Source organism: Apodemus sylvaticus, chromosome 17 (assembly GCF_947179515.1).
Source record: "Apodemus sylvaticus chromosome 17, mApoSyl1.1, whole genome shotgun sequence".
In the NCBI taxonomy this organism is placed as follows: domain Eukaryota; kingdom Metazoa; phylum Chordata; class Mammalia; order Rodentia; family Muridae; genus Apodemus; species Apodemus sylvaticus.
The window spans coordinates 67,770,077-67,831,024 of NC_067488.1; the positions used below are offsets into that span (position 1 = coordinate 67,770,077).

General features: G+C 48.3%; 5 protein-coding genes across 8 annotated transcripts in view; 2 read left to right on the forward strand and 3 right to left on the reverse strand.

Moving 5' to 3' along the window:
* The window catches only part of Sp7 (Sp7 transcription factor), a 7,903-nt gene extending 4,621 nt beyond the window's left edge, over nt 1-3,282 (forward strand). The window contains exon 2 of the mRNA XM_052161511.1: nt 1,994-3,282. Within this exon, the coding sequence (XP_052017471.1) occupies nt 1,994-3,262 (1,269 nt within the window). The 3' untranslated portion in view covers nt 3,263-3,282. The remainder of the gene's footprint in view (nt 1-1,993) is intronic.
* A 7,419-nt stretch (nt 3,283-10,701) lies between these two features.
* On the forward strand, nt 10,702-21,215 carry Aaas (aladin WD repeat nucleoporin). 2 transcript variants are annotated; one of them, XM_052160577.1, is made up of 16 exons: nt 10,702-10,967; nt 11,384-11,511; nt 14,014-14,093; nt 14,342-14,433; nt 14,564-14,610; nt 15,314-15,412; nt 16,816-16,959; nt 18,765-18,885; nt 19,161-19,285; nt 19,431-19,491; nt 19,637-19,727; nt 19,855-19,948; nt 20,023-20,090; nt 20,593-20,674; nt 20,772-20,856; nt 20,966-21,215. In XM_052160577.1, the coding sequence occupies exons 1-16, from the start codon at nt 10,845-10,847 to the stop codon at nt 21,188-21,190; spliced, it is 1,665 nt and encodes a 554-aa protein (XP_052016537.1). In that variant the 5' UTR covers nt 10,702-10,844; the 3' UTR covers nt 21,191-21,215. The 2 variants fall into 2 exon arrangements, with proteins under 2 accessions (XP_052016537.1, XP_052016538.1); XM_052160578.1 differs by having other exon boundaries at nt 10,703-10,967; nt 14,014-14,069.
* Nucleotides 21,216-21,694: 479 nt separating this feature from the next.
* Myg1 (MYG1 exonuclease) lies at nt 21,695-27,614 on the reverse strand. The gene is made up of 7 exons (XM_052160583.1): nt 27,300-27,614; nt 27,047-27,159; nt 24,806-24,965; nt 22,532-22,684; nt 22,327-22,449; nt 22,040-22,221; nt 21,695-21,914 (listed from the first exon to the last, which is right to left on the reverse strand). The coding sequence occupies exons 1-7, from the start codon at nt 27,513-27,515 to the stop codon at nt 21,716-21,718; spliced, it is 1,146 nt and encodes a 381-aa protein (XP_052016543.1). The 5' UTR covers nt 27,516-27,614; the 3' UTR covers nt 21,695-21,715.
* Nucleotides 27,615-27,791: 177 nt separating this feature from the next.
* On the reverse strand, nt 27,792-32,098 carry Pfdn5 (prefoldin subunit 5). Its single transcript, XM_052160585.1, has 6 exons — nt 31,982-32,098; nt 31,703-31,805; nt 31,416-31,447; nt 29,801-29,875; nt 29,584-29,689; nt 27,792-28,006 (listed from the first exon to the last, which is right to left on the reverse strand). Exons 1-6 carry the CDS (start codon nt 32,051-32,053, stop codon nt 27,930-27,932), a joined length of 465 nt encoding a protein of 154 aa, XP_052016545.1. The 5' UTR covers nt 32,054-32,098; the 3' UTR covers nt 27,792-27,929.
* A 2,062-nt stretch (nt 32,099-34,160) lies between these two features.
* Nucleotides 34,161-60,536, reverse strand: Espl1 (extra spindle pole bodies like 1, separase). 3 transcript variants are annotated; one of them, XM_052160573.1, is made up of 31 exons: nt 60,426-60,536; nt 59,935-60,024; nt 57,478-58,533; nt 57,192-57,296; nt 56,778-56,889; nt 54,430-54,566; nt 53,126-53,319; nt 52,109-52,348; nt 51,410-51,554; nt 51,179-51,317; nt 50,833-50,972; nt 48,180-48,314; nt 46,587-46,706; nt 45,383-45,554; nt 44,882-45,010; nt 44,608-44,764; nt 43,851-43,960; nt 41,814-42,799; nt 41,133-41,514; nt 40,815-40,976; nt 38,760-38,973; nt 38,493-38,683; nt 37,844-37,971; nt 37,614-37,736; nt 36,115-36,270; nt 35,853-36,023; nt 35,627-35,731; nt 35,324-35,439; nt 35,059-35,142; nt 34,769-34,933; nt 34,161-34,514 (listed from the first exon to the last, which is right to left on the reverse strand). In XM_052160573.1, the coding sequence occupies exons 2-31, from the start codon at nt 60,013-60,015 to the stop codon at nt 34,307-34,309; spliced, it is 6,363 nt and encodes a 2,120-aa protein (XP_052016533.1). In that variant the 5' UTR covers nt 60,016-60,024; nt 60,426-60,536; the 3' UTR covers nt 34,161-34,306. The 3 variants fall into 3 exon arrangements, with proteins under 3 accessions (XP_052016533.1, XP_052016534.1, XP_052016535.1); XM_052160574.1 differs by having other exon boundaries at nt 59,935-60,056; nt 60,426-60,531; XM_052160575.1 differs by having other exon boundaries at nt 60,385-60,524.
* Between the last annotated feature and the right edge of the window lie 412 nt (nt 60,537-60,948).

Genomic DNA, 60,948 nt, shown 5'->3' on the forward strand with positions numbered 1-60,948 from the left:
AAACCAAGTGCTCTTAACTGTGGAGTCATTGCTCAAGCCAATGGCTAGCTAGCTTTTAAAAAAAATGTTTGGTAAACACACACACACACACACACACACACACACACACACACACACACATGAGGGCAGGGCGGGGATGGTGGTGATAGAAGTGTGCAGGGTAGGGTACATTTATGTGACCACCATGCCACTGGAGCATCTGAAGAAGTCTGAGGACAGCTTTGTGGGAGTTCTCTCCTTCTAGTGCAGGGGTTGTGGGGCTGGCTTCAGGTCACCAGGCTTAGTAGCAAATGCCTTTACCCATCAGGCCTTCTCTCTGGTCCCACATAGTCAAGCTTTTGAAGGATGTCTTTTATTTTTTTCTCTTTTTTATAAGTTGATTTGGTTGAACCCAATCGACATATTTTGGACATACTGGCCCAGGATGCTAGAGTGCATTTCTTCACAAGAGGTTCTGATTCTAAGCTAAATAGGGCACCAGGAGGTCTGAGGGATGGTTGTCATGAGGTGGTCAGATAGATTGTAGCAGTTTGGTCCGCACTAAGGAGCTCTTTCTTTCTTATTAGTTTTTATTTTTTGAGACAGGGTTTCTTTTTTTCTTTTTGTTTTGTTTTGTTTTGTTTTTTTCCGAGACAGGGTTTCTCTGTTTCACTTTGTAGACCAGGCTGGCCTCGAACTCAGAAATCCGCCTGCTCTGCCTCCCAAGTGCTAGGGTTAAAGGTGTGTGCCACCCCTGCCTAACTACGTCTGTTTCTAACCCACATACCCCCAGCCCACTCTCATGTTTCCTTCATTCACGGTACTTGGATGGTAAGGTGCAGACCGACCCCATGTACTATGTCTTGGAAACACTGAAGCTGTGTCCAGGGTCTTAACCAGCTCTCCACCTCAGAGAGTCCTGAGGACTTTGTATTCTCTCACTGCTCAAAGGGATGCTAGCTGTTGGTGCCCGGTGCCTGCTTAAAAGACATTCTTGCCTCACCACAACCCAAGCTTGGCTGAGGCCATGTTTCCTCTCAATGTCCCAGTGTCTCTGCTGTCCCTTCCTTGAGCTTCCTGGGTCCAGAGTGCATGCCGAGAGAGAGATTCATTAGGGACATGTAGACTCTGAGACTTTATCTCAGGGAGAGGAGGAGACAGTGACTCCTTAGTCAGGAGCTGAAACAGAGATAGGAAACAGAACTGAGGTGAAGACAGGAAAATCTGGAGTGAGGCCGGACGTTGTTCCCGGCACTGTTGCCTCTCTTTGTGCCCCCATGCCACTTTCTGTGGAGAAGGTATGGAAGATGGTGTCTTTGCTGTGTTGGCCAAGCTGATCTCAAGGACTCCTGGGCTCAGCCTGCCAAGGAGGAGCTAGGCTTGTTTGTTTGTTTTTGTTTTCTTTTTGAGTCAGGGTCTCTCTACATAGCCCTGGCTCCTCTGGAGCTTACCATGCAGGCCAGGCTGGCCTTGAACGCCTGCCATCACACTAAACCTGCTTGCTTTTGAGACAGGGTCTGTGTAGCCTGGCATTTGCAATGTAGCTGAGGATGACCCGAGGCTCTCATCTTCTTTACCCCACCCCCACCCCCCAACCCTCAGCCCCTGTCTCCCCCAAGTGCTAGGGTTATAGGTGTATGCCACCATATCCAGGCCATACTCCTCTTGGAGTCCCTGGCTGTAGCTGGGCTTCTGTCTGCTTCAGATCCACTTTCCTAGGTCAGGACCCTAAATCTCACCTCAACCAGCTGGCTGCTGCTTTTATTTCGGCTCTTCCTCAGAGACACTTGTACAGCCCTGTTGACTCCACAGGTGGCTCTTCTTTCTGTCTGCTGGACTTGCCAGGCCTCACTGGCACACCAGCCTTACCTCTATTCCCTTTCCTCTCTACCTCTCCCTAACCTCTGTGCTGTTCTCCATGTCTGTAGGTCTGAGACCTATAGCTATGCCCTTCACGCTGTCCTCTCCCCCTCCCTCCTAAGCAGTGCCTCTCTCTCTCTCTCTCTCTCTACAGGAAGAAGGTCACTATGGCTCCAGTCCCCTGGCCATGCTGACAGCAGCCTGCAGCAAGTTTGGCGGCTCCAGCCCTCTGCGGGACTCAGCAACCCTGGGGAAAGGGGGAGCAAAGAAACCATACACTGACCTTTCGACCCCCAAAACCATGGGGGACGCCTACCCCGCGCCCTTCTCAAGCAGCAACGGACTCCTCTCACCGGCAGGCAGTCCTCCAGCCCCAGCCTCTGGCTATGCAAATGACTATCCACCCTTTCCCCACTCATTTCCTGGGCCAACTGGTGCCCAAGACCCTGGGCTCCTAGTGCCCAAGGGGCACAGCTCTTCTGACTGCCTGCCTAGTGTCTACACTTCCCTGGATATGGCTCACCCCTATGGCTCCTGGTACAAGGCAGGCATCCATGCAGGCATCTCACCAGGTCCAGGAAACACACCTACTCCTTGGTGGGACATGCACCCTGGGGGCAACTGGCTAGGTGGTGGGCAGGGGGGCCAGGGTGATGGGCTGCAAGGGACACTGTCCACAGGCCCTGCACAGCCTCCACTGAACCCCCAGCTGCCTGCTTACCCATCTGACTTTGCCCCCCTTAACCCAGCTCCCTACCCAGCGCCCCACCTCTTGCAACCAGGGCCCCAGCATGTCCTACCCCAAGATGTCTATAAGCCCAAGGCAGTTGGCAATAGCGGGCAACTGGAGGGGAGTGGTGCAGGCAAACCCCCGCGGGGTGCAGGCACAGGGGGCAGTGGTGGATATGCGGGCAGTGGGACAGGGCGGTCTACCTGCGACTGCCCCAACTGTCAAGAGCTAGAGCGGCTGGGGGCGGCAGCGGCTGGGCTGAGGAAGAAGCCCATTCACAGCTGCCACATCCCTGGCTGCGGCAAGGTGTACGGCAAGGCTTCGCATCTGAAAGCCCACTTGCGCTGGCACACCGGCGAGAGGCCTTTCGTCTGCAACTGGCTTTTCTGTGGCAAGAGGTTCACTCGCTCCGACGAGCTGGAGCGCCACGTGCGCACTCACACCCGGGAGAAGAAGTTCACCTGCCTGCTCTGCTCCAAGCGCTTTACCAGAAGCGACCACTTAAGCAAACACCAGCGCACCCACGGGGAGCCAGGCCCGGGGCCACCCCCAAGCGGCCCTAAGGAGCTGGGGGAGGGTCGCAGCGTCGGGGAAGAAGAAGCCAATCAGCCGTCCCGATCTTCCACCTCGCCTGCACCCCCAGAAAAGGCCCCTGGGGGAAGCCCAGAGCAGAGCAACCTGCTAGAGATCTGAAGCGGGCAGAGGAAGGTCTCCAGCCCCAGGGTCCGCTTGCCAGGCTCTCTCGGTGCCACCGGTGGACCACCGCTTGCCCCTCGCTCTTTCCTATGCATGCTGTACTCTGGGGGCTCTCTCTGTTCCCCTATCTCCTTGCATGTCTCCTCAGCTCTTCTCTCTTTGAGTCTTAGCCAAACTCCTCTCAGGCCTTTGCCCGTGCCTAGTTCCTATGCTCCGACCTCCTGAATTTTTTTTCTTCTCTGCCTCTGTTCTTCACAGCTTCCATCTGGCCTCACATCATTTTCTCATTAACTCTTTGCCATCTAATCTTTCTGCTTCCTAATCCTGTTTGCCACTTTCCCAAAGCTTCCAGGCTGTTGCCTCGATTCCTCTCTGCTTTTCATTCCCTTGAGCTTTTTTTTTTTTTAAACAAACACGATGATGATGATGATGATGATGATAATTTATTGCCCCCCTGGTGGTTCTTCATTAGGAACCAGAGTTAAGGAGATTGGTGTTCGTAACCTGGCTGGGAGCAGAGGGGGAAGCCCAGTGGGGATCTGATCCCAATGATGGGGTGACCCCAGAGTCAGGGAGGCTGCCCCCCAGACCTGAGTACTTAACCCCTATGCGCCAGGAGTAAAGAATAGTAATAATAATAATTCTATTTATCTAAGTTATGACAGGTCAGGTACAGTGAGCTGGAGAGGGAAAGGGATTCATTTTTTTTTTTTTTTTGCTAAGTTAATTCTAGTCAAATGCATCTCTGTATATACAATGATAATGGAGACCTTGTTCATAGATTTCTATCATTGAGGTCTCTGTGAGTTTCTTCTTCAGTGGAGTTTTGGGTTGTTAGGCCTCTTTTAGAGTTTATGTGGGTGTCTCTCCATCCCAGCCCCAGCCAGAAGCTGTGAAACTTCAAGTCCTGTGGCGGGGAGGACTGGAATGAACCCCAGCTCTCTTGACCACAGATGGGGTTCTTCCATTGACCCTCTTCTCATACCGTGACCTCACCAGGTTCTTCCCTTGTTGCCATGGTTATGGAGAGCTTGCAGCCGCCATCTTAAACACGTTCTTTGGCGGGGGAGAGCCCACCCAACAGGAGGATTTTGGTTTGGAGGTGCCCCTCCTAAAAAAGTAGGTGGGCAAAGGCTTTCTTTGGGATCAAATTCAAATAAATCAAGCGTTTATTGAATGCTTACTACATGCAAAGGCCTGGTGCCTAGAAGTCATGAGAAAGAATTTATAACAGGACAGAGGTCCCTAAACTAAACATCCACAGGCCCCCAATCCAGGAGGTTTCACTTCATTCCAGTGACTTTTAAAGCCGCTTTGTGCCTTTGAAATGCCTTTCCTGAGATTTTTGGATCTTCCTGTTCTGTCCCCTGCTCCTTCGAGACCCCAAGATAAAGGGAAAAGCCAGTGGAGTCTGGGAAGAACGTAACATCGTCAAAGGGATCATCCCTTTGTGGAATCTTTCTTTTTTTTAATTTAATAAATAAAAGTTCGATTTGAAATTGTGTCTGGTGAGAAATGGGGGAGAGGAGGGAGGTGGATGAGCTACTGGACATTTCCTTAGCAAAGCGGGGACTTCCTGTGGTAGATATTCAATCCAGCAAGGCTGTGCTTCACGCCGAAAGTTTTTAAAAAAAAAAAGTGGGTAACACTTGGTCTGCCTGGCTCTCTAATGGAGTTGAGTTTTTAGTTGCTTAGGGCTATCTGCAGAGTCAGAAAGACCGAGTGATTTCTTCCCGGGCTCTTTCTCAGTCCACCAACCTTGGTCTGGGCAGTGATCCGGCCGGAGTATCAGAACTGCGGTCATAGTATGGATTAGCGCGCATCGCAGTCCCAGCGCGGCTGTGGTAAGACTCCCGGCTGGCTGACCTGCCTGGCACCTAACCCGCCCCCTGCCCGGGGCCTGCAATCAGTCGTGCCTGCCTCGGAGTTAGTGGAGGAACAAAAGCCACTCTGTGGCCTCCGTCCCCAAGCCACAATAGGGCTTTGTGCGGCCCCCCACCCCAGGGCTCCCCCGCTGGGCTGAGCGGGTGCGTGGAGCGCTTTCCCAGGCAGCGGCGGCACCGGGACCGCGGTCTACCCGACTGCCACAGTAGAGGCCCGGGACCCGAAGGCGACCCCACCCTGCGCCACCCGTGCCCTTGCCCAGGTGCAAGATTTCAGCCCTCTGGCCCGGCGCGCGGCTTCAAAGGCGCTTTGAAGAAATCAGAGTTCCGAAGAAGTGTCGAAGGAGACCGGGGGAGTGGGCAGGACGTGGGGGAGGGTGCCGAGGCGTGCACCTAGAGGGCAGAGGGAGAGAGCGGACCCCAGATCCCGTGGCTCACAAGACCCCCCCAGGGGCTGGCCCTGTTGCCTCATGGGCTCCGCCTGTCCGGTGCCAGCTCCCGCCCGCTGCAGCCTCGCGGTCCTCCCCTCCCAGGCCCCTCGGCCCCTTTCATCTTGCTAGACTCGGCTTGGGGTTTTGCTGGTTTCTGGGAGATAAAAACCGCCTCAAATAGCGGCGGCGCAATGCCAGGACAAACAGGGCCGGGCGGGCCATGTGCGCCTGGTTACCGGCCCGGGGCGCCCTGCTCGGGAGGGCGAGTTCAGGCTCCCGCGATGCCTCCCAGACTATGTCTGTTGAGCGGGGGAAGGGAAGGGGTCCTTAGAAGTCTCTGGCCGCGACTGGAGCGCTGCATGGGTTTGCCCGCTCAGGACTCAGGAGGAGCCCTGGTAACCTATTGCAAAATGCTCGGAGCCCGGGGGGTGGGTGCCATTGGGCCTTAGTCGCTGCATCGCCCGGCCCATCGCGCTCTCTAGTGCAATTAGTGGGGGGCTGTGCTAAGCCTGGACGTTGACCTCCCTAGAACCCGCAAAAGCCATTTTAAAAAATGTTAAGTTAGCAGTGCAGAAGAGGAGGACCGTGCTTGAAAGAGGCCAAGCCGGGACAGAATGGCACTGTAGCTTACCCCAGGGCATATTAAAGGTTGAATCAGACACCTAGCAGACACATACCGGAGGATGACCAGGGGTGGGGAGGTTCATCCAAAAGTGCTGGAAGTTGCTGGCAGGAATGATGTCTTGGAGTTAGGGATGGATGGTGATCGAGGTTCAAATAAAAACAGTAAAACCGGCCTGCTGTTAGCTTCAACACTTCCCGGTCATCTGGCTGGCTATACCTCTTCTTCAAGCCTGCCCGATCTCCTTTCTCTCAGAGAGCTTTCCCAGTCAGGTGCCAGTTAAATGACTTCCCAGATGACAGAGAATTAATTTATCAAGTCAGCCTGGCTAATAGGAAAAGTTTAGAGGTCGGTTAAATTTAAAACAAGATGCATGTGTGTAATCCTGCCACTTCGGAGTTTAAGATCGGCCTGGGCTATTAAAATTTTTTTTCAAAGACTGAGTAAAGATATTATATCTGATGATTCTCTGGAACTATAATTTTGAGAGCCTAGAATCGCTTATTTTTTTTTAATTCAAGCGATGGAGAGATAGTATGGTGGTTATTTTAAGATTTTTATTTATTTATTATATGTAAGTACACTGTAGCTGTCTTCAGACACTCCAGAAGAGGAGGTCAGATCTTGTTACAGATGGTTGTGAGCCACCATGTGGTTGCTGGGATTTGAACTCAGGACCTTCGGAAGAGTAGTCGGTGCTCTTAACCTCTGAGCCATGCCTCCAGCCCTGGTTAAGAGTTCTTACAACTTGTGCAGAGGACTCAGTTTCAATTCCTGGAACCCATAAGAAGGCTAACCATAACTCTAGTTTCAGGGGATCCTAAACCTTCTTCTGCATACAAGCAAAACATTCATACACATAAAAAAAGTTAATAAGGGGCTGGAGAGACAGCTCAGTGGTTAAGAGCAGTAACTGCTCTTCCCAAGGTCTTGAGTTCAATTCCCAGCAACCACATGGTGGCTCACAACCATCTGTAATAGGATCTGATGCCCTCTTCTGGTGTGTCTGAAGACAGCGACAGTGTACTTATATACATAAAATAAACAAATCTTTAAAAATAAAATAAAATAAATGCCTTTTTTAGAGACATGATTTGGTTTTTTTGAGACAGGGTTTCTCTGGCTGTCCTGGAACTCACTCGGTAGACCAGGCTGGCCTCGAACTCAGAAATCTGCCTGCGTCTGCCTCCCAGAGTGCTGGGATTACAGGCGTGCGCCACCACAGCCTGGCTCTCACAACCATTCTTAATGAGATCTGATGCCCTCTTTTGGTGTGTCTGAAAACAGCTACAGTGTACTTACAAATAATAAATAAGTACATCTTTTTTTTTTAAAAAAAAAGATTCATTTCCTTATATTTTATGTTTTGAATCCTCTGAAAGTTGCCTGATGCAAATCCTGGGAGCAGAACTAGGGTCCCTGGAAGAGCATCAATTACTCTGAACTGCTGAGCCATCTCTTCAGCTCCACCAGCAAATTTATAGCACTTGGGAGGCAGAGGCAGGTGAGTTTCTGAGTTCGGGGACAGCCTAGGCTACAGAGTGAGTTCCAGGACAGCCAGGGCTACACAGAGAACACTGTCTCGAAAAACCAAAAAAAAAAAAAAAAAAAAAAAAAAAAAAACCAAAAAAAAAAAAATCTGATAATCAAGGTTAACTATTTACCATTGTCGGATTCTCAGTGCTCAGGAGGCCGATGTAGGAGGATCCTGGCAAATTAGAAGTCAGCCTCAGCCTGTCTCAAAAATACAAAACAAAAATTAACCAAGTACTTAATTGCCACACCTCCTGTTCTTCCTTACACTGAGTTTTAGGTCCATCCTCTGCTTTCTTTTTAGAGACAGGTCTTATGCAGCCGAGGGATAGTATGAACTACGTACGCTTCAGAGGCAAAGTGTTGTTTGTGTTTGTTTTTGAGACATGGTCTCCCTATATATCCCTGACTGGCTTGTAGCTTCCTATGTTAGACCAGGATAGCTCTGAATTCACAGTGATCCACCCACTTCAGCTTCCTGAGTGCTGGAACTAAAAGCATGTGCCACTAGGCCAGGCTAACATTCCCTTCTTTCTTTCTTTCTTTCTTTCTTTCTTTCTTTCTTTCTTTCTTTCTTTTCTAAGATTTATTTATTTTACGTATGTGAGTACAGTGTTAGCTCTCTTCATACACACCAGAAGAGGGCATTGAGTCCCATTACAGATTGTTGTGAGCCACCATGTGGTTGCTGGAAACTGAACTCAGGACCTCTGGAAAAGCAGTCACTGCTCTTAACTGCTGAGCCATCTCGCCAGCCCTTGTTTTTCTCTTTTAAAGAGTTATTCATTTTGAAACAAAAACCAAAACTAAAAGTCAGGTGATGGTGGCGTAGTGGCACCTTTAATCCCTGCACTTGGGGGGCAGAGGAAGGTGGATCTCTGAATTTTGAGGCCAGTCTGGTGTACGGAGTGAGCTCCAGGACAAACAGGGCTACATAGAGAATCCTTCTATTGCAAAACAAAACAAAACAGAAAGCTATTTTGGGGGCTAGAGAGATGGCTCAGTTGCTAAGAGCACTCACTTACTGCTCTTGCAGAGGCCCCTGGTTCTGTTCTCCAAATACAAAACCAAATACAAATCCAAAATTCAAAACCATCTGTTCCAGGGGAGTCCAGTGCCATCTACTGGCTGCTGTGGACACTGCATGCATGTGGTGCACATAGATTAAAAAAAAAAACAAACCTGCTTGTGCTCCCTGTCTAGTGTTGGTATTACAGACATGCAGGCACCACCATGCCCAGTGACAAAGGTGCTCTCAAGGAGGAGGATAAGGCTCAGTGTCAGTTTCAATTAGGTTAGGTGAATCCATTTCTCTTTTTTCTTTTATTTTTCTTTTCTTCCTTCCTTCCTTCCTTCCTTCCTTTCTTTCTTTCTTTCTTTCTTTCTTTCTTTCTTTCTTTCTTTCTTTCTTTCTTTCTTTCTTTCTTTCTTTCTTTCTTTCTTTCTTTCTCTTTCTTTTTTTTTTTTTTTTGAGAGAGGGTTTCTCTGTATAGCCCTGGCTGTGCTGGGATTAAAGGCATGTGCCACCACTGCGTCAGGGGAATCCATTTCTTTGGGCTTCAAATGAGGCAGAGCATCATATCCAGGAGCAGGTGGAAGAGTCTGCTTATTGATAGTGTCCAGGAAGCAGAGTGATAGCATTAACAGGGAAAGACTAGACCCTTTGGGTGCCCTGTTCCTGTGAGTCACATGACCCCACACTTCCCTCCCAATCCTCTATTCAGATTTTGAGCTCATAAATAAATTAAATCATTATGTGTGTGTGTGTGTGTGTGTGTGTGTGTGTGTGTTTGAAACAGGGTTTCTCTGTAGACCAGGCTGACCTCGAACTCAGAAATCCGCCTGCCTCTGCCTCCCAAGTGCTGGGATTACAAGTGTCTGCCACCACCGCCCGGCCATCGATTATATTTAAGTTAGAATTAAACCATCTAATCATCTCTAAATCAGATAGGTTGACAATCAATAGTAACCACTCCTCTGTAGTTCTAACTCAGACCCAGCCCCGACCCCAGTTTCAGAAAGGGTCTCAGGAGAGCATGGTGATACATCTTTAATCTCAGCACTCAGGAGTCAGATCTCTATGAATTCAAGGTCAGCCAGTTCTACATAGCAAGTTCCATGCTAGCCAGAGCAACATAGCCAGAGCCTGCTTCAAAACAAAGCCTAAATAGGACAAAGTCAGGGTGGTCTGTATCTCAAGCTGGAAGAGAACCTGTGATCCTCCCGCCTGTGCCTCCCAGTGCTGGGATTACAGATCTGAGTCAACGGGATTTCGAGGCAGGGTCTTGCTACACAGCCCACGCTGATCTTTTATTCTGGTCCACATCCTGTAGGCATTACAGCCTTGGGCCAGCATACTCTGCCAATGTCTGGTTTGTGCGTATTTGGGTCCGATCTGTGTCACTTTACTACTGGTAGTTCAATAGTGTACTTTTGGGGTTATTGTAAGGATAATAAAAAAAGTTTGGGGGTTATTATAAAAGTGTTTATAGTGATGTACTCAGGAAATGTTAGTCTTTCCAGTGTCCGTCTTTCTCTTTCAGGACTCCTTACCCTGTGGGTTCTGGGTTCAGCAGGCATAGCACTCTCTCCTAAAGTCTGTTCTGACTGTCCTCTAATGTTTTTTTGGGGGGGGGGTGGGGGTGGCGGGGGAAAAGCTCACTGGTAGGATGACGTAGTCTGTATTTTCCTCAAGGCTATTTACAGGGGTTGGAGAGTTTAATTAGGTACTTTCCTAAACCTGGCTTATTTTGGGCTTTTCCGTACTAAGTAAGTGAGTAGGAGACGCTGCTGGGATTCAGAGTTGGAAAAAACAGTAGTCTCACAGGAAAACAAACCAAAACCAAACCGCGGCGTTCCTTACTATACAGGTCGGTCCTTGGACGTGTCAGCGTCGTGCCCGCTCCGTCCGCAAGGGGGCGCGCCAGGAAGTTCCGGAAGTCCGTCCCGAAACATCACTCAGAACTTCCTTGCACTTCCGTTCAGCTTCGCGCAGTCGTTTGTCCTGTACGGCTACCCGTCCGCATACGAATCTAGCCCGGGAACTAAGACTTAGAGGGCAGTCGCCAGCCGGGAACCTGTCAATTCCAGACGCCCTCCGGATTGGCAAGATGTGCTCCCTGGGGTTGTTTCCCCCACCGCCGCCTAGAGGTCAAGTCACCCTGTATGAGCACAATAACGAGCTGGTGACCGGCAACAGCTATGAGAGCCCGCCTCCCGACTTCCGGGGCCAGGTGGTCCGGGTGGGGATGTCGCGGTGGGGGTGCGGGGACGCGGCGGGTCTTACAGATTGGGGGCCGCATGGCTCCCACAGGAGACTGGAGAGAACGAAATATATTTTAGGGCATGTATTGGCCTGTAAGGGATCCCAAGGCATGTGAGGAGGCTGTAGGAGGGGTAGAGAAAAGATGAAGGATGCTGTGAATCAGGTCTTTTCTAGTGTCAACCCTGTGAAAAAAGGATTGTGGTTGGTTTGCAGATGAGGACTGAAAATTTTCTGCCCCACAAGTGTTACATTTGTGGGTATGGGAAATGGGGCCGTGGAATCTCTTATGCCTAGTCCAGCCATAGGTTGGAGATAGCAGAGAGTTCTGTTAAAGATTTGAGGAAGAGACTGACTGCCTCCCCCTTCCTCACTTCTGAGGTATAGTGGATCAATCTTCCTGTCCTACACTTGACCAAGGATCCCCTAAAAGCCTCTGGGAGGCTGGACCATGGTACGAGAACTGCCTTCATCCATCACCGGGAGCAAGTGTGGAAGAGGTGCATCAATGTTTGGTGAGGCATGACAATCGGTTGCTTAGGCCATGGTCTACCGAGCGTGCTTCGGGCAGCTCTTGAAAAGGCTGTGTCTTACCACCATCACATTGCTTTTCATCATATTAGATGATCCATCTTTATTGTAAAACTCACGGGTATACCAGAAACTTCATTGATCCCTAATAGCTTGGCTGGATTTTACAAACCTGCTCTCAGCACCGACCTCATGACCTGCAATTATTCATTTGCTTTTATCTGAAGCTCAGGAAAGTTAGGTGAAGGTTGTATTGGTTCATCAATAAGTAAGACATGTAAGAGTTGAAGCTGTGTTACTTTTTTCAGTTGTGTAGGTTTGGAAGAGTTAATTACTCTGACCTAAAACCGAAGCCCTTTACACTGTAGTGATTAAATAGATGTTCCTGGCACATTAACCCCTCGATGTGTTTACCCATGTGTTTGCTGTCACTGTTATTATCATTGTCATTATCTGTGAAAGGAATCCCTGGAAACTACGTTTCTGAGTTACCTTCATTTGTTACTTTGTGAGTTGCTGCCAAATAGCCTTTTTTATTTATTTATTTATTTTTGTTTATTTGGTTTTTTGAGACCCTGGCTGTCCTGGAACTCACTCTGTAGACCAGGCTGGGCTCGAACTCAGAAATACACCTGCCTCTACCTCCCAGAGTGCTGGGATTACAAGTGTGTGCCACCACCGCCCGGCCTATTTTTCATTTTGAGAGACAGAGATTCTCTGTGTAACAATCCTGGCTGTCCTGGAACTTTCTATGTTCCCACGCTGGCCTCAGACAGAGATCTGCCTGCCTGTGCATCCTGAGTGTTGGGGTTAAAGGCATGGGCCATCTTAAATAATTTCTTTTTATTTATTATATGTAAATATATGTAGCTGTCTTCAGACACACCAGAAGAGGGCATCAGATCTCATTTTGGATGGTTGTGAATCACCATGTGGTTGCTGGGATTTGAGCTCAGGACCTCTGGAAGAGCAGTCAGTGCTCTTAACTGCTGAGCCATCTCTCCAGCTCCACTTAAACTGTTTCTCTCTTTCTCTCTCTCTCTTTCTTTCTTTCTTTCTTCTCTCTCTCTCTCTCTCTCTCTCTCTCTCTCTCTTTCTTTCTTTCTTTCTTTCTTTCTTTCTTTTTGGTTTTTTCAAGACAGGGTTTCTCTGTGGAGTCCTGGCTGTCCTGGAACTCACTCTGTAGACCAGGCTAGCCTCAAACTCAGAAATCCGCCTGCCTCTGCCTCCCAATTGCTGGGACTACAGGCATGCACCACCATGCCTGGCTCCTTAAACAATTTCTTACCTGATCCCTTTCTCCATTTTGGACTCCTCTAATGTCCAGATCAATCTTTCTGAAGTACTCATGTGATTATTTGTTTTCCTTGCTGAAGACACTTTGATGACTTGCCATTCACTATTTGAAAGTATGGTTGATGCCCCTTCCCCCTCATCCTCTTTCTCTCCTCCTCCTCTTCCTCCCTCCTCCCCCACTTCTCTTCCTCATTCTTTTTGAGGCAGGGTCTCATCCCAATCCAAGCGTAGCCCTGGCTAGATGAACTTACCACTTAGATCAGTTTGGCTGAGGACTCGCAGGGTTCTTCCTTCCTCTGCCTCCCGCAAACTGAAATTAAAGGTGTTTGCCATCACACCTGGCCAGGTCCTACTGACTTGATCAGAAAGTCTACCAGCTCCAGTCCCTGAAATTTAGTTACGTCTTCTGTAAGTGGGCAACGTGTCATTTAGATTAATTTGATAAATAATCCAATGTCCTAAATAATTTAAAGGACAATCTATAAAGTACTTGATGTGTAGTTGGCGCTCACTAAAAATATTATACCTCCTTTTTTTTGTTTTTTGTTTTTTTTTTTCTTTGTTGAGACAGGTTTTCTGTGTAGTACTAGCTATCTTGTAACTCAATTTGTAGACCAGTCTGGCCTTGAACTCAGAGATTTGAGAACTTGGGAACTGCCTCCCAAATGCTGGGATTAAAGCCATGAGTGAGCTGTGTGTGGTGGTGCACGCCCCTAATCCCAGCACTTGGGAGGCAGAGGCAGGCGGATTTCTGAATTCAAGGCCAGCCTGGTCTACAGAGTGAGTTCCAGGACAGCCAGGGCTACACAGAGAAACCCTGTCTTGGGGAAAAAAAAAAAAAAGCCATGAGTGATTCCCCACCCCCTTCCTTAAAAAAAAAAAAAAAAAAAAGATAATGCTTCATCCAGCCCTGGCTGGCTTCAAAAGAACTGTGTTGCTAAAAATTTTCAACTTTGGTCTTCCCAGTTTTACCTACCCAGTGTTGGGGTTATAGGTAAAAGCTCCCATATCTGTTCCATGTGCTAGTGGGGACTGAATCCCAGGGCTATATTCATGCTAGGTAGGTACCCTACCAGCTGACTCCCCATCCCTAACCCTCTTAGCTTTAATATATGTTTGTTGAAGGAATGAAACCTAATAGGGGGACTTATGACAGGATTGGAATAACTCTATCTTTTTCTCCTTGTGAGGCATGATGTGGGTCTTTTTGGAGTCCTGAATGAAATTGCAAATTCGGAGGAGGAAGGTAACGCTCCTGTCCCTTCTGTTTGTAAGTTTATCTCCTCCCCATACATTCCAACCTCATTCCAACACCTGTTAGCCCAGCCTCTCCCTTTAGCCTGCTTTTTTCTGTCACTTTTTCTTCTAAGTACCCAGATACCCAGAGTGGGTACTGGGGAGAAGGTATCCAAGCCCATTCATTGCTGTGCACTGAAGAGCTTTGACTCTGTCACCCAAGAGCAGGGCGGGTTAGAGCCCTGTGCATGATGTCATCAGAGGTGTCTCTTTTACTCACAGTGTTTGAGTGGGTAAAGACAGCCTCCAGCTGGGCCCTGGCTCTCTGTGGCCGAGCCTCCTCTCTCCATGGCTCCCTGTTCCCACACCTCTCTGTAAGTTTGACTTCCTGCCTCTTTCCTTTTGGGCGGGGTTGGATGTGATGACTTGGAGGTTGGGCGTGGTCTACTCTGAATGTTGAATAGGTGAGCTCCTGCAAGTCATGTCTATTTGCTGTGTTCTTAGCTCAGGAGTGAAGATCTGATTGCTGAATTTTCCCAAGTAACTAACTGGTGAGTGCACAAACTCTGGCACCCTGTAGGACAAAATTCCTGAACTGAAATTTCTTTGGGGAGAGAGGTGAAGGCAGAAACTCCTCTCTCCACATTATTATCCTGGTTCTATTTCATGTCAGCTAGAGTCACTTGCAGAGAGGAAACCTGTGGGTAAGCTGTAAGCTGTAGGGTACTTTTTTTTTTTTTTTTGGTTTTTTGGATTTGTTCCCCCCACCCCCACCCCAGACAGGGTTTCTCTGTATATCCCTGGCTGTCCTGGAACTCACTCTGTAGACCAGGCTGGCCTCCAGAAATCCGCTTGCCTCAGCCTCCCAGAGTGCTGGGATTACAGGTGTGCGCCACCACTGCCTGGCTCAGTAGGGTACCTTCTTGATTGATGACTGATGTAGGAAGGCCCACCTCACTATGACGGTCCTGGGTGCTGTAAGAAAGCAGACTGATCAGCAACCATTATACACCAGAGTCCTGCCCTGACCCCCTGGATGACAGGCTGTGAGCTGAAGGGTGATATCAGCCCCTCACTCTCCAATTGCTTCTGGCTGTGCTGTTTCATCTACTGTAGCTAAGACACCTCTCTACCCACCCTAAGGAAGGAACCGAAGAAAACCTGAGCATGGCTTTGCCCCTATGGAAGGGAGTCTGGGTTGCTAGGCTGTTGCCAGGAGGCATAGCAGCCAACTGGGTGCTCATCCCACCACAGGTCCAGCTGCTGCTTACGGGTCTTTGCTTGGCATCCTCACACCAACAAGTTTGCAGTGGCCCTGCTGGATGACTCCATCCGCGTTTATAATGCCAACAGGTGTGTGTGTGCGTGGGGTCTATGCAAGCAGGGTCAGGTTCACACTGCTCTCACCTTCCTAACAGGTGCGTGTGTGCGTGGGGTCTATGCAAGCAGGGTCAGGCTCACACTGCTCTCACCTCCCTGCTGGCCTTGATCCTGCCTGCCCTCCATGGCCTGCTCCATAGGGCTCCTTCCAGACTTGGGGTTGGGGACATTCCAAAATTGAATGTGTCCTTTTTGCATCTAACTTTTTTTTTCTAAGATAGGATCTCTGCTGGCCTTGAACTTAGAGATCCCCCTGCCTCTGCCTCCCAAGTGCTGGAATGAAAGAGGTGCGTCATTGCCTCCTGGCGGGTATCTAAGTTTTACTTCATTTATGCCTCCATCTCACAGCACCCAATATTCTTGACCCAGCCCTGGACGGACTCCTCTCTCCCTTTGCTTTTACCCGGCACTGAGGATCAGACCTAGGACTTTGTACAGGCCATGAAACCAGGCTCAACTCTGAGCTATGTCTTAGGCCTGAGTTAGACTTAATCTGTGTGATTTTACATTTTTATCTTTTGTTTTACGGTTTTTGGTTTGTTTTTTAGGTTGATTTTACTTTATGTGTATGGGTATTTTGCCTGAGAATGCATACATGTGTATATGTACCATGTGCATGCCTGGTGCTATGAGAGGAGTTACAGACAGCAGGAAGCTGTCACCTAGGTTCTGAGGATCGAACCCAGCTCCTCTAAAGGAGCAGCCAGAGCTCTTAAGCTCTGAGCCATCTCTTCAGCCCCCTTTACTTTATTGGAGGCAGGGTTTTTCTGTGTATCCTTGGCTGTCCTGGAACCTGCTCTGTAGACCAGGCTGGTCTCAAACTCAAAGATTTGCCTGCCTCTGCCTCCTGAGTGCTGTGATTTAAGGTGTGTGCTATGACCCCTGGCCTGTTTTACCTTCTTTTTTTTTTTTTTTTTTTTTTTATTTTATTTATATGAGTACACTCTTGCTACACCAGAAGACGGCATCAGATCCCTTTACAGATGGTTGTGAGCCACCATGTGGTTGCTGGGAATTGAACTCAGGACCTCTGGAAGAGCAGCAGTCAGTGCTCTTAACCACTGAGTCATCTCTCCAGCCCCTGTTTTACCTTCTTGAAAATTTTTTAAAATTTTCTTTTTTATTTTATGTGATCGAGGTTTTTGCACACTGCTTCCATGCCAGAAGAGGGCAACATAGCCTTTAGAACTGGAGTTACAGACAGTTGTGAGCTACCATGTAGGCGATGGTAACTGAATTCATGCCCTTTGGAAGAACAGCCAGTGCTGTTAACCACCAAGCCCTCTTGCCAGCACCTTGTTTTGTTTTTTAGTAGTACTCAGGTTCTTTGAGCTTAGTGTCTCTGCTTTGACTTAGTTTCCTGCTTCTGTACCTAGCACTATAGTTCCCTCCCTGAAGCACCGTCTACAGCGAAGTGTGGCAGCACTGGCCTGGAAGCCCCTCAGTGCCTCTGTCCTGGCTGTGGCCTGCCAGAGCTGTATTCTCATTTGGACCCTGGACCCCACTTCCTTATCTACGAGGTAAGTCCTGCCATCCTGTCTTGACCTTTCTGAGGGTCATGCCAGGGGCCCATGGGTGTGCAGGTTTCCTCACGGCACTTCCCAGGGCTGTGGGAGAGGCAGATTTAAGGCCAGGTGGGTGCTAGGATGCTCTGTCTAGACAAAGAGACAGATTTAGAGGCCCTTGGGATCATGGAAGAACATATCTGTGGGTCATACACTGCCAGACAGAGAGAGGTATTCAAGTAGAGCAGGAACAAATACAGACGTGGGTAGAAATCATAAAATTGGAACAATCAGCTGGCAGTGGTGGCCCACACTTCGAATCCTAGCACTCCAAACGTAGAGGAAGGAAGGTGGATCTCTGAGTTCAAGGCCAGCCAGGTCTACACAGAGAAACCCTGTCTCAAAACAAAAAAAGTCGGGACAATACTATGAGAACTAAAAATAAAACCAGAAAATTTGGGCTGGAGAGGTGGCTCAGTGGTTAAGAGCACTGACTGCTCTTCCAAAGGTCCTGACTTCAAGTCCCAGCAACCACATGGTGGCTCACAATCATCTGTAACAAGATCTGACTCCCTCTTCTGGAGTGTTTGAGGACAGCTACAGTGTACTTACACATAATAAATAAATCTTAAAAAAAAAAAGATAGAAAATTCTAAAATTATGAATTAATAAGAAACCTTAGCTAGGTGGTGGTGTTGCACGCCTTTAATCTTAGTGCTTGGGAGGCAGAGGCAGGTGGATCTCTGTGAGTTTGAGCCCACCCTGGTCTACGAAAGGATTTTAGGACAGTCAGAGCTGTTATACAGAGAATCTCTTGAAAAACCGTAAAAAGAAGTACATTTGTGGGCTAGAGAGATGGCTCAGAGGTTAAGAGCACTGACTGTTCCTCCAGAGGTCCTGAGTTCAATTCCCAGCAACCACATGGTTGCTCACAGCCATCTGTAATGGGACCTAATGGCCTCTTCTGGTGTGTCTGAAGAGAGTAATGGTGATATACATAAAATAAATCTTTAAGATGTATCTTTATACACTTATATAACATGTATTCCATGCCATATATATGATATATAACATATTACAAAATATATATTTATATATAAATACAATAACAAAGTCAAAGGTTGGGCAATGTGCCGTATGGACAATCTAATGTGCATTTAAAAAGGTCTGATGTCCAGGCTACAGGGACTGTGGAGCCACTGACAGTGAGCTGGAGCTCAGAGATGACGGACTTGAAAATCGTCAGTTACTATAAAGTGATCTGGGCCTCACAGCAGTTAAGCCGGCGTGCGTTACTGCTGGGTGGAAAGGGGAGAACTCAGGCCATGGCTCTGAAAAAGCACTCAGTGATGGAAGTGGGAGATGTTCTGACAGAAAGGTGATCAGGGTCCTGGGGTGAAAAGAGAAGCAGGGGTTGGATCCTGGATGTAATGTCAGGAGATCACTGAGAAACCACACTCCCAGCACAGCCCTCTTTAGACTTAATGCCGTGAGTGGTCTTCTGCCTTTTCATCCTGGCTCATACCCTGCAAACCACAGGCAGTCCATAGAACTTCCCTTCAACCTCCTCCATAATCCTTTTTTGTCAGCCCAGGTTGAAGTTAGAGGCAAGCAAGGAAATGGAATCATGATAGGCATTTTCATTTCATTTTTGTGTTGTTTGGTTGTGGCAGAGGCCAGAGAGGGTCTTGACCCCCTGGAGCCGGACTTAGAGATGGTGTGAGCACCTGCAGTGAAGGCTGGGACCCACCTCTATTGTCTGGAAAGCAGCATGTTTGTTTACGGTTTCCTCACCATGTCCCTCTGTTCATCCATGGCAGACCCTCCTCTGGCTGTGCCCAGGTGTTGTCCCACCCTGGGCACACACCTGTCACCAGCTTGGCTTGGGCCCCCAGTGGGGGGTGGCTGCTCTCAGCCTCACCTGTGGATGCTGTTATTCTGGTGAGTTGGTCCCCATCCCTCAGACAAGAGCCTTCCGCACCTGCTGGTAGAAAATATGAGGGAGTGTGGTTGTAGGTCTGTCCTCAGAGTTTCATCTGGATTCCTTACATCTGAACTCTGGAAGCTCTCACTGCGGTCTTAGACATAGGGCTGTACGCTGAGTAGTCTGTTTCTTGCTGCTTCCCTTTCTCTGCGGCTTTGTGTCCATTAGAGGGTGGCCTGCCATGAGCTGCTGGACAGTCTTGAGTTTCTGCACTGAGTTCCCTCTGTCTCAGGTATGGGACGTCTCAACAGAAACCTGTGTCCCCCTTCCTTGGTTCCGAGGAGGAGGGGTTACCAACCTGCTGTGGTCCCCAGATGGTAGCAAAGTCCTGGCTACCACTCCTTCTGCTGTCTTTCGGTGAGTAGGTAAAAAGCTAGGGAAGTGAAGAACTCAGAAAAAGGCACCTTACTTCTCGGCCCGACCTTGGGACTGCACGTTGTTGGATCAGTCCATGGTTGGAGCCTGAAGGCCCTATGCTGTAATCTGGCTTTCTTTGGTTCAGAGTCTGGGAGGCCCAGATGTGGACTTGTGAGGGGTGGCCAACTCTCTCGGGCCGCTGCCAGGTGAGTGGGGCACTGCTGTACTGACTCACAGAAGCTGGGAGGGAGTTCTCAGGAGCCTGGATCCCTTCGTGCACAGCTCCCCACCTTCTCTCCTGCTTTAGCCCTCCTGGAGATCTAGCTCCTGTCCTTTCCTTCCTGTCCCCAGACTGGCTGCTGGAGTCCAGATGGAAACCGACTGCTGTTCACTGTACTGGGGGAAGCATTAATTTATTCCTTGTCATTCCCAGAACGATGTGGTGAGTTAGGACATTTTAGAATGCAGACTTTCTGGGGTGGTCAGAGGAGGACAGCAGCTGTAGGGTGCACTGAGGGATGGAGGGAGTACAGAAGCCAAGGATACTTTGTAGAAACCTGTGCTTCCAGGAACAGAGAAAGGACATGTTGGAGGTGCGAAGTCGGCAACTATTGTAGCAGATCTTTCTGAGACAACGATTCAGACCCCAGATGGAGAGGAGAGGTGAGTCTGAGTAGCTGGGGGAGGGAGGAGTGACAAGTCCAAATGAGCTACACTCAATGCTTGTCCTGTCACAGGCTCGGGGGAGAGGCCCACTCCATGGTTTGGGACCCAAGTGGTGAACGTCTGGCTGTGCTCATGAAAGGTAAAGAGCAAGGAGAATGGGCTGCCTTTGAAACAAGGTCTCACTGTGTAGCCCTGGCTCTCCTGGAATTCACTGTGTAGATCAGGCTGGCCTTGAACTCACAGGTCCACCTGTTATGTCTGCCAGTGCTGGTATTAAAGGCATGTGCCAGTGCACTCAACTAGACAAAGGGCTTTCTTTCTTTCTTTCTTTTTTTTTTTTTTTAAGATTTATTTATTGTTATATCTAATTACACTGTAGCTGTCTTCAGACACACCAGAATAGGGCGTCAGATCTCATTATGGATGGTTGTGAGCCACCATGTGGGTGCTGGGATTTGAACTCAGGACCTTCAGAAGAGCAGCTGAGTCAATGCTCTTAACCGTTGAGCCATCTCTTCAGCCCAACAAAGGCCTTTCTTAAGCCACAGCCTCATAGGTTTTCAAAGTACCAGGACTACTGTTCTCTGCCTCTGGGACTTTGCTTCCAGGGTTCTCTGCATTAGCTGACCCATTTCTTACAGGAAACCCACGGGTTCAGGATGGGAATCCCGTCATCCTTCTTTTTCGAACTCGAAACAGTCCTGTGTTTGAGCTGCTTCCCTGGTAAGTGCAGGCCGACCTTGGGGCTGGCCACAAAGACGTCCCACATCCAGCTGCCTTTGTCTTCTCACCTCCTCTTTTTTTTTTTTTTTGGCCAAAGTGGCATTATTCAGGGGGAGCCAGGAGCCCAAGCTCAGCTCATCACTTTCCATCCTTCCTTCAACAAAGGGGCCTTGCTCACTGTGGTGAGTCACCAAGGGCTAGGCTGTGTGTGTATGTGCGTGCTTGTGTCTGTCTGTCTGTAGGATAGCTAGAGGCCCAGACAGTGAAGCCTTTCTTTCCCATTCTCTGCAGTGCTGGTCCACAGGCCGAATCACCCACATCCCTCTGTACTTTGTCAATGCCCAGTTTCCACGCTTTAGCCCAGTGCTTGGTTGGGCCCAGGAGCCCCCAGCTGGAGGTGGAGGCTCTGTTCATGAAGTGCCACTATTTACTGAGACATCACCAACCTCTGCTCCTTGGGACCCTCTTCCAGGACAACCATCTGCTCAACCCCACTCCCCTCATTCCCACTTGTAAATAAAGCTTTTCTTGTTTACACTTATTTACCAGGATGTAACTCCACGTGTGTTACTGGGGTGTGAGATGGGCCACTGGTTAGATTCTGCTGTCACTTTCTAGCTACTTGGGAAGTTGATCAAGTTATTTAGTCTTAGGATGGTTTCTCTCAATTTCTTATCTTAAGGATTTATTATTTTACATATTTGTGTTGCCTGCATGTATAGATTTGTACCACATGTGTGTCTAGTGCCCACAGAGGTCAGGTGTGAGTGAGTGTGTGTGTGTTTCCTGGAACTGGAGTTACAGTTATGTGCTATGTGGGTGCTGGGGATGGAATCTGGGCCTTCTCCCACAACCAGGTTAACTGCTGAGCTGTCTCTCCAGCCATCTGAGATGGTTGTCAACTGGTCTGAAAAGCAAAGCTGAGGAGCAGTGGGGAGATCCCTAGCACCGGGCCCTGCACATAGGTTGTTGCACTTCAAAGTCTGAGGAAATTCCCAGGCTGGTGGATCAGAGACTGGGTCAGTTAGAGAGGAATACGTTTTATTGAACTACAGCATTTGCAAGAGGCACAGGTGTTGGGCGCTGGGCAAGGGTGGCACGGGCCATGTTCAGGGCACCCTCTCGAGTGTGGTGCCCACCAATGAAGCCACTGGCATGGACGAAGATGCAACCAGGGATCCCACTGACTTGGTCCAGGGCCTCATCCCGAAGTCCCCGCCATGGCTCTGGCAGGGGCAGCCTACATAAGGACAAACGGAGGCGTGAGGAACTAAAGGAAGGGAGCAGGTGTCGTGCATGGGTGGCAGCCTCCAGCAACGCTGAGACAGACCTCAAGGTAGGTAGGGTGGCTCTGTGGGGACTCACCGGCTTTGGAATGAGTGAGGCTCCTTGGGTACACACTGGACTCTCCACTGTCCAGCCTGGTCAGTGTAGATAACGAAGTTGACGGCCACTGCAGGGGACAGCTCAGATTCTAGGTGGTATAGGTGCTCCTTCCAAGGGCACCCACCTTTTGCAAGTTCTACAATCTCCCCACTTGAATCTACCTGAAAGGGAAGCAAGTGTGGCTAGAATGTTTGGGCAGAGCAAGAGCCCAGCTTACCAGATGGGTCAGGACCATCCCTGGCCCCAAGGCTACCACCCAGGTCTACCTTAAATCTCTGTGCCAGGGCCTCCTCTACCAAGGCCCGTGCTGGCAGCCAGCTGTGCTGGTAGAAATTTAGTCTTTGCAGAAACTCCTCTTGCACCAGGTCCATCGCACGCCTGAACCCTGCCTGGGAAGGATAGTTAGATACACTGGCTCATATTTTATTTCACAGAGCTTGGAAGATCTGAAGTTCTGTGACTCAGGCTCACCTCAGTGTCTTGGTTGGGCTGGTTCCAGGTGGGATTCAGCCGAGCGACCCGGGCACTCAGTGTAGTGGTCAGTGCATACCGAGGCTCCCCCTCCGCCCACTGAGAGATACCATTGTCCACCGCATCCACCTCTTCCACAAAGTTCTCATACATCTAAAGCAGCAGCAGGGAAGAGGCACTTGAGGCTTAACAGCATGTAAACACACACACTATCTCACAATAGCCCTCTGTTTGACCAGATGGGAGAGGAAGAACTAGGGAAGGCAGCAGCTTAGTGTTGGGCCTGGAATTCAGTCACCTGCCTTCTAATGCCGTCCCACCAGCATTCAAGGTCCCAGGCAGACTGTGTGTGGAGGGGCTGCTGGCTTTTTTCCATTAAATAAATTTTTAACCAGTGTAATAGCACACACCTTTAATCCCAGTAGGCAGATCTGTGGGTTCAAGGCCAGCCTGGTTTACATGGTGAGTTCCAGGACAGCCAGAAGTAGATAATAGGACATTGTCTATTACAAAAATTAATATATTTATTTTTATGTGTATGGGTGTTTTGCTTGCATGTATGCCTATATACAGTGTATATGTGTGGTGCCAGTGGAGGCCAGAAGAGGGCATCAGATCTCCTGGAAGTGGAGTCACAGATGTTTGCAAAATACCATGTAGATGCTGGGAAAACCAATTCTATCCACCTGTATCCTTAACCTCCAGTCTGGCCACTAACTTTTGAACAAGGATTTCAGTTCCTAGATAGGCTTGTGGGAATGGATTCCTGTGCTAAGGAGAGAGGAATAGGTGGGCTGGGTAGACTGCATAGCAAATTAATGAGGCAGATGATCTGACCACATACAGTTATATGGGAAGTGTCTGACAAACACCAAGAACTGAGATGTGGGGCCTTGAGATGGAGTTCTTAATACACCATATGTTAGCCTGGTGGTGGTGGTGGTGCACGCCTATAATCCAGCACTTGGGAGGCAGAGGCAGGTGGATTTCTGAGTTCGAGGCCAGCCTGGTCTACAGAGTGAGTTCCAGGACAGCCAGGGCTACACAGAGAAACCTTGTCTCGAAAAACCAAAAAAAAAAAAAAAAAAAAAAAAAAAAAAAAAAAAGAAAGAAAGAAAAGCCAAACAAAAAACAAAAAAACAAGACAAAAAACAAGAACAGACATCTCCAGATTCAAGTCAAGCAGTACCAAGGACAGCACTTACCCTATAAGGCTCACTAGTAAAGCCTTAGATGCACCTAGTTCCCTGCACCTGAGATGCTGCCGGCTGGCATCGAACTCAGAAATCTACCTGCCTCTGCCTCCCAGAATGCTGGGATTACAGGCGTGTGTCACCACTGCCCAGCAAGGATGTCTGTTCTTTTCCACCTGAGTCTGCCAAACTCCTGTGTGAACAATGAATTCTGAGATGCTCTCAACAGCCAAGTTGAGAATCTGAGCCCAGTGCTTCTTCTAATATAAGCTGTTTACTTAGAAATATCAAATAATTCTGTTTGTTTGGTCTGGTTTTTGAGTCAGGGTCCAGGCTGGCCTGGCATTCAAGATCCTCCCATCTAAGCCTCTCAAGCATTGGATACGGTGTGCTCTGCCACACCAGCAGCACAGGTTTTCTCAAGCATTGGATACGGTGTGCTCTGCCACACCAGCAGCACAGGTTTTCTTGATGTATGTTAAGAAAAAGACTGGAAAACACTTTTAAAGCCCTTCCCCAGAATGATGTGGTACTATTACACTTACAGTTCTAACAACATAGGCAGAACCTATCTCAAAATAACAAAGTACTAAGACCCCTTTGCTATAAATTAAAGCCCAGTCCTCACTGCCCACTCCAGGATACAGGCTGGAAGGCATGCCTGCTGTGAAGGGTGACTGAGAGAATGCCCCCATTGGCATCAGGGAGCAGTGGAGCCTTGTTGGAGGTGTGGCCTTGTTGGAGGAAGTGTGTCACCAGGGGTGGGCTTTGAGGTTTCAAAAGACTAGGCCAGGCCCAGGTTACTTTGTTCTGCTGCCTGCCAATTCATATGTAGAACTTCAGCACCAGGACTGCAGGTGTGCTGCCATGCTCCTCACTATGATGACAGCAGATGTTTTAAACCTCTGAAACCATGAGCCATCCCCAGTCAAATGCTTTCTTTTCTAAGAGCTGTTGTGGTCATGGTGTCACTTCACAGCAGTAAGACAGTGACTAGGACTGTCCCCTACAGGCCAGTGCCTGAGCCAGTGGCTACAGCAATGTCATTCCTAGCCAGCCCATCTTGTCCTCAGGCCCCTACCTTGTCGTAGATGGTATCCACCACACTGTCCTCTTCACTAGTGCCCAGCAACTGGGCCAGGAGCTTATGCCCGAAGTGCAGATAGACGAGTCCCGCACTGCTCAGCTTGGTCTGCCATGGCTTCCCAGGGCACAGGGAACTCATGGTTTCTGTGAAAGTCCTGAGGAGTACATGGAGGGGCTGAGGTGAAGGGGTTGGCCCATGACACTAGTCTATATGTGCAAGTTTACATGTGGAGACCTGTATCAGCAGGATGGGGAGACGAGAAACCATGGGAGAAGATGGTAGCGTTTCCTCTAGTGCCAATGTAGGCCTTGGCTGAAAGCTTCTACTCTGGAATTTCTGTGACAACACTTGGACTCATCATTGTATGTTGGATTTTGTGTTTTGAACATTATGGAGAAAAATCAAAGATCCTGTCCTTTCAAGTTCATCTGTGGTAGGACAAATGACAGAGCAACTGTAGCTGTCACTGTCTGTGGTTCCCAAGGACCTGACCTCCAGATTTCAAGTTCTTTATGTAAAATGGTGCAGTGCTTGCCTGTAAACTACACACATCCTCCTGATTTTGGAGACAGGGTTCTCTGTGTAGTCCTGGAAATCATACTGTAGACTAGGCTGGCCACAAAAATCAAAACATCTACCTGCTTTGGCTCTCAAGGACTGGGATTAAAGGTGCAGAATATCATTCTTGGCTTCATTTTTTTTCCTTGTTGGGATGTGTTTTATGTGATCCAGGTTAGGCTAATAGATGATGAAGATGATGACCCTCACCTCATGATCTCCTGCCCTGCCTTGGGAAGTGCTGGAGTTACAGGTGTGCACCATGTACCTCGATCCTCCTCCCATATCTTTTGGATCACCTCTAAATTACTTACAATGCCTAACAGGTTGCAGATGTTAGGCAAGTAGCTGTTATACTTTAGAATATACTATACAAGACAAGGCTATTTACTTATATATTTACTTTAAAAAGAAGCCAGGCATGGTAGTGCACACCTTTAATTCCAGTACTCGGGAGGCAGAGGCAGCCAAATCTCTATGAGTTTGAGGCCAGCCTGGACTACAGTGGGAGTTCCAAGACAGCCAGTGTGATAGAGAAACCATCTCAAAAAACAAAACAAAGGCCAGGCAGTGGTGGCATGTGCCTTTAATCCCAGCATTTGGGAGGCAGAGGCAGGCCGATTTCCAAGTTCGGGGCCAGCCTGGTCTATAAAGTGAGTTCCAGTTCAGCCAGGGCGATACAGAGAAACCCTGTCTTGAAAAACCAAACCAAACAAACAGAAAGGAACAAATTTTCCTAAGTTGGAAGGTGGAGTTGTGAGATTTTGGACATAGGAAAAGTGAAGAAACACATACAAAAAAACACTTATCTTTGAGGGAAGGTGGGGACACTCACGAAGCCTGAGTGTGTCTGAGGTGAGGGATGACAGTGCAATGGAGATTATATAACATGTAACAGCCCATGTTCATGTCTGCTGCTGTGATAAAACACCTGACAAAAGTCAAATTCGGGGGGCAAAAAAGTTTTATTGTGGCTCACAGCATCACAGAAGGGAAGGTGGGAGAAACCTGGACTAGCAAGTCACGTCTCACCCAGACAAGAGCAGAGAGAGCAATCACCCCCACAAGCACATCTGGATAGTCCCTCAAAGAACCAATGCCCAGGCGATTCTCGAATCTAAATTGTGTCAAGTTGATAATGATAATTAAAATTAACCATCATAGGCCTGGAGATGGCTAAAAGCTGGATACACTCGCGGAGGAGGCAGTTTCAATTCCCTGCACACACACGGAGTCTCATGACTTCTTTAACTCCTAATTCCAGGGGATCCCGACAGACACCTTCCATCTCCCCCCACCTCTATAGACACCAATACACTTGGTGCACAGATGTGAATGCAGACAAGCCACACCCTACTCTTAAAGGAAAATAAACACAAAGCCATAGGCCACCTCAGTAGATTGTCTTTGAACTTGAAGGATCCAGCAGCCTGAGGCAAGGACAAGTGAACAGAAAACTGCCTGGGGTGAAAAAAGTTATGGAAGGAGGGACCTGAGGAAGGTGCAGGTCAAGGAGCAGGCCCGAAGCAAGCTTTAGTTCCTAGAGCGATAAACTGCTTGGCTTCACCGATGAGGCAGTGGCCTCTTGCTGTCATGGATTTGGACAGTGGGTGGCGGGATTGGAGCACTAAAGCTAAATCAAGAAATCAGAGAACAACCGCGAATTTGTGAACTCACCTCTGGTGATGATCATAGCGGTGTCTCTGAGGGTTGTACTCGCCACCCACATCCACCACGATGTCACACGAAGCCAGTTTTTCAGCATCCCGAGTCCGCACAATCTCTGCGTTCTACAGACACAGAAGGGGCTGTCAGGCAGGAGTCAGGGGATTAAAGTTGGGGTTCCAGGACGTGGGTGTGCATCATCCCACCCGGAAGCTCAGGCTTCGGCAGCATCAGAGGGGACCGGGTTAGATGCACGGGTCCATACCCTGTACTCGGGCAGGAGGCGGAGCAGCGCGCACGCCAGAGCCTCGTCGCAGTGGAAGGTGCCGTTGTGCGTTCCGATTCTGGGCGGTGCCATGAGGTTGTGGCGAGGTCTTTTAGCGGGCGGATCCGGCTCTGAGCCAAGCATACGGTACTGGGCTAGGAGAACTGACCGGAGCGGCAACAGTGCTAAGAAACCACGCAGGAAACGTCTACCCATATAGTTCCCTCCAAGGGAAGGTCGACCCGGAAGAGGAAGTGTCACGTACAGCTTCACTTCCGCCTGCCATGCGTCCCCACGGCAACGGAAGAAAAAAAAAAAACCACAATTGCCGCGCTACTTAGTGCAAGCCTTCTTACAGGTCCTCAAACCGCTGGTTGGAAGCTCTCAAAGGCAATGTGGCTAGTCCAGTTTGTGGGCTCTTGGCAAAACTACACCCCCTGGGCACTCCCAGTTCACAACCGGTCCCTTATTTAATGCAAGAAAAGACTACCATTTGCGCAGCTGGCACATTTATTAACATTAAACACAAGACCCTCTCTTCCCAGACACTTTCTCAGAAGGCCATTGCCTGAAAAAGTCCCAGGCCCCTTGAAAAAGGGTCTCTCTCTGCTTCATTTCTGCAACACATTCTCATGCCTTGGCAGTAGCCTGCGTTGCCCCCAGGGCTGTGAGCTGCTGAATCTTCTGGCTCATCATTTCCATGACAGCTACAAGAGAAGAAGGAGCAGTCACATCCTAGTGAGAACACGTTGGAGAACCCAAGGCTCAGGAACACGACTGTCAAATATTGGGCGGCACAAATACACTGATTTAGAGTGTACACCATTGTCAGTATGCTAACCACTGGGATGTAAAAATAAACAACACAATGTTAGCCGTTAACCAGAAAAGATTGTCACGTGAGGGTGATGACATACAACATCTGAGGCCATATTCAATCCCTAACACCACTTAGTGGATTACCTTGACTTCAAGGCCTGTACTGGCTACAGAATCTAGTCCTTTTTTTTTGTTTTGTTTTGTTTTTTTTTTTTTTGTTTTTTGAGACAGGGTTCCTCTGTGTAGCCCTGGCTGTCCTGGAACTCACTCTGTAGACCAGGCTGGCCTCGAACACAGAAATCCACCTGCCTCTGCCTCCCCAGTGCTGGGATTACAGGCATGCACCACCACTGCCCGGCTTCTAGTCCATTTTCTATGGTTATGAGGCAAGTTCTCCGAGCCATCTCCCCAGCCAGCCCTCGGTTGTTGTTTTAAATGTTAATATTTAGTTTATGGTGCGTGCGTGCATGCATGCATGTGTACACAGGTACATACCATGCCACTGCAGAAGCTACAGAAGGCATATCTCCTGGTACTGGAGTTATGGGTGGTTGTGAGCCGCCTGTCTTCTGCAAGCACATTAAACGCTAGTAACTACTGGACTTTCCTCTAGCCTCTGTTGTTTTTTGAGATGTGATCTTGGTATTTACCCTAGCCTGACCTCCAACCTGGAATACGCGTCTTAGCCTTCCGAGTACTGAAATTACAGGTGTGCCCCACCATACACAGGTGGATTACTCACTTAAATGGATAGTACGGTACGTCAACTGTATATGTGCACGCATATATGTATGCATACATAAAAATACACTTCAGCTAGTACCCTTACCACTGAGCTGTGTGTCCCTGGCCTAACTCAACTCTACCTGGGGGTAGGGATGAGCATCTCCTGTAGCCCACACGGCCTTGAACTGGCAGTGTAGTGAAGACCATCCCATAGCTTCTACCTCCTAAATGACGGGATTGAAGCGTGTGCCACAAATCCTGGCTGCTGTTTTCTTTTGAGACAGGGTCTTGCTATGCAGTCCTGGAATTCACAGCAATCCTCCTGCTTTAACCTCTTCAGTCTTGGGATTGCAGGTATATCCCACCATGCCTTATGCAATGAATGTTCTTTACCATGGAGGTAGAAAGCGCCAGGTGTTCCCTGGGGACTTAACAGCTGAAAGCATTGGCCACACAAGCCTGATGAAGGTTTAATCTGTAGGACTCAGAGTGGAAGGAGCAAAACAATTTCTAAAAATTTTCTTCCAACCTTCTCATGTACACCACAGCACTTCTTTGGCCCTCGTTTGTCTGGTTTTTTTTCCTGTCCGTCTGTTTGCCTCCTCCCTCTCTCCCTCTCCCTCTCTCTCTCTCTCTCTCTCTCTCACACACACACACACACAAACAAATAATCAATATTACTTTACAGACAGACAGATAAAAGCAATTTTACAGAAGAGGTGCCCTGGGCAGAACTTACCCTGTTTCATGGCGTGCTTCTCCTGCAGTGCTGGCTGGATTTTCTCCATCTGTTTGGTAAGAAAGTCTATCTTCCTTTTGAAGAAGTCCTTGGCATCGTCAGCTGTCTGCAAGAGCAGAGGTGAATGAAGGACTAAGGAGAGACCCTGTTCTACACAACACCTCTTCTAAGTTCCCATCACCTCCTGAGAGGACATCCACACCCTTCTCCCGCTCACCTTCTCCACATAGTAGCCAGTTCCCACATCAATAAGCACATGTTCCACATCATGTAGCTTCCCAGGGACATACATCTGAGAGGGCAGGGTTAAGAAAAACTGGCACAGCATGAGGCATGGTTTTGTCAGCCAGAGTACTAACCCTGAAGTGTCCTTTTCTAAAAAGCTGCACCTGGGAGAACCAAGTGACCGGAAGCCTTAACTTACCAGTCACTGTAAATGGAGAGACAGAGTTGGCTCCTTGGGAAGACGACAGAAGCTGGAACACTTTCTTGTACTGATCCTCTCATCCTCAGAGGCGTTCCTGTGTTTTCCACGTTAGTCTTTCCATAGGAATGAATCAGATACTTAGGATTCTTTCCCAAGGTTCAGGTTCTACAATAGTATGAGTGAAAAGCCAGCCTCACTTCCCCTGAACCATGAATCCTGATGGATTATTTCTAGTTTTTATTTTTTATTTAAATTTTATTTATTTATTTTTAGATTTGTGGTGGTTTGAAAATGCTTGACCCACAGAGTGGTACTATTAGGAGTTCTATAGCTTTTTTGGAGGAAGTGTGGCACTGTTGGGGTGAGACCCTCCTCCTTGCTACCTGGGAGTCGGTCTCTTTTCCTAGCTGCCAAGTGGATTAAGAAGTAGAACTCTCAGCTCCTTCTACAGGACTATGACTCCCTAGATGTTCCCATGCTTCCTGGCATGGTAATAGTGGACTAAACCTCTGAATCTGTAAACTAGCTCTGATGAAATGTTTGCCTTTAAAAGAGTTGCCTTGGTCATGGTGTCTATTCACAGCAATGAAACCCTAAGACAAAACTGTATGTATGTATATGCACCGTGTGCATGCCTGGTCCCTGCAGAAGTTGAAAAAGGTTGCTATATTCCCTTGAATTGGAGTCACCATGTAGATGCTAGGAACCAAAGCAGGTTCTCAGCAAGAGCCATTGCTCTTAACTGCTGAGCCATCTTTCTAGTTTCAGATTATTACTAACTTTAAAATTACATTTATTTGTTTTGTGTATATGTTTTCATAAGTGTGCATGCCATGGAGCATGGAGGTCTGAGGACAACTTCTGGGAGTTGGTTTTCTCCTTCCACCATGTTGGTGTCACAGATTGAACTCAAGTTGTTTGTATGTTTTACACTCTGCATCACCTTGCTGGCTCTACTGTTACTTAAAACAGTCTTCACCACTTTGCTATTCTTAGGTTTCTCTTTAGACTGTCATTTCGTCGTGGAATGACAACAGGCCATTTCAATAGGCGGAGACAATGTCCGTTTCTGAGCGAAAGCAGTTTAGTGATGAGTGGCAATTATGCTGAAACTGAAAAAACAGTCAAGTTCCCAATTTCAATATCCCAACATTTTTTCTACTGCCTTAGCCGAACGCTGGCAGCATTATCTCTATATTAACATCTCTAAACAACAAAAAGAAACCCAAGATTTCAACTCTTCACTGAACTCTTACACAAAGTATTACATGGACACTGGTCCAAGGTTAGATAAGAGAGTAGTGTACAACTGTTCTTGAAATCACTGGGTGACTAATAAAAACTCTCTCCGCTTTTGGGAAAGTCTGTGGAAGAATGTAGGTAGCATTTCCCGTGGAAAGGATACAGAACTCGTCAGTGGGACCAGTAATTCTTTTCCTGTGAAAGTAATGAAGACAAACAGCTGGGGAAGGCTAGCCGCTCCCACGTGAAGACGTTAAGGGTCCAAAGACAGTGAAAAGAACACAGCAACTGAGGGATGTCTCGTACATTTTAGTTTTCCGTAGGCAACATGCGGGGCTCCTGTGGTTATGCACACTACGTAACGGATAGTTTTCTCTAACGAAAACGGGACTAGGAAAAAGCGACAGAGAAGCCGGCATCCCCAGGTGCCCTCACCCGCCTGGCCCATACCCTCGTTGCTCTTGTTCAGCACGTTCAGACAGTCCTTGGCTTCCACATACTTGGTCTGTACCACCTTGAGCTGAGCAATGGACGTGGACAAAAACTCCACTTCCTACGGAAGCCGGAGGGAAAAGGGTCAGCTCAAGAACCGAGAAAGCGGGGCTCGGGCAGAGGGGGCGGGACCTGGGACCGAATAGGGGTTTCCCTGGGAAAGGAAACCTCCCCCACCGGGAGGGCACGCAGTCGGAGGATGTGAAGCGCGAGGAAGGTGCTGGGACAGGTCCTCACCTGGTCTAGTTGGTTCTTGAGCATTTCCAGTTGTGGCAGATTCAGCTCCGTGATGTTAATCGACTGCGCCATGTTGGGAAGGAGGACTGCCGAAGAGGAAGCCGCCTAGGCGAGTGACGCTCTAGCCACCCTCTGCGTTATCTCCGTGGTGCCGCCAGGGGATACGCTCTGCGCCCGTCGTCTCTATGATCATGCGTTTCGGACAGGCTATACGGATCTCAAGCTTAATTAGAGAACACAAGTTTTTCTTTTTGCAGCGTACATTAAAGCTAGCACTATTAGTTATCAAACACGGCTTGGGCCCTCAAGGAACTCGAAACTCTTGACTCATGATACACCCACGAGATTGTAAAACGGTATACGCTACTGCGCGTTGTTGGGACAAGCCGGTAACAGGCCAGCAGCAAGCCTGTGTTCAGACAGTACCCCTAACGCGCTTTAAAGGGTAAAGTGGAAGTGCCAAAAAGGAGCAACTGTCAACCAACTACGTTTTGGGTTTTTTTGTTTTGTTTTGTTTTTCTCTCAATATATGGAGGCAAACCAAAGGTCCTCTGAAAGAACAGCCCAGTGCTCTTAACAGCGGAGCATCTGTCTAGCTCCACTATAACTGTTACTGTGTGTTGGATATGAAGGGTATATGTGCTTCCCAGCAAATTTTAACAGTTTAGTTGGAGCGACAAACCATATGTGAGTAGCAAAACCCATCGAATCTGCTGCTGCCATTGCTAAAGTGTAGTAGCCGTGGTGGGAAGAGCAATGGTTTCTAAAATCATCCATGAGAGACAATGGCAATGGAAGAATTAAAAACATCAGCATAGCCCTATCACTGACTGCCTTTCCTTTCTCCAGTGTGAACATGCTGCAAGATATTTCCTATCCATTCACATTGAGGCAGTGAGACGCCAGTGATTGGAGGGGAAAGAAGAGGAGGAGCTAAGGGAACTGAAGGGCGGAGAGAGGGGGGAGGTCCCGACAAGCAGAGGAGAGCTACATGGTTTCAGCTGTATTTCAGGTGTTATGGAGAGGTTAGAAATATATGGGCAGAGGTGGTGCACGCCTGTAATCCTAGCACTCTGGGAGGCAGAGGCAGGCAGATTTCTGAGTTCGAGACCAGCCTGGTCTACAGAGTGAGTTCCAGGACAGCCAAGGCTATATAGAGAAACCCTGTCTCGAAAAAAACAAACAAACAAAAACAAACAAACAAAAAAAAAACCAAAACCCCAAAACTGGGATAATACTTTATCATTGTAAATTGGCATTATGTAATTGGAAGTTTTATATACATAAATATATTTGGTTAACTATTCAAGTTTAAGAATCATACTTTACCAGATACTTAAAAGGAGTGGTGCAGAGGCCTGGCAGGTAGTAGTACTCTTTATTATTACCCACTACATGAACTTTTTTTTTAAGCTGATAGGATATTATTTTGTAGCATTAGCCTGAAACTCAATAGTAAAGACTCAGCCGGAGAGATGGCTCTGAGGTTAAGAGCACTGACTGCTTTTCCAGAGGTCCTGAGTTCAAATCTGTAATGAGATCTGATGCCTTTGGTTTTTTGTTTTTTGTTGTTGTTGTTGTTGTTTTTTTTTTTTTTTTTTTTTTTTTTTTTTGATTTGTTTTTTTTCAAGACAGGGTTTCTCTGTATGGCCCTGGCTGTCCTGGAACTCACAAATCTGCCTGCCTCTGCCTCCCAGAGTGCTGGGATTACAGGCGTGTGCCACCACCGCCCGGCTGATACCCTCTTCTGATGTGTCTAAAGACAGCTATAATGTATTTATATATAATAAATAAATCTTTAAAATGTCTTTCTCAAAAAAAAAAAAAAAGACTAAGCTGGACTTCAGTCATAGGGATGTTTGCCTCTCACTCTGAACATATTGTTTTTTGAGATAAGAGTTCCTCTATGTAGCCCTAGCTATTCTAGAATTTGCTAAGTAGACCAGGCTGGCCTCTGACTCTCAATGGCTGGGATTAAAGGCATGCACCACAGGGCCACTTTCAGCATTTTGATGGCCCTCTATTCAGCCTCTTCACCTAAGCCCCAGCTGCACCAAACTCTGACCTGTGGTTTAGTCTTTCTTCCCAAAGCTCTCCAACTCTGGACCCCATGGAGCCCCTCCAATCTGCTTACATTCACAGAGCAGGAATGAGGAGAGGAGCTTGGAGTCTCACAGACTGAGGCTTGGTATATCTTTATTAAGTTCACATTAAATAAAATATTTTATACAAAACACCAGGGGAAATCACTTTAAAAATTCTAAACAATCAAAACCAAGTCTAGAGGTAGATAGTCACACAGCTTCTACCATAGATAAGACAGCTTCAGGGTGTTTGTAGAGATACAGGTAGGCCGTAGGCTACAGGTGCGGCACCAATAAGATACTTGAGTCGAGGGGCCTGGCGGGCTTGGCTGGCATAGTGGAGAAGGGGAGCCCCTGGGCCTGCTCCCAGCCAGCCCTGCAGCAAAGCCTCTGTGTATCGGTCAATGTCACGGTCAGTCACATCCCAGAGATTACCTAGAAACAAGGGGCTTGGAGGAAAGAATGAAGAAATACAAAGTAAGGGCTCTGTAACGGTAAACACTGGACAACATGACTGGTGGTAAGTGAGTAGGGAGGCTTGAGCAATGGGGGGCTCCCCTGGCTTATAGTCCAATGAGAGCCTGGGAGGGGAGGAAAGCTGGGTATGTGAAAAATTCAGGGTTCAGACCTGGGAAAGAACCTGAGGACAGGGGCCAGAGTTTTAATGTCCTAAGGGCAGGTCTCATCCTTTGGCCTTCCTTACCAGCCAGCCATGATGTACTTGAGCACGATACCAGCTCCCTCCAGGTTTCCATGCACTGCGAGGGCTGCACTGCTACAGCCAAACACTAGGGCCACTGCCCGGCAGCTCAGCCGCAGGACGGACTGCCCGTCAAGGAAGCGGGCACCTGCTCCATGCCCTGCATAGCTAAGGCAGAAGGAGGTGAGACAGCACTGAATAACTGCTTCCTGCAGCACTGAATACCTCTCAAGTGATGCCCAATCAACTATAAAGAATGGTCCCCTCCCCACTTCCCTTCCCCAAATACTCACATGTATAAATCACGCTCAGACAGGGCAGCCTGCACCTGCTCAAGGCTTGGCACCTCCCCAATCACTCCTTTCCATCCAGCTTCACTGCAGAAAGAAGCTGGTAAGTCAGTCCATAGCAGACTACCATGAGGCAAAGAGCATGTAGCAGAGGGAGCAGCAGACAGAAATGAGCTGTATCTACTGATTCTGGAGCAAAAGCACACACATATGGCCCCTGCGTGGTGCCTGCCCTTCCCCACCCTACTTTATGTCTTCATCACCTGACCTGCTAAAACTAGCTCGAAATCTCTCCTCTGTGCTTGACAGGTTACTGTGAGGGTTTAGCACGTAGAAGGTATTCCGTGGATCAACACCTTGGTTCAGCACTGATGAGGCCCCAGCCTGAGTAAGGGGGAACCATTGACAATTAGGTTCTTGGTCAGTCCAGGAAGCCCAGCCCCAGCATACTTTAAGCCCCTTCCATAACTGATCCATTGTTCCACCCCTCCTATATCTCCAGAGCATTCGCCTACTTTCCTTAGGCTTTACCCAACAGCCAATCACTCAGGCCCTGTGTCCTGTTCCCCACCTCTTTAGTGATTGTGTAACTGAGCAGGAAGTGGAAGGAGGGCAGCCGAGTGACGGGCAGTGCTCGGAGGCTGGGCATGCTTTCCCACGGCAGCTTTTGCAGGTCCTGGAAAAAAGCACTTCACAGTCACTGTCGACAGCCACACAAACCCAGATGTCCAAAGGGACCTAGAGACCACCCCATGCTCATCACCCTCTGTACATTGACCGGTGCTCTAGCTCTTTACCTTGTCTAACACCAAGACAAGATGTTGATTTCTCGGGGCCACCTGGCTCTGTACCCGTCCTACTGCCTCTTTCAGGAGCACTTGGGCTCGATCAGGCTGGGCTGGGCACAGCCCATATGCCAAGACCTGAACATCCTGGCTGGTGAGGATTCTGGCCCCACTAAGAATGACCTAAAGGAGAACAGCGGTTAGTGGATGTGGGTGCTGTATTCCACCACGAAGGCAGAACAGAACTATTTTCCCTTTCGTTTCCTGAACTCACTTTTAGGAGAGTGGAGTCAGGATATTCCCAGCCACATTCCTGCAGCAGCTTTTGAAGTTGGGAGGCCTCCTGGGCAAGGCCAGGATCGGCGCTGCATGGTAGTAGCAGCCCCCTCCAGCAGCCCAGCACGTGCTCCTCTAGGGAGGTGATGAGCTCCTAGGGCAGGGGCAGAGCTTTCAGTTAGGCAGAAAATGATTTATAAATCAGGAAATTCTATTAGTCTTAGATGTCTATAACGTCTTTTCCTTTTCTGAGACACTCAAAGGTTGAAGACATTACTATGTTGTTGACAAATATGAAGGCTGGCTAAAGAGTCTACGTCCTTCAGTCTGACTGTTTGTTTTTATTCTTTTTGGGGTTTTTTTGTTTTTTTGTTTTTTTGGGTTTTTTTTTGAGATAGGGTCTCCCTATGTACCTCTGGGTATCCTAGAATTTACTATATACACCAGGCTAGCCTCAAACTACAGGGCTCCTAGGACTACGTATGCCACACCTAGTCTTTTATTTTGAGAGAGGACCTCAGGCTATAGCCCAGCCTGACCCTGACCTGGCAGCAATCCTCCTGTCTCAGCTTCCAGGGCTGGGACTGCAGGCTTGTATCACTGCATTCAGATCTTAAAGCAGTATTTATTTGCTTAAGTACAATTTTATAATTTCCAGGTTAGCCTCAAATTCCCTATGTAGCCAAAAATGATTTTGAAGCTGGGCGGGCATGGCCGCAAATGCCTTTAATCTTAGGGGAGGCAGAGGCAGGCAAGTCTCGGAATTCAAGGCCAGCCTGGTTTACAGAGTGAGTTCAGGACAGCAAATATTACACAAAGAAACCCTGTCTCAAAACAAACAAACAAACAAACAAACAAACAAAAAACAAGAACCAAGACTCTGAACTTCTGGTCCTCCGGCTCCCATTTCCTGAGTGCTAGGGTTACTAGCTTGTATAACAGACATGATTTCCTGCTGTTCTAGGGATCAAACTAAACAAGGGGGTTCCTACATTCTAAGCTAATTACTCTTCCAACTAAGCCATATTCCAGTCTTGTCATTCACAGAGGAGGAGGGAAGGTGGGAAGGAGAAAGGGAGGGAGGGAAGGGGAAAGAGAGGGAGGGAGGAAGGTCTCCCAAGTCTGGGATTGAAGGCGAGGACTACCACATATCAGAGTATCTTTAAGCATTCAATTGCCATGCCTCCTTTTAAGTCTGAACCTCTTTTTTTAAAAGTCCCCCTCATATGACATAACTTGTTTTGTTTACTTTGTATTTGAAGACAAGGTCTTACTTTGGGCCTGGAACTCACGATAGCCCAGGCTGTCTTTGAACCTGAAATCCTTTCCCCAGCCTCAAGAGGATTACTGGCATAAGTAACCATGCCCAGATCATAATTGTCATCTAACAAAGAAAGGACCTGAAGTAATGCAACACTGACCTGGCTGGCCCTCTGCACCCCACCCTCTGAGCCTTTCTGTGGCAGGACTCAAGCCTCTCGCCCCAGAAGCACACACCTCCATCCTTTGGTCTAGTGCCAGCCGGCCTGTCCACCATACTCGCTTCTCAGTGCAGCCGCTGTTTTCTTTCTGGTCCTTCTGGATGGCATCAAACTCTTTCAGCACTGCACTTAGTGGGAACTTTGGGAGATGAGGCGTTTATGAGGTTTCTCTTGCCTGGGGATCCTCACCTTTCCATCCCTTACCCACAGAATCTGGAACACCAGTCCTTGGTACAGGAACCCTACCTTATTTTGGGCAGTGGGGATCTTCACAGTAATTGGGGGGTTGTCCTTTTCCAGACGGGTCAATAAGAGGGTGTTGCTCAAAGTTCCAGGCTGGAGGGTGGCCAGGGCCAACACGCAGACAGTCACGCCTAACATACAGAGAAGACATAACCAGAATCATGTCAACTTTCAGAAGGTATTTGTAGCCTGGTCTTCTACAGTGTGCCTCAAGACATCGTCAAGAAGTCTCCCTAGCCAGTAGAGTTCCAGCTAAGCTCTTTCTGCTACAGCTCCCTACAAACAGGCAAACGATACTTCTGTGTGTCCCTCAGCAATTAACAAAGGTTTCCACCCAGAGTAAAATGCTCACACCATCCCTTTTCACACCAGTTAAGACCTGACATTTCCACACATACTGAAGAAAGAACAATTCTGAATTGAGAGTGCATCTGGTATGAGAAACAAATGTTAACATAAAAAGGCATGACTGACAGAGGTGCTGGTACAAGCCTAAAACCTAAGCACCTGGAAGGACCGAGTCTCAGAAAAATAGAAAAGATATGACAAAGAGCACAAGTCTAGCTAAACTAAGCAATATCTTAAGCTCATCTACTCAGTCCTTCAACTAAATGTATAAGATAGGAGACATAGGCAGAAGCAGATACTATACCACTGGGGATCAGGGCCAGGCGCTCCTGGAAATTGTCCTTCTCTGCCTGGGGAAAGTAGCCAGATCCTGAAACCCTGAAGGAAAAGAGGCGCTGGATACGGGCCAGTGGGACACCTCCGGGCCTCTCCTTCAGGTCCAGCCCCTGCAGATGCTCTGCTAGTTCAGGTGACTCTTGCTGCTTCTGGGCCTTGCTGTAAGCAACATAAGAATGAGTCTGCCTCCTTCCAGGCAGTACACCCCTTTTACCCAAGAGACAGCGAGCCCCACCTGAGCTGTCGGTGCAAGTGGGTGAGCAGCTGGTGACGGCAGGTGATGGAGACAGACTCAGCAACAAGGAACGCAGTGGCATAGGGATCCCGGTGTCCCAGACACAAAGCCAAGAAGCGGCAGAGGTGAGCGTAGAGCCCGCTTGGAGGGCAGTGACTAACACCACGGAAAGCAATGCTCAATGAATCAGAGATGGAATCCAGGGTAGAAAGATCTGGGGAAAAGTCAGGATTATTGCTAAAGATGAGTGCTGCTTCTTTTTTTTTTTTTTTCTTTTTTTTTTGGATTTGGTTTTTTTTCGAGACCGGGTTTCTCTGTATAGTCCTAGCTGTCCTGGAGCTCACTCGAGTGCTGCTTCTTAGGAGGAACTTCTGAGGAGTCCCAATCTCACCTCCCATAGAGAAGAGCAGCTACTGCTTACAAGGGCATGTGCCAAGATTGCTCCTAACAGGCCTCACTGCGCCCTATCCTCCCCAAAGACCCTTTTTACTAAAAAGACAGCAAAAGCTCAGACAATATTCCCAAATTCAGGGGCTGGAGAGATGGCTCAGCAGTTAAGAGCACTGACCACTCTTCCAGAGGTCCCAAGTTCAAATCCCAGAAACCACATGGTAGCTCACAACCATCTGTAATGAGATCTGATGCACTCTTCTGGTGTGTCTGAAGACAGCTACAGTGTACTTATACATAATAAATAATTAAGTCCTTTAAAAAAGTTTTTTCCCAAGTTCAGAGCCAGCTGGGACCACAGTGACATTGTGCCTCAAAAATTAGAGGAAAGGGACTGGAGAGATGGCTCAGTGATTAAGAGCAATGACTGTTATTCCAGAGGTCCTGAGTTCAATTCACAGCAACCACATGATGGCTCACAAACATCTGTAATGAGATCTGATGCCCTCTTCTGGTGTGTCTGAAGACAGCTACAGTGTACTTATATACATAAAATATATAAATAAATCTTTAAAGAATATTAAAAAAAATAATAGGAAAAAGAAAAAGCCTGATATAGTGACATATGCATATATTCTTATCATTTGGTAGGCAGAAGAGACAAGCCTTAGCTACATAGAAAATTCCAGACCAGCAGAGGCTACATTACACCTTGTCTCAAAAAATAAAATAATTTTTTAAAAGCTGAGCCTTTGGGGTGTGGTAGTACATGCTGAATAATCCTAGCATGTGAGAGGCTGAGGCAGGAGGATTAGGAGTTCAAGGCCTACCTGAGCTACATGAGATTCCATCTCAAAAGCAAAACAAGGATCCTCAGCCAGATGGCTCAGTAGGTAAATGGGTGTACCACAACTCCCAAAAGGTACCTTTTGACCTTCGCAGGTAGGTATGCAAATGCCACTTTCCCTAATAAATGAAAAGCTGAGCTTTTAATCCCAGTATGGGGAGGCAAAGGCAAGCAGATCTGTGAGTCTGAAGACAGCCTGGTCTACGTAATAAATTCCAGGCCCACACACTGAGACCCTATGTTGGGAAAAAAAAAAAAAAAAGACAGGCTGGGGAGAGGGTCCAGTTGTTAGCATGTCTGCTGTGCACACGCAGAACTGTGTCTAGATGCTCAGTGAAGCACTGTGGGAGTCAGCCAGGGACAAAGGCGTATACCTATAACCCCAGTGCTCAGGAGGCAGAGTCAACCGGAGCCCTGGGGCGTGCTGCAGCCACTCCATCAGTGAGTGAAAGCAAGTGAGGAAGACACTCCATGTCTACACAATTCTGGCCTCTAAAGCCATGCTGGGCTACATGTGTCAAGAAAAAGTTCTTTAACAATATGCCTCCTGCTGGGTGGTGGTGGTGGTGCATGCTTATAATGCCAGCTCTTGGGAAGCAGAGGCAGGTGGATTTCTGAGTTCGAGGCCAGCCTGGTCTACAGTGTGAGTTCCAGGACAGCCAGGGCTACACAGAGAAACCCTGTCTCGAAAAAAGCAAAATCCATAAAAAAAAACAAACAAACAAAAAACAAACAATATGCTTCCCAAAAGAGGACAGATAAAAGAGAGCTGGCTCAGCCCTCTCTGGTAATCTAATCTCAGTGGTCTGTATACTCACCAATGGGTGCAGGAACTGAGAATGGTGGGAGCCAAGGACTAGGGTCACTATTGGTCTCCGTGTCTGGGTACAAGACAGGTTGCTCTGCCCTGCTGGAGTCCCGTCTCAACACCTCACATTCTACTATGGGTAGACCAGGGTCTGCAGCTGCTGCCTTCTCACCTAGGGAGAGAACACTGCTTTTCATGCTTCCTACCCCAGAGCTAGCAGAGGGTTTTCCTTATAGGCACTGGTAGTGTTACTTAAGTTTTGGTCCCAGGGACATCCAACAATTACTACAGAACACATGCCTCCTGCTTCTCGACCTTGAAGCCTTACCTGAGGCTGAGTCTTCCCCATCAGAACTCCTGAGAATCCCAAAGCTTTTTTCCAGCTGGTTGTCCATAGGCTCCTCTTCAGGGATACTTCTCATGATCTCGGGTCCCAGGCTGGCCTGGACACAGAGGGGCTCCTTGGGACTGTCTTCTTCACAATGTCTTGAAGCCACCTTCCTGGCTCTCCGAGTCCTCCCACTGAGACTGGAATGTCCAGGGGTACTACCTACAGTAACCACGGCATCTGTCTTTAAGCTAGGGCCTTTAAGTGGGGTCCTAGTTTGACCCCGGGTACGGGAAGCAGTCCCTCGCCTTTTAGGTTCCTCTATAAGTTGTGTTTCAGCTGAGACAAGGTCTTCCGGGTCACTGTCATCACTGAAGATCACCTGTGACAGAAGGAAAGGGAGAAACAAAGGCCAAGAGACTCTCAACAACAGGCTCAAACAGCAGGTAGCACTATGGAGGCACTGGCAGGCCTCTGCTGAGGTCAGAACTGACTTCCTACAGCACTCGCCACTCAAAGTCTATGGTAAGTCTCAGTTTGGAAGAGGAAGCGGCCGAAGGTGGAGAGGAAGGACAGGGGAACGGACCCACAGCTGAGAAGGAGCAGGGTGCAGGTGCTGCAGACAGATGACCCTCCCCTTGGCTTGTGCAAAGCCACCCTCATGCCACAATCCCACATTACCCTGAGGCGAGTCTGGGTCTTCCTGTGGACTCTGGGAGCCAAGGGAACCTGGAGCTTGCTCTTTGTGGGGTGGACTTCTTCAAATATGGTGAAAGGGACACGAGGGCCAGCTTGCCTAGCCCGGCCTGGGGGCTTAGGGGTACAAGGTGGTCGTTCCTCTTCCAGACCTTTCTGAGAGCTGTTATGGAGGGGTGGGGGAGCAGAGGCTACCCGCCGGCGCCCCCGTCCAGAGCATTTTTGTGTCCGAATCTTAGCAGGCTCTAAGACTGGTGGACTTCTTATTAATGGTGGCTGCCAGCCCCAGGAGCTTGTAAAAAGTTCGGTAGTACAGCAGCTGAAGTGGACCAGCTTTGCAAGGGCCTGAACCAAGAGCAGGTTGGCTTGCCAGAATTCCAAGCACTGTATCCGTGTTGCCACAAACTTCAGCCCTGATGCCAGGATCTTCCCCAGGCTCTTTTCAGATGTCTGATTCAGGTACTCCAATGCCAAGTGTGTGTACGCTTGAGCCATGATCTCATCAAAGAGGCTTGGAATACAAGAGGGGGTAATGTGATTCAGAGAAGCTTGAAGACTCTGTGTGAAGCGCTTGGTGGCTGCAGGGCAGCCCTTCAGCACAGCTTGCAGCAGATCCAGACCCTGAGCTTTATGACCTGTGGCCAGCCTGACTCCTGCAGTGATCAACACCCAGCGCAGACAGACTGCTGAGAGGGCAGGGCTGGCACACAGCAAACAGTCACAGCTGGGCAAGTGAGACAGGAAGCCAGGGTTGGGTGGTGGCTTGGTCTTCAGGACCGGGGAGGAGTTTGCAGAGGATTGGATGGGACCAGGCTCTTTGAGCACAGTGGCCACCAGCTCAAGGGCAGGGCCTTTCAGGAAGGGCTCCTCCTCTGGTAGGGGTGGGGAACAGGGGACTTGAGCCTTATGCTTCCCTTTCTGTGTGTGCACCTTCTTCACGGAGTCTGGGTGCTGGGTCACCACACCAAACTCTAGGGAGAGAGCAGATCACAAATTACAACACTGAGAAACAGTCTCAAGAGCTCCATCTACCTCAGGGCTCAGCCCATGACTGTGCACACTATTTACTTACAAATGACTCAGGATATCTATATATGTATAACATACAAAAAAAGAAAAAAAACCCTAGTGTTTTCTTCCCACTCAACACGGGATCAATGGTCCAGTCCACACCCCAGTCCCATAACTCAAAGTTCTGTGTTCGCACCTGGGTTGGAGAAGGTAACACAGGTAAAAATGTGGACAAGCTGGGCCTCATGGCACAAACCTTTGATCTCCAGCCTACAAATAATTCTTTTTTAAAAAATGAGTGTGTGCCAGGCAGTGGTGGCACACACCTGTAATCCCAGCACTCTGGGAGGCAGAGGCAGGCGGATTTCTGAATTCGAGGCCAGCCTGGTCTGCAGAGTGAGTTCCAGGACAGCCAGGGCTATACAGAGAAACCCTGTCTCAAAAAAAAAACCCAAATCCAAAACAAAACAAAACAAAACAAAAAAAGTGTGTGTGGACATGATCATGCCATACATACATGCAGTAGTTAGAGAACAGCTTTTAAAGAGCTTTCCTCCCCACTATGTGGCTCAATGTCAGGCTTAAGGGCACTGAGCCATCTTGCCAGCCCTAAAATAGTTATTTTGTTTGGTTGTTTTTTGAGTCAGGGTCTCCTTACAAGGCCTTGGCTGGCCTGGAACTCATGGAGATCTGCCTCCAGAATTGTGGACTAGGAGACATGTGCCACCACACTGGGGAGACAGAGACAGATGTGGTTATCTCCAGGAGTTTAAAGTCAACTGGGTCATTGTAGTAGCACTGAAAGTCAGCCAGGGATAGTTCTGCCTGTGCAGATTTGCTCTGGAGGAAGGGGGGGGGGGGGTAGGGAACAGTAACAGTTGAACTGAAGTCAGTATTGTGTAGAACCAGACACCTGTCTGACTTAGAATGCAGTCAAACCTTTACATATATCGTAACATGTTGTAATATGAACTCTCCCCACCAAGCTTGGGAGGGCACTTGGTAGCTCACCTGTGGAAGACTCCAGCAAGAAGAGAACCTGCTGCAAGTCTGACTGACAGAGGTCAATGTCACCCCGGGCCAGCTCCAGCTCACCTTTCAGTACAAGGAATAGGGCACACCTTGTGAGGAAGAGATGAGAACCAGTCAAGAGACTACTGTTTACCTGAAAATCTCTCCTCACCCTTTCCCAGGCCCAGGTCTTCCCATCTTTCCCTGAGTCCTTAAACTGACTTATAGCCTCTCTGGTAGAAATGTCCTATGCCAACAGTTCCCAACCTTCCTAATGCTGTGACCCTTTAATACAGTGCCTTATGTTGTGGTGACCCCAACCATAAAGTTATTTTCATTGCTACTTCATAACTGTAGTTTTGCTACTGTTATGAATCATAATGGAAATATCTGACATGCAGGATGCCTGGTATGCTACTCCTGTGAAAGGGGTGGTTCAACTCCCCAAAGGGGTCTGGACCCAGGTCGAGAAGCGCTGCTCTATACAGTTTCATCCCAAGTCACACTTTAGGTGATCCCAAGTGCACTTCTTACCCAGCCCCAGGAGCATGAAAGCCTGGGCAAAGGCAGAAGGTAACTAGTTGTCCTTTGCAGATGTGTCAGGCACATGAGCGTCTAACCTTCATTTTCTCTGCATTTCCTGCTCAAGTCTTCTCCCACCAATCTCTCCAGGTATAACATGGAATTTCTATAACCACTGGGGAACACACACTCAAAAGCACATGGCAGGAGCCAGCACTGGCGTCCTTGTACTCACTGGTGTGGTATCTGCAACTTGGTTGTAAGTTTTAGGGCCTCCAAGCAAAAGGCCTTGGCCTCGCTCACGTTTCCCAGGTGGCCCAGGCGGCCAACCAGCCTCTCCGAGCAGGTCAGCACCTCTGTGAGGACCTGCCATTTTTGTACCAGATTCTCACCTGCAGTGAATCAAAGACAAGATGCCAATATGGAGCCACGGACAAATTCGCTGGAGACAAAGCAGCCATCACAGCTAGAGTGTCCAACCCCACTGGGACCTTCCTCCTAAGACTCACCATAGTCCAGAAAGGGCGACTCAGCAGCTGCTTTCTGAGCTGAGAGCACATCGCCACCCATCAGCAGGATGATGATGCTTCTGAGGAGCTTGTGAGCGTCTATCAGGGCTGTCTCTGGGGTCTGCCAGCCTGGTGTGGGAGAAGTGGGAAGAGACAATTGCAACAGCAAGCATGCCTAGACCTTCAACTAAGACGGCAAATACAAGGCACTCTTCCTTCTGTACCTTAGGTAGAGAGCTAATCAATCACACAGCTCTTTCCCTCTAAGAGCCCTTGGGGGGGGGTGTGTCTTAGAATTCCTTTTAGCTTAACATTCCAAGCAGCTGCTGGGTAAGGGATTACAGGTGGCAGCTGAAGTGAAAACATTTGCTGCCACAGGTACAGGTAGGTTCCAGGTAGGCTGCTTTACAAGAGTGACAGTGTGGGCAGATGGCTGCAAAGAGCAGCCAGCATGAGAAACCATGACCACCATCAAGAAAGCCAACAGTCCCTTCCTTTCACCTTGATCCCAGAGCTGCTCTCGCAGGGCACTTGAGAGGAGGTTGGAGGAGAGGCTGAGGTAGAACGCCAGGATTTGCAGGGTCTGGACACGCAGCAAGTACCAAGCCTTGGATGACTTCTGGAGGGCAGGATCCCGAAGGACAGAAAGCAAAAGAGAAACACCCTCAGTCACCTGGGAAGACAAAGAGCCAGAGAGAAAAGTCGCATTAGCTGTGGATGCCCCTAGAGGTCTGAGGTGAAAATCTCTGCCTTTAAGAATGGAAAAACAACAATGACAACACCTAACAAAAAATAGAGCTTAATCAGAAGAAGAGATGATCAAGGCACACAGCTAATTTGGAGCAAAACTGAGATCTTTTGTAACCTACTAGATTTTCCTAGACCAATGCCTCCTTTCACCCAAAACACTGTTTCCTCTTTTTGAGATAGTCAGCCAAGGCTGACTTCAAAGTCTAGTTCCTCCAGCCTCAGTCTTAAAATTACAGAAATGGATACCATATCAGCCTGTGTCCTCCAGCTTCTAGGCCCCCTTTCTGTATTCTGCCAATGCAGAAACTGGCAAAGAAAGAAATTAATATCTTTACTACCAGGTGAGGAAATTTCTACTGTTTTTCATGGTCCTGAACATTCTGCCTTGCTGCAGGAAAATCTCAAGAGCACAGATAAATATCATGAAGAGCTCAAACAATTTCCTGAGGTCGAGAGCCTTGGGAAATTCAAGTGAGAAGTGGGTTAGAGTGTAGCTCAGTGGCAGGGCAGCTGCACAGCCTCAGGAAGCCCATGAATCCACAGCACCACAAAACCAAACCAAACCAAACCAAAACAAACCAAAACAAACCAAAACAAAACAAAACAGGTGGGGAAGGGGGGTAGCCTGCCAGGAAAACACCAAGCTTGAAGACCACACATAGGATCCACACACGAGGATCCACATAAACACTGGATGAGCACAGCCAAGCTTCCCAACACTGCCACCCTTCAATACAATCGTTCCTCAGGTTGTGGTGACCCCCAGTCATAAAACTGTTTTTGTTGCTACTTCACAATTGTAATTTTGCTACTGTTATGAATTGTAAATATCTGTGTTTTTCAATAGTCAGGGTACCTCTGTAAAGAAGAGGTACAGGCTGAGAACCCCTGCTCTGGCCATGCCCTGGCCTCAGCTTTGTCCCTGTCTGTACATAGTGGGAATCGTGGGAATCACCTTCTGGCAAGTCCAGCAGAGCTGACTTCGAAGCAGAGCACAAGTCAGGGAAAACAGCTGGCACGTGTCAGGTATCTGGTCCAGACTCTTCAGGCTTGACTCTGCCTCTTCCAGATACAACTAAAAGCAGACAAATGACACCACCCACATGTTAGTTAGACTCTTCAAATTAAAACGGAGTGAAGCATTTGCAAGCAAGGCACTGAATACTATTATTAATTCAAATATTATAATCTGCAAAAGCTATTCATTTGATGCTTAGAACACTTTCAGTTAACTACCACAAACAAACAAACAAGCACCCTAAAGGACAATAGAGAAACACCCTCAGTCACCTGAGACAGACAAAAGCCAGAAGAGACTCACATAAAGGTCTCCAGTGCACATCTCTGCCTTTAGGAATGAAATGAAAAGCCAGGGCTGGGCCGTGGTGGCGCACACCTATAATCCCAGCACTCTGGGAGGCAGAGGCAAGTGGATTTCTGAGTTCAAGGCCAGACTGGTCTACAGAGTGAGTTCCAGGACAGCCAGGGCTACAGAGAAACCCTGTCACAAGAGAGAAAAAAAAAAAAGAAAGAAAAGAAAAGCCAGGCAGTGGTGGGGCACACCTTTGATCCCAGTACTTGGGAGGTAGAGGCTGAGTGTGAGGCCATCTTGGCCTACAGATTCCGTTCCAGGACAGCTAGGACTTATACAGAGAAACCGTCTCAAAAAAAACCAAAAAACAAAACCAAACAAACAAACAACAACAAACCACAAAGATGGAGAGGTACACTTTGGGAAAAGGGACTAATACAACTACAGGCAGGGGAACATACAGAAAATAAAGAGTAAGGGGTACGTACTGTCTTAGGCTCACAGAAGAAAGTGGCAGAAAAAAGACTGAATCAAAATATACAAGATGCTGACAAGGCCAGAGAGATGGCTCAATAATTAAGGTTCGGCTCCTGACATTCACATGGGGTAGTTAATAACTGCCTATAATTCCAGTTCCAAAGGATACAGTACCCTTTCTGACCTCTATGGATCCTGCATACATGTGGTACACATACAGACAAGTAGGCATGCACATGTAAATAAATAAATACATGATACTGGGATATAAAGTTAGTAAATTAATGAAAAAAATAATTTTTTATTAAAAATGTTTTATAAAGTCAGAATAGTGTTCAGGCTGTCAGAGAAGCCATGGAGTCTTTAGGAAGGAAAGAAGCAACAAGATCTGTGCCGACGGGATGAAAAATACAAGACAGAGCGCCTGGGGTCCAGCACAGTGGCAAAGCTCTTCTCCAGTGTGCCTGAAGCCCTGGGTTCAACTACTACCACTGCCGAGAAAGAAAAGGGGTGGGTGGAGGGGACACTGAGTCAGCAGCATGACAGGCCACACACAGGTAACACAGCATCACACAAGTCAAGAGGAACAGGTGGGAAAAGATGGCTGATCTGCAAAACTCAAGTGACCAGGAAAGAAGCTGCAGTTTCCAAGGCCACCTCCAGAATTCCTCATGCTAATTCACTACAGCCAAATCTTCTCAAGGAAAGATGGGCCTTTAAAGCTATTTGACGCCCACGACTCAACAAACCAGCACTCACCTGGGCATAGCTGGGACAGCCAAGGCTCAAGAGTAGCTGGGTAAGTTGGCAGGAAGAGCTGACTGTCTTTGCATGGTCCTGTAATCTCTTAGATACAGTCTGAAGGAGTAGGAGAGTCTCCAGAGCCTGCAAGGGCTGGTCATCCAAGAGCAACATGTTGACTTGGTTCCTGTGAAAGCCTGTATTTCCCCCAGCCCCCAGGCTTCTTAACCTGGGAACCTGGGGTTTCATACATTACCAGAAATCTACCAACCACCCTCTGGAGACCTACAATCACCTTACACACTTTGGGCCTTGGGGCAGGGTGTCATGTGACCCAAACTGGCCTCACTCAAACTTGCTATGGAGTTGAAACTAGCCTTAAGTTGGGTGGAGGTGGTACAGGCCTTTAGTCCTAGCACTTGGGAGGCAGAAGCAGGTGGTTCTCCATGAGGTTAAGGCTACCTTGATCTACAGAGGAAGTTCCAGGACATTGAAGGCTACCCAGAGAAACACTATCTTGAAAAATGAAAAAAACAGGCCCTCTCAAGCCTCCATCCCACAGACATGGATCACATAATGCAGTTTGTTGAACCTTGTTGGAAGTTTGTAAAGGACTCAATTTGGTTGTTTAAAAGATGCACCAAGCCGGGCAGCGGTGGCGCATGCCTGTAATCCCAGCACTTGGGAGGCAGAGGCAGGCGGATTTCTGAGTTCGAGGCCAGCCTGGTCTACAGAGTGAGTTCCAGGACAGCCAGGGCTATACAGAGAAACCCTGTCTCGAAAAAAACAAAAAAAACAACAACAAAAAAAACCTAAAAGATGCACCAAACCCAATAAAAAAGAAGAATCCCAGAGGATCATCATAGCCTCAGCGATAGGATTTGCTATCAGGAGATTTGTTGGCTTCTTTGTAAAACACATCCTTGTCTCTGTTAACACTGGGTAGCTGAGTCCTTTCTCACCCTGGGAACTAGTGAGCAAATGAAGGAGAAAGTTGCCTAGATACTGTCTTCTTTCCTTTCCTCCTTCAGTTTTTTTTTCTCTAAAAAAAATTTCAAAAACATTTTTTTAAAGATGAAGGAAAAAAACAATATAAATAAAATAAATAAATAAATAAATAAAGACAGAAAAACTGGCCACAAACCCCTGCCACCTGCCTCTACCGTTCAAAGGCAAGACCATAGTCCGTTCTGTTTCAAAAACAGCCACAGTGGCACACTTCCCAATACTGAGGAAGCGAAGGTAGGACCACAGCTATGAGTTAGAGGCCAGTCTGGACTACATGTGCAGACCCTATTTAAAATGATGATGATGATGATAATTACAATACAACAATGGTGGTAACACCTTTAATCTCAGCTTTCAGGAGGTAGGCAAGTGGCTCTGAGTTTAAAGTCAGCTAGATCTACACTGAAGTTCCAGGCAAGCCAGAGACATACAGTGAGACCCTGTCTAAATAGGGAAAGCAGTTCAGAGTTAGACTACTGTTTGCCTAGAATGTACAAAATTCCTGGATTTGATCCCCAGCAACACACAAATTAAAGGCCCAGATGCCAATCACCAGTGGCAAATGGGTACACACTGTAAGCAAGCACCGTTCCCATGCACTGGCATGTGAATTCTCAGTGATTCTAATCTCAATAGCATGAAGCAGGAAACTAAGACTCATTCACAGAGGTCCCATAACTTGTAAGTGCTCATGTGGTCGGCCCAAGACTCAAGTCTAGGTCTGAGCTGGTGTTTCTGCCTCCTTATGCTGGGCTTTTCAAACCATGTCTAAATAAACTGGGCTTTAATCTCTTATGGTAACTGGGGTTTAACCCAAACCCTGAACATGCTCAGCAAGACTCCTGAGCGACCTCCACAGCCCTCTTTTAATTTTGGAAAGAGTGCCATTACAAACAATTAAGGCTTATGTCAAACCTGCACTGTCCTGGCCTGCCAGGCAGTTGGGACTGCATGTATAGACACCACACCACACCCACTTTGCTTTCCTTTTATAGTTCTGAGTAGTGGGTGGGTCTAAGAACATGAGGGAGTCTTTGTAGCCCCTAAAAGTTACAGTTAAAAATACAAAGTTGGCAGATCAACAAGAAGGCTCAGCAGAAAAAGGCACCCATCGCTTAGCTTCACAACCTAAGTTATATCCCTGGAACCACAGGGGAATAAAGAAATGACCCCCACAGTTGTCCCCGAATTGGCCAATTATCCCAGAATTGGGGAGGCAGAGGCAGGTGAGTTCCAGGCCAGTCGGGTCTACAGAGCAAGTTCATTAAAGAAATGAACCACTACAGCCTGGAATGTCTAGTAATTCTTAAGCATTTGAATTTTCCATTTACACAAAACATCCTCCATGCATCATTTCCCACTTCTTTGTGGCACTGGGGACCCAATCCAGGACTTTGCATTACTGGCCAAGTGCTCAACCACTGAGTTACAGATTTGCTCCCCACCCCATTTTAGAAAGAGGACATCACCATACAAAGCAAGTTGACCTGTAATTCATAATTCCCTCAGCCTCCCAAGTGCTAGAGTTACAAGTGCACAGCACCACACCCAGCAAAGTTCAGACTCTTAGGCCACTCGGCTTCTCTGCAAGTACACAGGTCAAGGGTGAGGGTGCTCGGGTTCTAGTTTAACCCCGTGGCAGATACTCCAGCCATCCCATTACCTTTGCCACCAACTGATAGACGGCCACTAGGATTTGCAGGGAAGCTGCAGTCTGTTGGAGACACCGCACAGCTGGGGCTGGCCCCTTGGTAAGCACTTCCTTCCACAGAGTCAGAGCCTGGTCCAGGCATTTGGACTGAGCTGTAAAGCAGAAGGTAACCACTTTCTCTACCTGGCCATCTGAAAAGAACTTGGTTTTCTCCATACCATGCAGTGTCTTTGTGCCAGCCTTCTTCCTCACTATCCCACATCCCTAGCACAAGCTTAGGCTGAGGCACACTGGTGGCATTTATTGTGCGCTTAGGAAGCCTCCAAGGTGCCTGTGCCATACTGCTGACTGCCCTCACCTGCATCAGCAGCCAGATTGAAAGCAATGTTACTATACAGAAAACGATCTTCCTGTAGTTTATCTTCATAGTTCAGATCATTGACTTCAAATTCCTCCAGGTTACTAGGGGCCTGAGCTCTCCGATCCCGCTCAATACCCTGGTTGGGAAAGAAAAGAGATTGAAACAAACCCAGGACTGGTACCAGCCTGGCGGGAGAAGCCCAGTTCGGCTGGGCTCAGAGCCACATACTTCTTGCATTTTGGCCTCTAAGGTACAGATGTAGAGCCACAACAAGGCCTGTGCTTTATCATCCAGAAGGCGATCCCGCTCCTGTGCCTCAGGACTCACAGACTCCAGAAGCTGCAGGGCCTCCTGGATGGCATCCAAGGCGGAGCTGCGGAGAGATGCACTTAAGTAGGGTGTAGCTAGCTGGTCTTTGCTACTTTTTTTTTCCCCACCTTTATAATCCTGGTTTCTTCCCCCATCACTAGATAGGAGAGAAAGAAGGATAGAGGGGAGGGAAGGAGGGAGGGAGGGAGGGAGGGAGAGAGGAAATGGGGAGAGAAAGAGAGACTGAATCTGATTTCTTCTTGTTTCCTCTTTGATCACCATTACTAACAAACTGCTGCACCTGCACCACCACCACCACCACCGAATGACTAACAAGCACCAACCCCACCTCTTGGGGCCCTAGCATTTAAACAGCCTCTAAAAAGTTCCCAAAATTCCAAAAGTCATACAATCGCAGAAACTGTCTGCAGCTGGCACAACCATGCCTCTGCAGAACACAAGACAAATCATAGTCAGCTGCTGCAGACAGTTTGTTTTTAAAGAAATGTTAAATGCTTAAAAATGAAGCGAGCACTAGGCAACAGAGTAGGAAACTAATCCCCTATCAATAATGTTAGGATAAGCAGTCAGAGAGGCCGCCTTGGCTCTCCTCCTCACCAGTCGGTCTGCTGGGTAAAGCTGTGGTAGCACAGCACTTGGGCCAGCTCCACCAGGTAGGTAGCTCGTGCCCATGCTCCAGCTGCTGTCTCTTCAGGGCTCAGCTCAAGCAGGTCGCAGATGACATTGAAGCGTTCCTGCCCAGTGTCAGCACGCACTGCCTTGTAGGCCCGCAGCTCCTCCATGAGTAGCAGAGACTGTGTCTCTGGGTCCCAGCAGCTTAGGCTGTCTCGCAAAGTCCTGAAGGGCAGATCAGCACCAGGGTGAAGACCTTGAAGTCAGTCTGCGCCTTACTAGAGAGGCTCAGCCAGCCTTAGCTTGGCATTCGCTGTGCATTTAATTGTGTAACCGGTCATATGGCTCCTCTAGTGTAGGGAGTTCCATGGGAAATCAATCCCCCCTGTACCACAGCCTATAAAACCCTGTGTGGCCTGGCTTTAACCCTTCTACTGGCATGCTACACTCCATCCCATCTCCCCTTCCTCCATGCTGGCTTTCTCAAACCAGTTCCCATTCCCAAGCTTGTTTCCACCCCAGGCCCCAGCACCTTTGTATTCTGTGATTAATTCTTTAAGGCGTTTAATGATGGATTTCTCCACATTGTCAGGCCTCCTTCTCAAAAAAAAAGGACTTGCCTAAATGATCCCCACCCAAAGTTTAGCCCTCTTTTAGCAGATCATGGATGTTCTGTCTTCATAAAAAATACATACAATACTCTTGCTTGCATTTCTCCAAGTAGGACAAAAAACAAACAAAGCAAGAACATTGCTTCTGACCACTATGTGCGCTATACCCAGGCACATGTACTCAATGTATAATTGATGAAATCACTTTCAAAATAAGGATCAAGGGGGCCAGGCCCAGTGGCACACGCCTTTAATAATTCCAGCACTAGGAAGGCAGAGGCAGAAGGATCTCAAGGCCAGCCTGTTCTATATAGCAAGGCCAGGACTACATAGACTGTGTCAGAGTCAGGGACATGGGCAGAAGTGATGGTCCTCCACCCCTCCAACTCACTGCAGTTGAAGCTCCTTGTCTCCTGCCCTGGCTGCATCCATCTTGACCCGAACCCAGAAAGTGACTGGCTCAACCATGTGCTCCAGACTGTAGGATTTCAGAGCTTCCAGCCATAAGGTCACCATCTTGCAGCCCTGGGCCTGTTTACCCAGTTTCTTCAGACTCTCCACATGCAGCCGGAAGCACCTATGTAACTGGCCAGAGACAGGAGAGAGCTGGAACATGGAGCCACTGAGTGTGCACAGCACAGCAAGCAAGCAGACAGTCAGTCAGCACATGGAGGAGAGAGACCAGATGGTCCTCCCGCCTCTCTATAACCCCCAAGAACTAAGTCTCCAGTACTCTCCGCTTCAGGGGCCCCTCCAAGGTCAATACCCACAAGCTGAAGAACCTGTTCCACCTCCTGGGACTCTTTCTCAGCAAATGTCTGGTTGTGACCAAACTCCAGGGCTCCTCTTTCCTTCTTTCTCCCTCCTTCCTACCTAGTTAAACTCAAGATGTACCATTCACTTTCTATCACAGCCATTCCTGCTCAGGCTGCCACGGGAGACCCACTACCCAGGGTTATACTCTTCACTGTTTGCCACAGTGACGCCCACCTGAGGTCATGGCTCCATCTATACCCCTCAGTTCCTCAACCCTTACTTGAGACACAGTCCTAGGCCCCAAACTACCCACGTCACTTGAAAATGCAGTCAACCCATCATTTTAACCTGTTCTCAAGACACTGCTTTTCACTCTGGCTGTGCAAAGAACATGTAGATGCCTGAGCTCTAGGGCAAGGGCGAGGATCCTGTCCCTGAAGTTCACCCCTGAAGGTGGCTTAGGAGGACACCAAAAGTAACAAAGAAAAAGAAAAAAAAAAAGGAAAGGAAAAGAAAGGAGAGGAGAGGGGAAGGGAGGGGAGGGGACGGGAGGAGAGGGGACAGGAGGGGGGAGGGGAGGGGAGGGGAAGAGAGGGGAGGGGAGGGAAGGGGAGGGAAGGGAAGGGAAGGGAAGAGAAGGGAAGGAAAGAAAAGCCATTTCAAGGATAAATTGCCAGGTAAGGAGGCAGGTAGATCTCTGGAAGTTTGAGGTCAGCCTGGTCTACATAGCAAACTCCAGGCCAACTGGAGCTACACAGTAAGACCCTGTATCAAAAAAGAAGGAAAGAAGGAAAGAGAAAGCAACAGCTCAGACATGATTGTTAGGGAGTCACTGCCCTAGGCATGGTGCCAGTCCCACTGTCCCACAGGGTAGCAGGCTGGCCCTTACTCAGTGCCCCCAGCATAACCACCCTTATCCCACCTCTAGTTCCCTCCTACCTTCTCAGGAGGCACTTCATGACAAGCACCTGACTTTGCCAAGCCCATGTGCTGACAGACTGGCTCTGAGATGGCACAGGCCTCCTCATAGAGCTTCTGACTAAAGAAGCTGTAGGTCAAGTTGCTGGTGTAAGAGGCTGCAGGGAGAGAAAGGACAAGTGACGCCAGGGCCACCGTTTTCTGTCCTGCTGAGACGGCTCAACCTGCGGTCATCTCATTAGCTTCTGGATGAGAACACCATGGTATCCAGATCATCAGGGAACATCCACATCGGCTGCTGCTTACTACCCCTGAGGAAACTCAGGCCAGCAGCCCTCCACACTTGCACAAGGGCTGAGCTGCACTGGCCTATCTTGTCCCTCCTCCTTCCCTCATGCCACTGGTTCCACAACACCTTCCTGTAATTCCATGAACATCAGACCCTCTCCAACCTCTAGCAATCAGGCACCGGTTGCTAGCTGTTCTTGCAGATGTTCTCTCCTGGGCATCGTCAGATGAGGCAGACCCTGAACACCTAATTCAATGGTACTCAAACTCTTTGCCCTTCCTGGACTCTGCTTTATTTCATTTAAAAAAAAAAAAAAGGTTTATTTGAGCTGGAGAGATGGCTCAGTAGTTACAAGCACTAACTGTTCTTCCAGAGAACCTGGGTTCAAATTCCCAGCAACCACTTGGCAGCTCACACATATCTCTAAGTCCAAGATCTCACACCCTTAACACAGACATACATGCAGGCATAACATCAATGCACATAAAATAAAACTAAAAAAAAAAAAAAAGAAAAAGAAAAAGCTTTTTTGTTTTTTTACCAAGACAGGGTTTCTCTGTACAAGAAGCCCTGGCTGTCCTGAAACTCACTCTGTAAACCGGACTGGCCTCAAACTTAGGAGACCCCAAAGCTTCTGCTTCCCAAGTGCTGGGATTAAAGGTGTATACCACCACACCTGGCTGTTTGTTTTTCAAAACAAGGTTTCTTTGTGTAGCCCTGCCTGGCCTTGAATTCAGAGATCCTCCTGCCTCAGCTTCTCAAGTACTGCATATGGAGTACATATGGCATATGCTATTTTACCTTGTGTGTGGTACCTACAGAAGTCAGGACATTGCATCCCCTGCAACTGGAGTTACGGTTGGTTCTAAGCCACCACATGGATGTTAGTAATCAATCCCAGGTCCTCACAAACAATAGCCAATGCTCTTACCCACTGAGCCATCCCTCCGGCCCAGGGGCCTCCCTTTCTGATTCTATTCCACTCCTTGCCTCCCACTTTTTATTGCTTTTTTCAAAATTGTACTTATTTTGTGTGTTCATGTCATCGTGCATGTGTGAAGGTCATAGGACAACCTGAAGGAATTGGTTCACTTTGTTTTTTTTGTTTTGTTTTGTTTTTGTTTTTTTCGAGACAGGGTTTCTCTGTGTAGCCCCGGCTGTCTTGGAACTCACTCTGTAGACCAGGCTGGCCTCAAACTCAGAAATCTGCCTGCCTCTGCCTCCCAAGTGCTGGGATTAAAGGCGTGCTCCACCAGGATTCCAGGGATCAAACTCAGGTCACCACCCATGTCCTCGGCAAGAACAAGTGCTCTTAACTATTGAGTCACCTCTCCAGCCCTCTCACCTTTTAAATGTGTTAGTAGTTCATTTATTCAGTTATGTTTCCCCCAAACTGGGAGGAGGTTCCAGTGGGCAGGAAAATATCTAACATTGCTTGGCATTTTTGTTGAGTGAATACATTTGAGTAAGTTATTTGTGGAGCTGGAGAGGAGGAGGCAGTTCTAAGGCTGAACTCCAGACACTACACATGTTAGGCAAGTATTCTCATCACTGGGCTACATCTTCCACCCAATCCAATTCCTCAAAATAGACAGTTGTAGGTCGGGTGTGGTGGTATATGTCTTTAATCCCAACCTATGAGTTCAAAGGCAGCCTGGTCTATAGTTCCAGGACAGCCAGAGCTATATAAAGAGACTGTGTCTCAAAAATAAATAAATAAATAAATAATAAAATTAAAAGGGGGTGGGGCGTAAAATATAACTTGTGATCCCAGACTTAGGAAGCTGAGGCAGGAGGACTGCTATGTGTTTGAGCCCAATTTGTGCTACATAATATGACTCTGGCTAAAAAAGAAAGAGTCTGTAATGTTGCATACTGTGCATATTTTTTATAAAACAATTACCAAATCAAACTGCAAAATATAAGAAAAAAAGAATCCTCTGTCCTAAGCCTCATCCCGTCTCTCCTGCATTACTGCCTCCTTAAGCCATTGGCACTCATCAGTCAGAAATGTACGTGTCCTCCTAGCCAGCCTGACAGTGATAGGGACAGTGCAGCTGAGCCCCAAGGCACTACTGACCAGTCATGCCCAGGTAGTCAGCCAGCTCTCTGCCCGACAGGCCCTCTAAGGACTCCAACATCCAGATAGCAGCAGATCTGCAACATTCCACTAGCTGGGCAAGCTCAGATACCTGAAGGAACAAGAAGGTTGAAGGGTCAAGAGTCATGCAAGGTCCACCGAGACTTCCACCTCATCCCATGCTCAAAACAAAGGATTTTTGTTTGTCTGTTTTCCAGACAGGGTTTCTCTGTGTAGCTCTAACTGTTCTGGAACTCACTCTTTAGAGGCTGGCCTTGAACACAGAAGATCTGCCTGCCTCTGCCTCCCAAGTACTAGGAATAAAGGCGTGCACTGCTACCACTGTCCAGGCACCCAAAGCTCTTCTAGGCAGCAACCTTAGAATGCCCATACTTCCTGACTCCCTGGTGGTACCTGACAGCCTTGGGCAAAGTCATATACAATCCCAGTGAAGAGGTGGAGACCCTGGAAGTGCATCTGGAGTAAGCACTGCTGCTGCTTAGAGGACGCTTCAGAGACCTAAAGGAGAAAGGAAGGGGGAGGTGAGGCTGGTCTGAACCCTGGAGATGACCAACTTTGTGCTAAGTACTGCGTAGAGTTCTTGAAGCCGGGCACAGCCTAGAGAGCAGCTTACCAAGGATACAGAACTTCCAGTTATTTACAGAACCACTCCCCACCCTACCATAGGTCCTTAACTCACTTCTCTCAGGTGCTGGACAAGGGAGCGGTATCCCCCAAGAAAAGCAGACAGACTCAATATGGCATCCAGTCTATAGTGCCTCTTGATGCCTCTCTCCAGCCCTGAAAGCAAGAACTGGCAGCTGTCATACAATGCCCGTAGCGGGGGCGACGGTGCCTCAATACTGTTGTTCAGAATAGCCGCTGCCTTTGTCAGGAGCTGGGCCACTGCCTCTGGTCTTTCTTCTGCAACTTCCAGTAGCTTAACCCCTATCTGGCATAACTGGAGGCTGGGAGCTATACTGCTCTCCTCTAGGTGATCATGAGCCTTCTCTAGGGCTCTGGCAGTCTTGTGGTGGTGGTGGTTCCAGCAGAGACGACGACAGTGTTCTAGGGTGAGTTCCAAGAGGCAGAGGGCCCTTTGAGGAGAGAGGGGGCCAGGAGAGCTACTGCCCTCACCTACTAAGACTCTGATCACATGCTGAGAAAGCATGTCATATAGGAAATCAGCGTCAGCTTCATCTAGACCTTGTCCAGTAGCATCAAACAGCTGATAGGCAGCTACTACTCGACAGGCCGTGGGAGAAGCAAAGTGAGGGACCTCACAGGGGACACTGTCTTCCTCCAAGAGCACTAAGAAACTCAAGGCATTCAGCCTGGTTGAGAATGCAGCACGCCGCTCTGATAGTGCTTCCGCTCCCTTCCAAAGCAGAGAAAAGCTGCCCCGGGTCACAGCCTCATAGTCCTGAGGGGCAGCCTCTCGAGAGTTCTGTACCAAGCAGGTGTGGAGAGGCTGGGCAAGGCGCAGTACATTTTCTGGGCTTCCCTGAGTCAAGCCATTACGAACTAAGATGAAAAGAATGCGTTCCAGGTAGAGGGGAGGGCGCTGTGGGGTGGACAACAAGTAGCCATTACAGGCCAGCTCTGCCAGGTCCAGAATACTCCTCAGGTGACCAGGGTGATCAAGCTTGGCAGTCAACTGCTGGGTGCAAGCCCTCAGGATGGTGTCACAGACTTGTCTTTTCTCAGCATCCGTCCGGCTGCTGGGGAAATCAGTTCGGGATCTGGACAGGAACTCCTAGGAGAAAGAATGAAGCCACATGAGCAGAAAGAGAGAGAAACAAATGAGTGGTAACAGGGCCGCACAGGCTCGACGCATCTCTCTCCAAATTAAAGCAAAACACCAGCCAGGCTTGGAGGTACTGTGCCTTAGGCCTGTGTTAAGGCACAAAGATAGACAGTTCAAGAGCTCGCCGGGCTTGAGTGAGTTCAAGGGCAGCTGGAGCCATTAAGTGAGCACTGTCTCAAAATAAAGAAGTGAAAACAGGAGGGCTGGAGAGATGGCTCAGTGGTTAAGAGCACTGACTCGCTGGGCGGTGATGGCACACGCCTATAATCCCAGCACTCTGGGAGGCAGAGGCAGGTTGATTTCTGAGTTCAAGGATTTCTGACTTCGAGGCCAGCCTGGTTTACAGTGAGTTCCAGGACAGCCAGGGCTATACAGAGAAACCCTGTCTTAAAAAAACCAAAACCAAAACCAAAAAAAAAAAAAAAAAAGCACTGACTGCTCTTCCAAAGGTGCTGAATTCAAATCCCAGGAAACACATGGTGGCTCACAACCATCCGTAATGAGATCTGACTCCCTCTTCTGGTGTGTCTGAAGACAACAACAGTGTACTTAGATATAACAATAAAAAATAAGAATCTTAAAAAAAAAAAATGTGGCCGGGCGGTGGAGGCACACGCCTTTAATCCCAGCACTTAGGAGGCAGAAGCAGGCAGATCTCTGAGTTCCAGGCCAGCCTGCTCTACAAAGTGAGTTCCAAGACAGCCAGGGCTACACAGAGAAACCCTGTCTCAACACAAAACAAAATAAAAAAATGTGAAAACAGGCCAGGCATTCTGGCACAAGCCTTTAATTCCAGCAATTGGGAGATAGAGGCAGGTGGATCTCTCTATGTTTAAGGCAAGCCTAGCCTACATAGGGACTTACAGGACAGTCAGGGACTACATAGAGAGACCCTGTCTCAAAAACTTTAAATATATAATATTTATATAACATATAGCTTATATATGACAAGCTATATATTATATATACAATATATGAAGACATAAATGATGTTATTTTCAAAAGTGAAAACAGATACACCACGGCATGAGATCCTGAGTTCAATCCCCAGTATGGAAAAATAAATTTTTTTTAAATAAAAATAAAAACAATAAAGCTGGGCAGTGGTGGCGCACGCCTTAATCCTAGCACTTGGGAGGCAGAGGTAGGCAGATTTCTGAGTTTGAGGCCAGTTTGGTCTACAGTGAGTTCCAAGATAGCCAGGGCTATACAGAGAAACCCTGTCTCGAAAAAGTCACAAATAAATAAATAAATAAATAAAATAAAAAGGAAAAGAAAAAAAAAAAAAAACACTCAGATAATCTCAGATACTCAGAAACTAGGTGTGTCCTGAGCCAGAATGGGCCCCACCTTCAAGTCAGGCAGCAGCTCCTGGGTCTCCTCCTTGCAAGAAAGCAGAGTGGCGAAGTTGACTCCTTTGAAGTTCCTCATGGCAAAAGTCTAGATACAACGAAATGGTTTGTAGAAGAAGCCTGTGAAGGGTTGTAATGGAAATAACTGGAGGAAAGCAGGGATTGAAGGTTGTAGAAGGATTCAAAGAATGAAGCAGGCGAAGAATCCCACCAGGAATCCTTATAGGGGCAGGGGCCGAACAAGCCTGGACGCTGGGATCCCGTTATAAACTGACAAGTCCATACATAGCTCCTTCCTCCAGGACGCCCCTGTCCTCCGTGTCCGAGACCAGGCCACCCCAGGGGTCTCCACAGGGTCCTGGGCGCTTGCTACGCCCTTTCTGGGGCCGCCGAACCTCCTCGGAGACACCCCGTTTCTCCCCAGGTCAGCAATGGGAATATCATTTACCGCAGCTTGAGCGCACGCTCACCAGACCCTCCACGACTTACTTCCCTCGAAGCCGCCGTTCCTCACCGGTCTGGCACTATCCTCCAGCCCGAGCTCCAAAGAACACCGGGTGGGAAAGCTTCCTTTTCCGCGCCAGCACCTCCTTTCAAATATACCTAGTGGCCAATCAGAGAAAAAGCCTAACGCAGGCCGGCCGCGTGGCCCTCTGGGAGTTGTAGTTTACCCGCCACGCTGCCTGTCACGTGTTCCTGGAGGGGCGGGTACAACTCTGGACCAGAAGGACTCTTTGGCAGCGGCTCGTTCCTCAACTGCAGTCAACTACGGTCACTTCGCAGTCGGTTGGTCGGCTTCTGTATCTTTCTTTCCTTTATCCTCTGTGCTCAGGCAGGATTTTAAATTCCAAAAGAATTAAAATACTAAAAAACCCATGGCTCGCTTTGCGTCACTAGGGAGGAAATGGTGTAATAGCCTTCGATGGGTTTTTTTTTTTTTTGGGGGGGGGGGGGCGGGGTTTGAGGCTGGTTCTTTCTACGTGATCCTAGCTGTCCTGGAACTTGCTATATA

What these genes read in the sequence shown, in the direction of transcription:
- Aaas (XM_052160577.1), top strand. Translation starts at nt 10,845, where the DNA reads ATGTGCTCCCTGGGGTTGTTTCCCCCACCGCCGCCTAGAGGTCAAGTC. An exon ending in CTGTGGATGCTGTTATTCTG is followed by an intron (nt 18,886 to 19,160) that starts GTGAGTTGGTCC and finishes CCTCTGTCTCAG; the next exon opens with GTATGGGACGTCTCAACAGA. An exon ending in GTGTTTGAGCTGCTTCCCTG is followed by an intron (nt 20,675 to 20,771) that starts GTAAGTGCAGGC and finishes TTTTGGCCAAAG; the next exon opens with TGGCATTATTCAGGGGGAGC.
- Myg1 (XM_052160583.1), bottom strand. Translation starts at nt 27,515, where the DNA reads ATGGGTAGACGTTTCCTGCGTGGTTTCTTAGCACTGTTGCCGCTCCGG. An exon ending in CGCTATGATCATCACCAGAG is followed by an intron (nt 24,966 to 27,046) that starts GTGAGTTCACAA and finishes TGTACTCCTCAG; the next exon opens with GACTTTCACAGAAACCATGA. An exon ending in CCCTGGCACAGAGATTTAAG is followed by an intron (nt 22,222 to 22,326) that starts GTAGACCTGGGT and finishes CTTCCCTTTCAG; the next exon opens with GTAGATTCAAGTGGGGAGAT.
- Pfdn5 (XM_052160585.1), bottom strand. Translation starts at nt 32,053, where the DNA reads ATGGCGCAGTCGATTAACATCACGGAGCTGAATCTGCCACAACTGGAA. An exon ending in CTGGCTACTATGTGGAGAAG is followed by an intron (nt 29,690 to 29,800) that starts GTGAGCGGGAGA and finishes CTGCTCTTGCAG; the next exon opens with ACAGCTGACGATGCCAAGGA. An exon ending in GAAGCACGCCATGAAACAGG is followed by an intron (nt 28,007 to 29,583) that starts GTAAGTTCTGCC and finishes CTTCTCTTGTAG; the next exon opens with CTGTCATGGAAATGATGAGC.
- Espl1 (XM_052160573.1), bottom strand. Translation starts at nt 60,015, where the DNA reads ATGAGGAACTTCAAAGGAGTCAACTTCGCCACTCTGCTTTCTTGCAAG. An exon ending in CACTTGCACCGACAGCTCAG is followed by an intron (nt 38,684 to 38,759) that starts GTGGGGCTCGCT and finishes TGTTGCTTACAG; the next exon opens with CAAGGCCCAGAAGCAGCAAG. An exon ending in CACTAGACCAAAGGATGGAG is followed by an intron (nt 36,271 to 37,613) that starts GTGTGTGCTTCT and finishes CCCCTGCCCTAG; the next exon opens with GAGCTCATCACCTCCCTAGA.